Here is a 67,285-nt window from a genome sequence, read left to right as displayed (position 1 = left end):
CCCCCCCCCGCGTTTACATCAGATCTGTATGTGTGTGTGCGCGCGCGCCCAAGAGAGAGAGAGAGAGAGAGAGAGAGAGAGATATTCTTACTCGTAGAATGTGAAAGTGCACCGGTCATTTGGTCATCCTTATTATGTCGCGCGGATGTGCACTTTTACTGCGGGCGCGCGTTTCTTTTTCCGCTGACGTAAAAAGTGCGAGATTAAGACGTCGACAAGGAATAAGCTCGCGTCGCTCGCCCTCGGCTCGACCGGCGACTACTTTTAGCCGTTCATTAGACGCTGCTGTTTACTTGAAAAACATTTCACTTTCCATTATCTATTCGTGAATGTGTACACATTGCCAGCCACCTCATTGGCGACGATGCAAAATCTTCTCGCGCTAAAAAAAAAGATAAGAAAAGAACACAATAATGTACGAAACGAAATAATAATAATAATAATAATAATAATAATAATAATAATAATAATAATGATGATAATAATGATAATAATAATAATAATGAGCGGTATGGGAGAATAGGATGTTGGAATATATAAATATTTGAGATTGGTATCGCTTTTGTTGGAAAAACGAGATGGAATAGTGCGACGATCTAACCACTTGAAGGAGCATCTATATTCGTTCCACCATTGCCGCTTATCCGGAATTTTTCCATTTATTCACATTGATTGTAGCCAGGCGTTTCAAATGCGAGATCACCTCTCACTTACAAAAGCCTCCTCTCTTTTATGTTAAGATGCGAGCGTTCAACGTTATACTTGAAATATTGTAAATTATTTTTAATATTTAATTACAAAATAATGCACGACAAATCGCATATAAATTGTGATCACTATTGCATTGATACGACAAACTAAACAATATAGAGAGTAATTAGCGAAAATTTATCACTGCTTCTTACGTGCCAATTTTTCACTTTACGCGTATACATTTCAGTACCATGTAACATACTTGTCTCCTTGAAACAATTAGCGAAGCGACAAACACCTAAGACAACAACATGATTATAGTTATTATTCCGTTTATGCAGCAAGAGAATGTATAATTCATAAGAAATAATACTATACTTCCGTTTGCTGTAGTTATTTATTTTCATAATTCAATACTCATATCTAATAGTTAACTATTTTTATTTATTTATGTTTTTTTTTATGTTTTTTATTTTTTATTTTTATTTTTTTTTTTTTTTTATCACGTGATATGAAATCAAATACTTAATAATACATATATAGTCTCTCAATCAATCTACTTGACATAAAGACAATTGAAATTAGTATTGAATTTAACATTCGATTTAGCATTAAATCGATACAAGTGACACTATTATGGTACAAAAGGAATTTAAAGTCACTAATTCCGAGCTAAATTATTACAAAACGCGTATTTTGCTTATTACACAGATAATTGGTGCACAAATAATTTCACATTTTTTGTTATATAAAAATTAATAATTCTTTTGTGTATATATTGACTATTGAAACTTATTACGATCGAACAAATAAATAGAATAGCGTATTAATTAAGCACAATAATTCGACATTATTAAAATTTGCTATTTTAATAAGCTATTTAAGAGCTTGATTAATTAAGAGTTTTTTTGGAATAAAAATGAATTGTATTAGTTCAAAGTCGAAAAATTTTTGCAGAAAATTTTTACATGTATTATTAGTCGAGTACAAACGAAAATTTATCAAAATGATCATTTATTTTGGAAATTATTTCATTCTTATTTATTTTAATATTATATCAATAATTTTTTTATCCTAATAAATTATAAAATTAAAATATTATAGAATAATATTCTAAATTTACACTTTTTCTTAAAATAGGAAATTATTATTATTTGCTCTGTAATAGCTTGCCTGCACAAGTGGACAATTCAATTTCGTCTAAAATGCGTTTCTAAATACGCGTAGATATAAGTTAGTATAATTTCAGGCATTTTAGTATAAATCTATGCCAACGTTATTAACATCGAGATTATAAAATTGTAAAGTAACATAATAAGGAAGGCCTGTCGATTGTAATAAGATATTTTTTAATGGCTACTGACTTCAATATACTTGAGTAGATTGCGAGTTGTTATTCTTTTTACAAATAGCAATCGATTGTGACATAGGATAAGTGATTTCTCTTCTAAGGCTTTGGACACTTCCTATAAATGATTCAAAGGCCATAGAAGATACATTAATATAATTTGAAATTTTAAGTATTTCTAATAGAATATAAATTTTGAGTTCAAGTCTGTTAAAAATTTATTAGTATACGTACTGAGGTATAACGTTGGACATTAATACTTCAATCGATTTTTTCTTAAAAGATATTTTCTTGAGCAATGAATATAGTTAGAAACTAAATTATTGGTACAAATGGTGTATTCATAAATGCGCATAGTTTTTCTGCAAATGAAATATTATCCGAGCGCTTTACTTAATAAAAAATGTAATCAAATTATTTGGAATATTTTTAATATATATATATATATATATATACATAAAATTTCATTAATTTCCTGTGTTATGTAATATACATTCATACGGTGCATTATTCTTCAATAAATTGCATAGTCCATCGAGTATCGATGTGGATACATTACAATTATAATGTCTTATTTGCTTCTAAAAATTAGTATTTAATTAGATTTTATTTTTTATAAATTATGGCTCGTGTTAATGTTAATAAAAATAATAAATTTTGAATGATAATTTAGAAATATTTTGAAAGAATCTTTCTACGTTATAAATATGTTTAAAATTCAGGTATATGATATATAAAATATTTTTTGAAAATTGTTCGAAAAGAATCAATTAGAAATTTTAATTGTAAATATATTTAATGAAAATGTGCTATAACATATATATATATATATATATATATATATTTATTTATTTATTTATATAGATATAATTATTGACACAAACCATATTGTTGTTGTTGTTGTAATTAATACTAATTCTTTTTCGCTATTAGACTTGTAAAGTAAAGACAAAAGAAATTGTACTATGAAATTTATTCTCGACTTACATACCCACATTCAAAGGTTTTCTAAATAATATTAAATAGCATAATAATTACTACTTATTAATTATACATACATTTTTTAATATCACTTTCAACTTATAGTTTACTGATTAATTAAATTATCATATCTGTATGAAAGTTTACATCAAGTATTATTAAGGTCAGAGTCAATTTTTTTTTTAATTAGAATATTAAATTCTTTACCTTGCAAAAAAATATTTAATTAAATAAAAAATAAGGAAGTCACTTAGGAAATCAGGTTATTCAAGATTATTTTTTTATCGTTAAACCGCGTTGCCATATTCTCGTGTTTTTGGAAAGACATTAAAATTTATAGAATGAAGATAAGCTCAATCGTGCAATAATAAATTTTATAATTTAATTTTATTCGCATGCTTGATATACATTTCTACGCCAATCCAAAACTAATTTATCAACTTTATGTGAAAGCGAAAACGAAATTGCATGAGCAGTCTCAAGCTTGAGTGCAAGAGATCGAAAGGTGTATAAATGAGGAAGCGCGAGATACCGAATAATCGGAAGGAAGAAATCGAACAGCAATGAGTGCGAAGTACGCTCAGACCACGTAAGAAATAATGAACCGAATGTACGAAACAAAAATACCGATTGCATCCACATTCACTGATTTGGATGGTTGCCTCGTGTTTCTTTTAAAAATGAATAAAAAAGGGACGGGGACACTTTCGAATCCATCCACTGCTTCGTGTATTTATCTGATATGTACATGTACAAAATGTAATGCTGAATTTATATTGAATTCATAAGAACTCGATAACTTTGTATTGGCAATAGCTTTCGAGAAAAATGTAAGTAAAATTTTAAATCTCTCAAAGACAGACTTAAAACATAATATCCGCGCTTTCAGAAAAAATTTATAAAATTATAAAATTATAACGTGAAAAATAATTATTATAATGAATTCTAACGAAACCATTAAAAAATTGTCTTCGATATACATAGGAAGAAGATGTGAATTTGTCAATTAGATTTATGAGCCTTACTTCTTTCGTTTTCAGTTAGCTTCAAACAAAGCCGGTATAAATTATGCGTAATGATATTGAAAAGAAAAAAGAAAAAAAAGACGAAGAAGAGAAAAAAACTAATGGAAAAGTTAATTGAAAGAAAAAACAATCTCAATCGTTTCTCAAACAAACCATCAATTAGGTTGTAAATGATTAGATTTTTTTTTTTTTTTTTTTTTTTTTTTTTTGAATAGCGACGGGGTAGCTTGATAAGGTGAGAGAAAAATAAAAGGAGGGAAATGCTTGTCGCGCGAGGGAATAACCCAATTTAGAGCAGCATAAGGTCTCAATGTAATCGAAAGTGGCATAAATTAATAAAATATGAATAAACGTTAAAGAAAATAAAAAATAAATGCTTGTGCTACCGGTTGCGTGAGAACTTGGGCGATTGAAACATAAAGATAGAGCGAGAGACATGAGTGGAATTATGATTAAAAGAGCGAACGCGCGGCTGAATAAAAAGTGATGAAAATTTGAAATTACAATGGCGAAAAGCGAGACGATAGAGACAGAGAAAAGCGACTTGTGGGATTTTAATACGTTTTCTTTCCGCCGTGGCGGACGGGAGAGCGAGAGCGAGTCTCGCGCCGAGACAGACACACACGTAAGAGAAGACGAGATCGTGGGAAGAGAGTCCGGGGTCTCGGACGCCAGGCACCGCTCGAGAGTACGGACGGCGTCGGTGAAAGTTCAGCCAGCTGAACATTAGCGTGCTATCGGCTGGATGGGTCGATAGGATCTGAGAGGGCACTGGAGGTGGGATGGGGGGGGAGGATGAGGAGGAGCTCTCGCGAAGATAGGTACTCGGCAATGAGCAGCTTCTTCCGTTTCCGCTTGGTAAACTTTTGGGGAAAAGCACGGGAATGGGGATCGACATCGGTGGCTTTCGCAACCTCTTTCCACAATCGGCCCTTTCTCTTTGCCCGGCAGCTCTGCCCCTTTGTGTCTTGCGACGAAGCGCGAGAAGCCCAACACCGCCGCAAATAATTATGCGCTTCGTTTCGGAGGTCCGGCGTGCTCAGAGCATTGCGCACCGGCACCGGGACGCTCGCGAACCCAGCCCTTCGAGCTTCAAAATCCGCGGCGTCTGGCACTCCAAGAAATTTCCAACAGCGGCCTGCAGGGCGATGCCTTACACTTGGACACTTGGGCAAGGCGCCAAACTTACCTCATGTTATGTTAATATCGCTTACGTTTTACTGATCTGGTATGTTGTGTAGCTACGTACCCGATTTTCACGATTCTCGTTGTTAAGTGCTCGTGATTACTCAAATTCTATTTATCGAATGCTAAAATCTATTTTGCGCAATTGCTTTTTGCATTAATCGAGCTTGTTTATTTTCTCGTCGTAATAAAGCTCGCGTTCATCCTTTCTTGCCTTAATTTATCATAATGATTCGGCCGACTGCTCGACAAACTTCCTTTCCAAATTTATAATAATTTTCACCGATACTTTACCGTCACTTGAAGCATTTTAACGCAAATAAAAACTCTGCCCGTTTCTCTGCATGCAATTACTGTCGATAAGTACATTATTTATCATTATAAAATATAATGGGTTAATGTCAATTAAGAAAATTAATGTAAGCCTTAATTCTAGTAAATCAATCATTTTTCTTCACTCCCCATCATCATGATGCAATGTTTGCCAACTTTGTTTTTTTTTTAGCTTTTTTCCTCCAACTTCAAAAATACAAGTATTCATTTACAATGTAAATTATACGCGAAACTTATATTTAAGAAGAATTCATTATTTCCATACATTCGCAATGTAATTTTAATCGTAATCATTTCCTTTGTAAATTATATATCAATTTATATTTATAATTCTCTTACATTAAGAATCACTATGATAAATTACATTAATGAATATTACTGAAATAATTATGGCTCCAGCATTATTCCTGAAATTTTCATCGAATTCTTTACGAACGACAATATTCTCAATTCTAATATGTTACACTAGATTTTATCAACTAATAAATTTCAACCATACAACTTTATTTTAATTTACGTTACATATGATGTCTATTATATGTATTAATGTCTTTATTAACATCTGCATCTATATTATCCATTCTTATCGGAAATATTTTCAAAATTAAATAACAACGCGTGACATCAGTTGGAAATCAAAATATATCAAAAATATATCAGAAATTTAATAATAATTTATTAATGCTCTTTTTATAAAATTGAAATTATGATAATCAACTCTACATAATAAATAAAATAATAAGAAAAAGTTCAATGCTGTTTTAACGCATAATCCATACTTTACACTTACAAATTTTTAACCAATCTATCCATGTTTTTGTTTTCAGTTCATTAAAGATCCAAAGCTGTTCGATTAAAGCTCCCGCTATTGAAAATATTAATACGCATGCGTTGTGATAAAAGAAAAATTGTAGAAGCCACAGTGCCTTTGTTTAAATATAATTAATAATAACAATGTTCAATGTATTTCTATGGTTGTGAATTTTATTTCTTACGTTATTATAAAAAGCAAGAGTAACAAATTTCATCAAATACTTTTATTTATTTTTTTCATATAACACAAATGTTAAATAAATTTTCTATATAAAAGAGAAAATAAGTTTTGACACTTACAAACGTAATATTCATAACATAACCTTGAAATGAACTGACAAATATTACTAATAGTGAAAAATAAACAATTGTAGAGTTTTTTATTTTGGATAAACCATATTTATAATAAAGATTTTAAGAAAATGCTTTCGATGGAAAAAATTCCAGATCAAATTGGTTATCTAGTATTGACAGAGGATGGAGCAGTATTAACGGTATGTATACATTGTTTACAATTAATATTTGTGCAATAAATAATGTTTTCGTAATCGTAATTAATAATTTGTTTTAGTCTGGCGGTGAATTGGAAAATGATGAAAGAATTGCTAATATTATAATGAGTTTAGTTTCTCTAACTGATAAAATAGATTTTAAAGCATTTTCATCTAATGAAGGTTTTGAAAAAATTTCAATCATATATGACGATCATTGTTATATTATTTGTTTATCGAATAAAAAAATTCATGTGATTAAAAGAAAATCTACAGCAACGAATACAACAATAAATCCGCAATTAATTGAAATTTAATTTCTCGTAAAAGAAATGAGAATGATTCATAGTAAAGTATATTTTATATTTTTAAAAGTTATAAAATATTGTATATTATTTATATTGCTTTATTAATCAATACACAATGTATTATTTGCTTATGTTTTCATAATTAAATAACAATTTTATACATTTATGTATATATATATATATATATATATATATACACATTCCATATGTGTATATCCAACAATTGTTAATATAAAATTATATTATTTTTAATAAATAAAGTATAAAGTATTCATTAGCCTTTTTATTTGCATATTTACAAAACTTAAACTAAAACTATTAGGTATCGCTTTCCGAGCTTGTGTTATCATAATGAACTAAAAGGGGAAAGTGCTTGCTGCTTTCGTTACTACTTGTTGTACTACAACTAGAACTTGGTTCGTTTGTATTTGAAACAGAAGGTAGCGAGAGTTTTTCATCGTTTTTTGTACTCGATACGAATCTAGATTTTTGTTTTGATCTCTCCCTTGATTGAGCAACAGAAATCATTTGCTTAATGGGTAGTAATTTATTTTTCTTACCTAAACAACGATAATAAATTTTAATCTTGTACAATATGTAAAAATAGTAAAAATCAAATTCAAGTATAATTTATATATTACATTTTGTTTTATGTTGTGATAGTAATTTTGCCAATCTTATGTCATCTTCATGCTCACTGACTAAATTAATATTAATACCCAGTTTCTTTAGTAACATTTGGTCCGCGCTTGATTTCTTTTGTATTTCTTTTTTTTTTGCCTACATGAATGTCAAATGAACATTATTTATATAAAGTTTTCTCATTTAAATTGATATGTTAATTATTTATTCACCCTAAATGATGCTCTAAGAGCACAATTTGAAGTATAATCATCTTTCCAAAATGTTTCGTTTAGAGCAATTGCATTTTCTAAAGCATTTGATCTTGTTTTAGCAACTTTTTTATCTTCTATGTTGTGTTCCAATTTATACATAGCATCGTCGTATAATCTATGGGAAACTTCCTTTGTTTCTGGAACTATTTGTTCATTTTCCGTTGGATCCCAACGATTCTCCTGACGTCGTGCTCCACTGACAATTTCATAATTTAAATTCTGTAAAATATAATTTTGTCGTACAATCGATTTTATGACTAAGCAAGTTTTGTTTTTATCTTTGTAACTTACTGCTGGATCTGTCTTAATTTCAAAATGATTATCACATAAATGACATTTCATTCTAAATTGATACAAGGGGGTACTATAATACATTCCTATCTTCTTCTTTTCTGCATTATACCGCACTCCCATTCCTATATGATTTTGGCATCCATTACACCAAATATTAAAGGGCATTTCAAAACGAATAATTAAAATGCCCATATGAAGTTTTCTAGCTCTTTCTCGCAATGCGTGTGTTCCTTGAAATTTATTTATTCCCCCAAATTTTGGATTATAATCAGGGGGATAATATAAGTTTTGTCCTTTTCGTTCTCCCATTTTACTAAACAAAATTTTACCTTTCAATAAATGCAAATAAAGTCACGTATGTATCAATTAATTTTTCTAAAACGACATGAATAAGCAGTTATTTGACGTATTCAAATATTCTAAAATTCAATATTATAATAAATGCAAAAGTAAATAAAACTCAAATGCTTATTACAATTTTACAATTTTAATTAATAATTTTGTAGATGATACAAATCTATACAAATGCATTCTAATATAATGTAATTATAATACATAATAACAAAACTTTTTCTATTCTTTATGTCTATTGTAATGAAAATAAAAACAATGATAACAAACAAGGTTAATTATAAGTGACGTCTTAATTCTTACTCACTCTTATATATTGAGCCAATCGATTAACTTAATATTATATTTACAAATTTATCCTGAAAGCAAACTTTTTTATTTCGAAAACTCTTTTATTAATGAAATATATAAGAAACAAATTTTAAAAAGCACAACCGATAATTTCATTTCCTTTCCACCTGTCATACGGACACATCTAAAAATAATAACTTTACTGACTATGGGGAATATTTTACGGTAATTACACTTACTGTAAATTACTTATTAAAACCCGAAACTATAAAATTAATCTAGAAACTCTATTCTTGACACTGTAGATTTCTAAAAATTACAATGTCCACGTACAAATTTAACAATTATGTTAGAAATTGTAGGTGGAAATGTGCGTATTCGATCAACGAAATTCAACTTAATTTATTTAAATTCATTTTAAATAATTTTGCAAAATTATCATTGCCTTGTTAGGAAAAATTTTCAATGTTTCTATATAAACATGATGATCTATGACTATAAGGACTGTAAAAACGTGGAATTATAACCAAATTGGAATTCACGTGTGTCGATTCAAGAAAAATTGGAATAGCTCCACTATTTAAATTAAATTTTCCTTTTCTATTTTCTTTCACACATTTTACTTGCCTATTATATTTTCCTCTTTGTATAATTCTAAACAATAAGTTTGAAAAATGACGACTAAGCTGCCGTACAAAATTGGTAAATATTTTGATGAATGAAAAAAACTGGCATATTTTTATTACATTAATATACGTTTTATATTTATCAATATGCTGTTTTAACTAAATTTTTATCATTATTATTTAATAATTAATTTTAACTTTTGTCTTGTTTCACTTATAATATTGTATAACTAATGACTGTTGTAAAAAAAAAAAAATAAAATTCATTATTTGTAGATCTTTTAAGTTAACAATTTCTTAGAATTGTAAAATTTTAATGTACTTCATTTTTATTAGCGGACATTTCTTTGGCCGAATGGGGCAGGAAAGAAATTACTTTAGCTGAAAATGAGATGCCTGGATTAATGGCTGTGCGCAAGAAATATGGATCCCAAAAAATTTTAAAGGGAGCTCGTATTACCGGCTGTCTTCATATGACTATACAGACTGCCGTACTTATTGAAACATTGATCGAACTTGGTGCAGAGGTAAGAATCAATATTTATTTATAATTAAATAAAGTAAATAGAAAATATAAGTTTGATGGAGTGATGTAGAGCTTATTTAATATAAGATTCAAAATCCATGCATTATTTATTTTATTATTTAATATTTAGTATATCTTCATTGTATAATGTAAATTTTAAATAACTTTTACTTATACGATTAACTAATTATATAATAAGATCAATTATTCTTTTGATCTTGAAAAATTGATTGTATTAAAAAGCGTTATATATATTTATATATATATTTAATTAGCAATACAAACATTCAAATAATCCTTCAAATCCATCGACAATATTATATAGCAGTATTATTTGTGATAATTAAATGTTAATTAACGTTCTCGTTTAAAAAGTAAATAAAGGAAAATTGTGCTATCTGAGATATTAGAGAATTAAATAAATTATAATAAATTATTCCAATTAGATAATAAACTATTAAACTATTAGATAATAAACTAAATTATACTATTAAATTAAATAAATGAACAATCCAAGGTGCAATGGTCTTCGTGTAATATATTCAGTACACAAGATCATGCTGCTGCTGCGATGGCAAAAATTGGAGTGCCAGTTTATGCTTGGAAAGGAGAAACCGACGAAGAATATTTATGGTGTATTGAACAGACATTAATATTTCCGGATGGAAAACCTTTTAATTTAATTCTTGATGATGGAGGTGATTTGACTAATCTTGTACATAATAAATATCCAGAATACTTAGCTAATTGTAAAGGTATTTCTGAAGAAACGACAACTGGTGTACACAATGCGTATCGCATGTTCAAAGAGAAAAAACTTAAAGTTCCTGTCATTAATGTTAATGACTCTGTCACAAAGGTTGATAAATTTTTAATTTATTGTATAACTTTAAATTTAATAGCATTTTAGAAATATTATTTTTATTAGATATATAACATTTATTTTCTCAACTGACCATATGTAAAATTACATTTTAAAAACTTTAGAGTAAATTTGATAATTTATATGGATGCCGCGAATCACTTATCGATGGCATTAAAAGAGCTACGGATGTTATGATTGCTGGTAAAGTTTGCGTAGTTGCTGGTTACGGTGATGTGGGAAAAGGTTGCGCTCAAAGTTTAAGAGCACTAGGAGGTCGTGTAGTCATAACTGAAATCGATCCTATAAATGCTCTTCAAGCAGCTATGGAGGGTTATGAGGTATTCAAGATAATAAAACATTGCATGTATTTTAAATAAATGTAGATAATTTTCACTGCGTCCTCAAATGTTTTTCTGTGCAGTTACAATATCTAAAATTTATTTTAAATACTTTTATAACAAATGCTCATATATTAAATTAAAAATTTTAACAAATATTATTACTACAGATAACAACTATGGATGAAGCCTCGAAAAGAGGTCAAATATACGTTACAACAACTGGATGTAAAGACGTTATAACAGGGGATCATTTTTTAAATATGCCAAATGATGCTATAGTTTGTAATATAGGGCATTTTGATTGTGAAATTGAAGTTACGTGGTTAGAAAAAAATGCACTTGAAAAAATAAACATAAAGTCACAAGTTGATCGTTATAAATTAAGTAATGGAAGGTGAAACTTATAAATACACACAATATATATATATATATATATATATATATATATATATAACTATTGATTAATCATTGATAAAAAGATAGTGCAATATTAGTTCTATTGTAATGTTGTAGGCACTTAATAGTTCTCGCGGAAGGGCGTTTGGTTAATCTTGGTTGTGCAACTGGTCATTCTAGTTTTGTAATGAGTAATTCTTTTACAAATCAGACACTAGCACAAATTGAATTATGGACAAAATCTAACTCTTACTCAGTTGGTGTTCATATTCTACCTAAAAAGGTAAATTACGTTGATAAAAGAAAAAGAAAAAAAAAATTGCTCTTGGTATTTAAAATTATAACAAATATTTATTTTATAACTAGCTGGATGAAGAAGTAGCAGCTTTACATCTTGATCATTTGGGAGTGAAATTAACAAAACTTACTCCAGCTCAAGCACAATATTTAGATGTTCCTGTAGAAGGCCCCTTTAAAGCCGATCATTATAGATATTAATATCTAACTAAACAACTCCAATTTATGAATAAACTTATAGGCTTTTTGAATTATGAACAAATATTTTATAAGTCTAATATTGTATTTATATTTTATAAAAATTGCTCCTTTATGCGTCCATGAAACACGAATAAAGACAAATTTTAATTAAAAAAAAAAAAAAAAAAAAAACAGTATTTTAATATTTAATTTTAGTTATACTAATAATTAAAAAAACATATAGTAATGAAAATATTTTATGATAATAAATACTTGCTTATTTTAAAAATAGAAATTAAAAATACTTTCTTAATATTTAATTGTTTATATTATAAAGATATACATGCTTTGCATTTGTTTAAATTTATAAGTTTAATGTATTATATATTTATAAAAATTTATATTGAAAAATATAAATTCTTTTTCTTTTAATTACACGATTAAAAGTCACTTATTTCGTTTCATTTTCAAGAAATACTAAAATTTATCATGGTATTTCCTATTAATTATTTTAAGTCTTTGTATTTAAAATTTAAAGGCTGTTATGTATGTAATGAAATATTAAACAACTGTTCATATCAATAGCTTCATTATTTTTAAGCAGCTACTGTATTAACTTATTATTAACAATAGTATTTACATCATGATATAAATTTTATTATTTTACATTTCTTATCTTTTTAAGCACAAAAATATACATCGAATTTACATTTTCAATAGGCTCATATTTTCTTGAAGACAACAGCAACCACAGCCAGTTGGGCAAACAGTTTCATTCGTAAACCATGTTGCTAAATGATATGTGTGACCTCCGTGTCCGCAACCTATACAAAAATTGCTGGGTCCTTAAATAAGGATGTTTCACTCGTTAATATACTTGTACGCTTAATTTATAAAGAAGCATTAGACTTTGTATCAATGATTCTTACCTCTAACGGAAATATGGCATACAGCACATTGAAAAGTTAGTCGTTTGCAAGTAGAGCATTGGGGCCCTTTACTCGATTTGTTACATATCAGACATTCGCTTTGAAATTCAATACTTTTATGCGTGTCAAGTGAAGTGGAATTAACATGCTTTAATACTTGTGCTCGCGCATCTAATAATTTCCACCTGTGTAAAACTTCAGCATATGCTTTTTTGTATGCGTCATATAAGGAAGTATTTTTTTCATCTAAAAGTCTAAAATGTAGCATTAATCGACTATATATATTAATACATTTATACACAATTACTGTATTTATGTAAATAGAAATTATAAATATACTATATATATATATATAATATATATTGTTACTTTATCAGTTATATGTACATATAACTACCTTATATTACGTCCATACTCGGCGCATGTATCTTGAATTTGAAATCCATCTAACGATTCTGACCAAGAATTAGAGCGATTTTGTTTTAAATTGGGAAAATTCCACCCTTCTAAAGTTGTATCTGCAGGATGGATTGTATGATAAGGTGATCCACCGGGCTAGAATTAAATATATAAAAATTAAATCATTATGTTGATTTTATAAATAAATATATATAAAAATAAATAAATATATTATACAAACTTGAAATATCTTACAATATATATGTATATTGTAAATGTTATTTTTACATTAAAAATTACATTAAAAAAAAAAAAAAAAAAAAAAAAAAAAAAAAATAGAAATAGAAATGTTATTTTTAATATTTACAACTTACACATAAATTCTGCATATAAATTATAAGAAATCATGTTAATTTAAGCTTAAAATAGTGTATTAAACTTAATTACCAAATTAATTAAATGTTAAAGCATATAATCAGCTTATGAAATAAATCTTTAATAAACCCCAAGAACCAATCAATTTTTAAAAGCCTTAATTAGTTAGTTATAAACCATATGGGGTTAGTGAGAAATTCATATAAGCATAATTAAAAATGAATGAAAAATGAAGCTGCCTTACCTTTAGCCACCACTTTCCAGTAAAAAGCTTCTATAACAGACATAATACGATAGTGTCAGTTTTTTTTTAAATTTAAGTTTAACATTTTAATAATTGTATTGTTGAAATATTAACACTACTTTGAAGGCTAATTTAAATTAATTATTTTAAATTGTTAAACTTTACATTGCAAGAATTTCTTTTTTAATGATTAATCGAACGTGTATTGTAATTTCATGTAGCATGTAATTATCCGCATGACTGTTTTATTTATATGAAAAATGTGAAATTATAGCTAAATATTACGTGCAAGATTTGGTTCTCAAGGTATATAAAAATAACTAATGGTGTCGTATTTTATATTGTGATTTTGAATATATAAAGCAGCATAGCTTATATTATGCAAATTAAAGAAATTTGAAGAAGTATTAAGCGAAAGCAATTTAAAACTTTTTTTGTTACGCAATGACTTACGCTGACATTTACAGATTTACTGATAAAACGATTTTGTGACATGTCGGAATTTTCAGATCTATAGCTAAACGCACAGCTTAGCATACCAGCCATTTGTATGTCAGATTGATTTACATAATGTTGTATTCTAAAAAATAATAAATTCTTGAGTGTAGAACAATAATTGTTGTATTTGTTTGTATATATATATATATATATATATGTATATATTACACACAGGGAGTGAATTAGATTCTGTCCAAATGGATGTAAAGACCAGGAGGCATCTGCTTCCGTTGTCTGATTAGATGTATTTTGAGAATTAGTTAAAGGATGTGAAATAACTAAAGCGGCTAGACACCAAGCTTGCACAAGGTCGGGTCTCTCTAAACTAGCAGCTACGTTTGCATTATAGTTACACATTGCAGGTATATCGGTTGTGTTAATTCTGCAACAATCATTATTATTAAAACTTATACTTTAACATAGCTGCAAAAATAATGCATAATTAAATATGAAACTTGCATGTATTTTTCTGCTAACTCTTTATTAACAAAAAAAAGTGACGATGCATCATATATTGTTACTAAACTATGATAAGTTTTATAATTTGGTTTTGAATGTGTTCTATTCTGATTGTGACCGCTTCTCCTTGATACCTACACACAAATAAAATAAATAATGCATGGTAGACGATTTGTTATATTGAAATATGTGCATGAAAATTTCATTACACGATCTTGAAAATAAAAAGAACTTATTGAAATATTATCGTTGGATTGAACATATGTGTTTGGATAAATTTGCATAAAGTGCCCTCCGTTGTTAATGCTTGATCCAAGGGCAGATAAAGCACGGGGCGTTGATCCTTCAGGTTTTATAGATGTTCGTCTCGCATAAGAAGAGCGACCAAAGCAGACTAGTATACCTTAAATAAAATTCAAACTTATACCATCGTATAGGTAGCGTAGCTTATAGACACATTGATTATACCGACCTACGCTACAAAATTTGGCGCCTGATGTTCGTGGAAAAGGAATGTATGCATCTTGATAATTTGAACATATTTTATTTGAGTTTAGAAAATTTTCAGTATGCTGTATATGATAACTCAGATGATCGTTTTCTGTTTCATCCTTAACACAGGTCTATAACAATAATGAAAAATGCCAAAAATGAATAAGACATAAATATAAGATAATTGTTCCTTTACATAATAAATCAAATTTCTATGAAATCAATTTATCGTTTATCAGTCGCTTATATTTTATCAAACAATAGCAGATAATATGAAATATTGAGTTGTGCGATATACATGCAAACAAATATATTAATATTATTATTTTAAATTAAAAACATTTGTTAAAGATTTTAATATTTTCCCTCTACTGTGATACAAGGTAGAATGAAAATCGAATCAATGTGTTTCAATCAATTTTCTTATAATAAAATTCAAAATATTAAATAATCTTCTATACGTATCAGCAACAAAAACAGAAAACAAAATATTTTTAAACGTAATTTTCATTCATTTTATAATTTTATAATCGTGTTTTTTTTTTTTTTTTTTTTTTTTTTTTTTTTTTTTTTTTTTTTTTTATAATATTAATATTATTTATAAGATCAAATAAATAATTTGAATTTTCATTACATTTAACTTGCCTGTTCTAATGTGATAATTAACTGTCTTAAACAAGGCTCTAAACAAGATCGATTTTTTTTCACTCTCTGTTGTGCGGTTTGCTTTAATACTTTAAGAAGTTTCGTCATTATCGAATTATCTATGGTTGTTCCAGGACAAAACTGAAATGTGGGTTGTGCACTGTACGGGTAATTCCCTGGAAAATTAACTTTCAGCACAACATTGTAGTTTTTATTAGATGCAGTTACTGTGCAACTTCTCTCTATTGCATCCATTGTATTAACCTAATTGATATTAAAATTATAATTCAATTAATATTGAAATATTATCCAGTTTTGATTTGAAATTTCATACGGATAAAATCCACGTACTTCTATATTTGGTATATTCATATTAATCAAAGAAAATTCTTGTTGTAAAGTTTTTGGTTGAGTGGGCGATGGTGTCTCCTTTTCAAGTTTAGAAATTTCATTGTCATGATTTAAGATTGTAGAGTCCATATTTGGTTTCGGATAGCTTAATTCACGTTCGTTATTTGATTCGTGCAATTGTAATTCTTGCACGGATTGTAAATTTCCTTCAATAAGAATAAACGTTATTGAGTAGCATTAAAAATTACCTGAAATATCTTTAAAATTATAACAAGTATTACTTAAGTTATTTTCTTCCGAATATTGTGTATAAACACAGTTACCATCGTCCATATCATGTCCACATAACTAATAGTTTAAAATACAAATTATTTAAAAAGTATATAAAAAAATTAATTTTAACTTATTAAAAAAATTCATTATATATACGTATATTTTTACCTTTTTCAATAAAGGTGGAATTTTGAAGATTCGCAGGCACTGATCTTTGGACCACGTAATAAGTTCAAAATCATGTTTTTCTACAAAGAAAAAAAAAAGAAAAAAAAAACAAACAATAAATGAAATAACAGTCTATTTAATTTTCTATCGATGCAAAATATCGATGTAATATAATTTATAATTCTCAAACTGCAGCGAATAACGTGTGGGATTGATGAATAAAATTTATGTGCATCATAAATAATTTGAAGAAAAAAAAACTCCTGTACGTAATTTAAATTGAATTTATGTCTAATTACTACAATGATATTTTAACATTTGTTACAATAATCGATTTACCTGATCTTGGTTGACGCCACTGAAATTCTAGAACAACATCGGTATGCCCGACAAATGTATAAATTGGTGCTGATAAATTAGAAGTGTTCCATAACAAAAGACTATTTTCACCTCTGCGTAATTGTGGTACAACAATCGTAACTAGACCTTCGCCGAATGGCTGTAATAATATTTTTCATTGAAATATAAAAGAATAAGATTGTAAATTTCTCTAAATATTATTCTTACCGTGTATCGAGCTCTCCAAACAGGAGAATTTGTTGTGAGAATACTTTCAGCTCTACGAGGATTGTTTGTATCAAAAATTTTAACCGTACAGTCCTGACTGGACGTGGCCAATTGATTTTGATGAAACGGGCACCAGTCCAATCCATGAATCTATAAAAATGATGCACATTGCTATAAATATGCAAACGGCAAAATAGCCGATTATTACTACGTGTAATCGAACGTTTACTTTTGTCAAGTGAGCTGCAATGTATTGTATAGGACTATTTCCTTTACGTTGATCCCATATTTTAATATCACCGTCGTGCGCGGTTGCCAGCATATTTGGAGATAAAATATTCCATCGTACTTGCGATGCACCAGCTTGAAAGCAAAATACAATCGATAAACTTAGACACTTAGATACGAATATAAAACATATAGTAAATAAATGTTCATACAAAATATAACGTACCTACAGCCGAGAGTGACAAACTTGGTTTTCGTTGATCTCTGATATCCCAAATATGAATGTAGGTATCGATGCTACACGTAGCCAATACATCAGGATCTTTAGGATGCCAATTTAAATCGCTAACAACTCTCGTATGCGCGCGTAAACTGTGCATGGGTTGCAAATCATTACCATTGTTACCCATGAAACTTAAAATTTCCACACGAGTATTACTCTTTGTAAAAAAGAAAATTACATACATTTATGAATAATGTTCCCTTCATTGAATCGGTAATGTTGGTAAAATGTAAATTAATAAGAGGCTCACGGATATTGCACATAAATGACAATTGGCTAAGCTGGGATTCCATTCGGCGGATCCCACTTCATATTTGCTCTGTCGATGAAACTTTTTAAGTGGCTCCGACTCTTCGTTAAGATGCTTTACTGCCAGGTACCTACGTCTGCATGAAAAAAGTATATAATGTAATTAAAGTGTCTGATACGAGCATTTCATTTATTAAGTACATACCCTGCTAAAAGTACATGGTTACCCGTAACATCGACAGCCATGGTGTTGGCCTAAACGGAAGAACATTGTAATCAGTGATTGTTGAAAGTGTGCTCCAAGCAGAAAGACGAAAAGTTCGCGAAAATGATGGGCCGAAGCGATGCTTAATCAACGTTACCTGTAGATCTCGATGCTCCGTGACAACATAATCTCTACCCCAGCGTTTCGACATCTTAATGATTTATTAAACAGAATGTCAGTGAATAAACGTTGCTATTGTGCGGTGCCTCCATTCGCGAAGTCTCATAACAATAACGACATTCGTCCACCGTCCGACAATCGTAGATTAGAATTCAGATTAGAATCAATGTAAGCCGTAGGTGCACAATTTGAATTAGATAAGGGGCGCTGACTCGTTTATCGGGTATCGGTAGCATTAATCGCGGTATTTGCGGGACTGGCCTCCTCATCTTCATAATTCACGTGAAAATAAAACAATGGCCGTCGAGCCATTCATAAGAGCCCCGTGGCCCGTTCGAATATCATCTCGTCGTCACTCAGCAGCGACTCGCCCGACTAGTTTCGCGGCCACGGCATTGTTAAGGGTTAGGCTAGTTCTCTCTCTCTCTCTCTTTCCGCCCCGTTGTCCCAACCCGCCCTTCATCCGTACCGTAGCGCACCGGCGGTGTGTGTGCGCGCGTGCGCGCGCGGGACGGAGGAGTGGCACACGTAGAAAATGTCAGCTGCCCCTGACGGTGCCGACAGCGCGTCGACCTGCCTGGTGGTGGAGCGCGAGGGGTGCAGCGGGGGCTAGATGGGATAGGGGGATAGGTACGGCCAGGGCTGGAGGAGGAGAAGGAGAAGGTGGTGGCGGCGGTGTGGAGGGGGGGGGCGGGGGGGGGGGGGGGGGGGGGGGGGGGGGCGGGGGGGGGGCGAACTGCAAGGGAAAAAAAAGAACGCTGTGGCAATTGGTAAAAAAGGAGGGGCAGTGAGTAAGTCGCGGACGAACGAGCGTAAGAGAGACAAAGAGCTGCACTTCGCCTTCGTGACGACGCTATACACTCGCACGCTATTTCTGTTTTCTGTCACTTACGGTAGCATATATACGGATTTGTGTACGCGTTCGTAGGAGAATTTTTTATATACGTATGTATACGGGTACTGGCTGCAGCAAGCTCACCTAAACATATACGCAGTTTGGCGTACATTAAATTGCAGCCAAAGTCGGCAGCCGTCGATTGCGAGTAGGTAGGATCAACATTAAACACAACTATTGGGAAACAATAATAATTGGTGCTCTAGCGCGGGATTATAGATCATTGGCAACAAGAGTATTAATAAATCGACTAAGTGCTCGACGATTAATTGGAGTTGAAGGGCCTTGGAGACGAGAGGTAGTCGAGTTAAAATTGAAGCTTTAACAAGTTTTTCTTACTGGTCATCATCGGCTGAAGAAACCGACGCGCAAGTAGTGCCGTTCTGTTTTCTCTTTTTGACGTACCAAGGGCTCTTTGTTTGTTTGTACAGAAAATAAAAAGTCGCAATGTTCGTGATCATGGATTGTTTTCTGCATTAGCAGGTGACGAGTTTCTGAATTTTTTAGTTTTACTTTGGTTGTAGAGACAGAACGAAGAAGAGCAGTGAGAGCCTTGCCATTTTGGTTCTATATTCAATCCTTTTATAAACTTTAGCTGAACCTCGACCATTTTTCTCGAAGTCCTATCTCGCTTTCTCTCTCTCTCTCTCTCTCTCTCTCTCTCTCTCTCTCTCTCTCTCTCTCTCTCTCTCTCTCTCTCTCTCTCCCTCCCTCTTTCTTTCTGTCATTGCAAACAAATCAAGAAGGACGAATAATTCGGAAATTTCCTTTGTTGATTCTGCTGTAAGTGTACGTGAGTGATCTGTCATTCATTCGTGTCGAAAGATTTTTGTGTATAATTCAAGAACAACGTATTAAGTCAAAATATAAAAGCGACTTACTTATTTCGCCGAAAATAAATAAAGATAATTTATTTGGATCAACGCATCTATTGACATTTTTTTCAAGTTTATTCTTGACACTATCTTACTTAAGTTGTGATGTACCTAAAGTGTAACATCAAGGCCATTAACGTCGAGTCGTCGATTAATTTTGTGCACTCAAAGAGAAAAGGAATCTTCATACAAAAGAAAAAAATGTTTAAAGATCCCATAAGTTTACGAAGTAATATAAGTTTTCTTCTTCGTCGTTATTGAAAACTCTAAGACGTGATACCCTTAGAATTTATTCAGAGTATTGGGCATTAAGAAACTTTAAGGCAAAGTTATATGTTTAATGACTTTGCACTAAGTCGCCCACTGCACTAATTTTGTAATTACAAAATTAATATTCAATAAAATTGTCGAATATCAAAAAAAGTAATTGCAAACATGAAGCTACTGGAAAGTACACGTTTTGAAGCAATAAACAATGCATTATCCATAACAACTGGAGATAGCAAGATTATTGGAAGGTCTGCATTCTTCTATAATTATATATCGCACAACACACATATATACATATGTATATATTTAAATTTTTATTTTAATTTTTTTATTTCTTATAGGATTGAAAGCTACTCCTGTAAAATGGCTGGAAATGATAAACAACTGTACAAACGTTTTAATGCCGAACAAGGTGTAACTCCGCATGATTTTCAAGCCCTGTCACCACCTCAAACTTCTCTTGGCACATCTCCGGGACATAGTTACTTTCGGTATAAGATTTATTGCTGATCAATACTTTTAGTGACGACTTTCTGTCAATTATACATGATATTTTGCTTTTTTTTTTTTCAAGCCGTAGCATTACCAGTGATGATGATGGCCCACTATGCGACACGATTAGTCGAAAAACATTGTTTTATTTAATAGCAACGCTGAATTCAGCATTTTTTCCAGATTACGACTTCTCAGATGCAAAAAGTCATGAATTTAGTAAAGAACCGAGTTTACAATGGGTTATGAATGCTGTTGATAGTAATTTAAGTGCAACGGCAGGAGATCATTATCGTACGCTAAGAGCTGCGCTTTGGGCTACAATTGAAGATGAGATATCTATGAATGAATGTGATATTTATAGGTAAAATTAATGCACATTATTCGTTTAAATAATTTTATGAGTAAATTATATTCGCATTAAACTTTCTTTCTAGTTACAATCCTGATTTAGCATCTGATCCTTTTGGGGAAGATGGCTGCTTATGGTCATTTAATTATTTTTTTTATAATAAAAAACTGAAAAGAATAGTATTCTTTACATGCAGAGCAATAAAGTATGTATTTGTTTGAATATTCTCAAATATTGCAAATATGAAATATATAAACTTCAAATAAATTTAACCAAACGCTTAAATTTTACAGCCCACTATATGCGGTTGATTCTGGTATTGTTAGTGATTTCACAATGGATGAAGATGATGAAGATATTTATTAGATAAAAATTTCTTTCATGCAACTACAAAATTTACAATATATTTCAGTTATAAACTTGTTAATGGCAAAGCAATTAATGCATTGTCATACTGTAAATCTCATTTTGTTCAATAATTTTTCTAAATTCAATAATACTATGAAATTGTATTGTTGCATTTAAAAATTAATAATTTGAAGTAGGAAAACCAATTATATCTGTGCGCGCGCGAATGTGTGGGTGTGTAAGCGTGTGTGTGTGTTGCGTGCGTGCACGTGTAGTATGTACATATATACAATTTTTGTAGAGTATTTACAAAATTTAATGCAAAATTTGATCAAGTGATTATTATGTAAGGATATATGGATATTTTATTATTTATTTTAATCAATTTGCTCGTATTGCAATCAATCTTTGGTTCATTGTACAAATACTTGTCTTTTGAACATATATTATTATCTAGAGTAAATAATTTAATCGTACTAGTTTCATAATAACCAATCAAATCTGTTATAAAGTATTATATTATTTTCATTCATACTTAAAAAACATTATTACATGAATGTTTTAATAATAGAAATATTTTAACAAGTGAGGCCTTATGCATATATATATATATATATATATATATATATATATAAACATGTGTGTGTGTGTGTATGTGTATGTATTATAAATCTTAAAAATTGTATTATTATTGAATATATTAATATGCAACCGATATTTGTACCTTACATCACTCCTTGAAGGCAATATTGATTTTGAAATATTTTCAAAGCAATACAATAATTGGTTTTAAATACTTTCCATTCCAAAAACATTTTCAAATATTTCTTCATTCAAATCATAATTTATTGCTTTAATAATAATTAAAATAATTTAATAGTATTTTAATAATATATTTATACATACGCACACCTATATACACTGACACACCTACACAAATATTTATGATATACTTGACTTATCAATAATTATACAACCGTATTATTAGATATTATGCAAAAATATTTCCATAAAATAATTTTTCTTCTAATTGTATTTGCAAACAAAATATTTTACTAAGCAATGATTTCGTTTTAGTATGAAAGTGTAAAGTTAAAAGCAAAATCTTAATGTAAAAAAATATTCATTCTAATTATGAAATGTGGATGTATAAAACTTACGTTTTATAAATCTTATAGATAGATTTAAAAAATATAAATATTGAAAATGTCAGTAATTAAACTAAAAAGTATACTTGTTATTTCATACAAACTTACTATCTTATAAATATACGAGTAAGTAAATTATTTATCAATAATTATAAAACATTAATTATGTGTAGGTAAAATAATAGAAGGCAAATATTTTAAATATAGGAAAATTATAAAAAAGAAGTAGTCAATTTTGTTTAGGATAGTAACAGGTAGAATTCTAATTTTATAATACTGAGATGGAAATCGTAAATTGTTCATAATAATTATTCCAAATGTATATAATTGTAATTGTAAAAGAAGCCTCGATCATTAACATTATTATAAATTAAATTCAAATCACTTGCCATTTCGTTTTGCAAATAGCACTTATTTCTCGGTTATCTCGTATTCTTTTATTATCGCCGTGTAAGGCCACGTAGATCGAATATTGGGGTACGGGACGAGAGTAGGAAATGAAATGTGCCCTCGGCTCCTGGGAAAAGAGGCCTTTCTGTGTTATGGTCCAACTTTTAATACAGTGAAGAAGTAACTAAGAAGGCACGAGATCTTGATATTAATAGGCTGGGAGGAAGAGTTGGAAGTGAGTTTTTTCAAGGCCGCGAAGGAGAAGTCCCCGTTCACATTGTTTCTTACCTTCGTCTCACAATTATCACTTACACAATGGGACTACTCAGTTACTTGGCTTCTCGTCATGGATGACGGAATTCAATTGTCCTGGAAAGTTCCGCACCATCCCCGCGTCACTCGAGGTTTCTCAAGTTAATTAATTGCAAATGTTATTAATATAAATTTTGAATTACCAGTGAAAATCCAATAATATGTAATTAATTATTACACAATTGAGTTTCGAATTTGCAAAAGGTTGTACTTACGAATATGATATAAGGCGATAAGTCATCGTATAAATTTGTAATCAAAATTTTTCAAGCTTATCATGTATTTTAAATTCCAAACGTAAAACATAAAGTTACATTAATACGTAAATAACATTACAATGTGCAATTGATAGGTATTTTATAATCTAAACATACATGTAAAACGCCGTGAACATTAAAGCTTTTTCAATGTACTTTTGCATACACATAATGTACATGAGTGAACTCGAAAAATATTGACAACTTATAAAATTGTAATAAAAAGTAAATTTATTTTGAATTACATCTGTCTTCAACTGATTATAAATCAAACCTATAACATGTATATTATAATATGAAAATGAATTAAAAATTTACGTACTAAAATCAAAAATGATTTTTAAAATGTACATATTATTATAACGTATTTATTGAGAAGCAATTTTTTGTTACAGTAGTAAATACATGGCGCCGTTATAAAATAAAATAATAAACAAAAATTTCTATGAAATTACTAATTGTAATAAATACCAAAAAAAAAAAAAAAAAAAAAAAAAAAAAAAAAAAAAAAAAAAAAACTAATAATAATTTCGTTATCATTATCTCCTAATATTATTTATAATTTATTTTGAGATTGATACACGCACATATATGCATCGCATAAAAGTCTTTTAGTATATTTAGGTAGTAATCGATCATCTGTTAACGATGCTATTTTGCTTGCTCTCTCATTACTAAACCAATATGAAAATTCTGAACATTGTACAATTTCAGGTATATTGTAACCATTTTGTTCTCCTAGAAAATATCAGACTATTTGTAACAAAGATTTAACGTATTATAGAATGAAGATAACAAATGTGTGTCGAAAGATTTCTTCGCATAAAAATTTAGTGAAATAATATTTGTAATTACCTTAAATTACAAAATTGAATTGTGCAATTTATCTATCTGCATTATTGAACATTTTACCTTTTCTATCTGCCATTGAATCAAAAAAACACCAAGGTGCATCAGATCCGGGACCGCATTTAACAAAAGAAACATAATGTGATGTTTCTATGCAAACAACTGCCCGAAGTTCCAAATATGATCGGTGTACAGGAATTGTTTTTTTTATTTCCTCATACTCCATCGGTAAAACAAGTTTATTGGGTTTATGGTCTTTTCTGTTTACGTGAGAATGAACCTAAACATTTATGTTATTGAAAACAAAGGATTTACAAATAAAATAAAATAAAATAGAGTTGTGCTTCAAACCCTCTTAAGACATGAATTGCAATAACCAGCATTTTCAAAGCCATTAAAAATAACAATATTCTGTGGACAGTCGGTACATTCGTAAGAAGCTAATTTATCACAAACGTTGCACTTTTTTGGAGCTGTAATGCAAACAATTCTTTATTATACAATAGCTTGCGATTGAATAGAAATTGTATAATCTATGACTTACGATCTTCTATAATATCTGTCACATCTAATAGTAATGTTGGTTGTATTTTTGAATACATTTTATATGATTTGCCAAAACGGGGCATCTGTATAATGAAGCACGAAGGAACCTCTTTTAACCTAATTTTGCTCATTTTGAAACTTTGTTCAAGAAGATGTTGAACCGATGGAAAAACAAGTTTATCATCCTTTTCCACAAAAAGTTGATAAAGATAAGCATCCTGTCCAGAGCTGAATTTTAAAAATGGTTTGGCTTTCAGTGTATGTGCAAGTAACGATGTTAAAAATTCTTCTGGATCTATACAAAATAAACAAAAATCGTTTTTACATTAAAATATATTAATTCTATTTAAATATTATACTGGCAAATTTGTTAACCCTTCTCTTCGCTGGTTAAACCGGAGATGGAAGATGATTTTTCCAATAAGGTTCGTAACTTCATAACATGAGGGGCTGTAACACACAATTTTTTTCTTAAAGGATTGACTATCTCTTCTCGTAATACTTTTTGAACTTCCATATATTCTAAGCAATCCTCTTCATTTGGTGATCTAAAAATTGATTGGCAATATTTTCACTGAAACACTACTATAATTTTTTTTTTAATCAATTACCTCCATAAAAGAAAATCAAACACACTAGTGAAGGCAAACATACTGAACAAAGTGGCATCTAAATAACAAGAATTATGATGACCCTGTATACCACGATATTTTCTAAAAATATTTTTTGTATTATCTTTCACCTTTATAGGTGGCACTATTTCATTAGCAACTGAATTCTGAGTGGGTTTAAAATCTTTTTTTTTTGAATTAGAATAACAGCTACTAGACTTTAATTATTGGACATATAAATTTTAATTAAGAAATTAAACTTGTAACTAAAAGAAATTGAAGTTAAGTCTACTTACGGCTGTAACGTACTGTTGATACCTATTTAAATCGGTGACATATGCATTCACTGGATTACACCGAATGTATTTAAGATTTTGATAATTTCCATTTGTCGCTGATGGGTACTTATAATCCTAATGAAAAATATCAACTAAATAAAGTAATTTTCTGAAAAAATTATTATAAAGAAATTAAATTACAATTACAAATTCAATAGTTGCTGTCAATTTATTGGAACCCTCAGGATATCCAATCCAACGTATCACTCCACAATGCGTATCATTATTCATAAGTACTTTAACTTGTGAACCAATTTGTGATTCGCCAGGATTAGTATATTGTTGAATATTTGTAGGTTGTATTTCATCCATTTCATAATCTAAATATGAAATCAATTACATTATTTATAAACTAATATAGTTCTAAATTAAAAAAGAAAAACTTCATTTTTTTTTTTCAAGTTTTTTCTTTTTTTAAAAATTTTATAAAGAATTTACTTTTATTACGAATGGACGAACTACTATAATTACTTTCGCTATCTAAATTATCTTCTACTTTTAAATCAATATCACTACTCCATTTATGTTCTAATACAAAAATTGGAATATCTTGTCTGTCCATTTTATGGATAAATTTCAATAATGATCGAATTTCACAAACGCTGCTACTTACTTTAAGAGTCCCCAAATTAATTTCTAATTTTAAACTCTAAGTTATTATTATCTCATCCGCTACACGTACAAGTTACTCTAAAAAAGTTTCACAGCTTTTTACACAAGTATAACCCGTAAATGGTTTTATAATTTATAATTTATTACCTGAATCTAGAGGATCAAAATATGTCAAATTTTTATCCAATTTTTTTTTATAATTTTGTTGCTCCTCCGATTTGTTTTTTACCGCACAGTTTGAAATATCACAGGCAATATCATCAATCATTTTGTTATTATTGTCAGTATCTACAAACATGGGGTACTTTTCTTTTTTCACAGTATAATTAAACTTTTTATCAACAGTATTTTCTGTATTTTTAGTAATAAAAAAATTGTCAGTATTTTTAGGTTGTAGTATATTATTAGATAAAAAATCTGTCGAGAAAAAAATTGAAATATACTTATATGCTTTGATTAAAAAATATATTAAATTTATAAAAGATAGATTACAAAATAATACTTTTTTCAAAATTTGTGATAGATTCAAAATTTGAATGTTCATATAGAGATATATCCGTAATTGTTGCGTATATTCTAGATGAATTAAAATTAAGTGCTGACTTTTTCTGTAAAATCATATTATGCCTGTCAATGCAGAGTTAAATTGTTAAAAATTCATGATAAGTAAAAGCATATTTTCTTACTGAGAAATCTAAGCCAAAATAATACCCAAATCCACGATTCAATACCGAACCAATGGATTTAACTTCCATTAAATTTTGTTCAGAACCACTTTGATTATACAAAACTTTACTACCTTTTTTAATATTTTCAATCTCCTTACAAAGATTTTCATTGTTCGCTATCTTTATTCTCTCTTGGAAATTTGTAATAGGACACAGAAGTTTCCAAATCAATGGTGAAATTAGACGCAAATCAATCAAATTGCATTTCCATATTACATCGTACCACTTTTCATTATCATCGCTGTACAATAACACTCTTCTTTTATCGTTACCCTCAACTCCAATTGATTTTGCAAGCTGCCCTGGATATACTTTGCAAACATTTTTATCGCATGAACCGTTTAAGTGTATGGCAATTGTCTCGTTTACAAATATACAAAATTCTATTGTTCTTGGATTATCTTGAATAACTAAATGACTTAATTTTCTCAAATTTTCTTCCATTTTAATTCCAAGATATTACAATAAAAACTACTTAAAGCTACTAAATTATATTTGTCGTGATGTTTATACTAATTTTATAAACAAAATTTAAGCAATTACATCAAAGTAATTGCGCATCTTCCTTCATAAAACTTGAAGCATTGTCCATTTATTATAAAATACAAATCATTCAACTTGCATAAAATTAATTTTTCCTACCGACGCACTTAATAACGTTCTATAAGGACTTTAAAATGTTGAATATTCCAAATGATGAAAAATCATTTGAAATTACTGCATTAAAACTGTAATTCTAAGGTTTTTATAATATAAGTTTTTTTTTTTATAAAGCTGTTCCCAACTTATAACGTATATTTCGCCTCTTGCACAATCAACAAATTTTAATTTTGCTTTGCATGTATTTGTAATAATACCGTGTAGGTGTAAAGTTGCTTATTTGGTTTCAAACTTCGACGTCGAAAGGCAAACGTAGAGGGAGGAACTAAGAGATCGACTCTTAAATTCCCTTTTGTTATATCAAATTACAATAATCTGGTAAATATTAGTAAATCGAATATAAAGCCGAAACTATAGTAAAATGATTGTAGCATTCCAAGCAGTATAAGGTGGAATATCAGATTTTCAATTGATATTCCAATTACTACAATATCATTACTCTTAAATGACACGCGTTAAAATCATATGAATTGCACATTTAATCGAATAATATAAAATATATTAGGATGAGATCAAAACAATAAAACAACGAAACACAAGAGTAGCCGAAACAGCCTTCGCGCAACCTCCACAATAAACAAACAATCGAACACGGAGTTTATAATAGTAACTGGTGAATTATCAGTGATAAGCGTACAATTATAGTAGGCGTAATGCATTTACGCACACTATACTTCAATCGCACAGGGCGTGATAAATAAAGCAATTGTAATAAGCTGTCGTTTCAATACTGCTTAACCCAAGCGCAGCTGCACGGCGATGTCTCTATCTTCTCTATCGTAAGCCTATGCAGCATTGTATTCAATAATAATGGAGAATAAACGATCGCATTTATTTATCATTCAATCAATGAAAGCTTATTTTATCTCAACGTTAGCCATCCAATTGGCTCCTCTATTTCGCACTCCCGTCGTACTATCCAGATCCCCCATCGGCGGCTTAATTGCCGAGAATGTTTGGGCAGATTGACATTGCCGCCATCTAGCGGCTTCGGAACAACGAGATATTGCGGGTGCACACGTGATTGTGGCAATGTGCGAGGGCGAGGGAAATAGACGAGCAGGGGGTGCGAATGGGCATGGGCAGTATGACAGACACGGCTGAAGTGAGAAAATCCTCTTAATCCGAAGTTACGGGGGGTAGCGTTAATTTTCAACGCTCTGAAGTCACAGAAGCAGAGGCGACGGAGCGAGAGGCCGGCTATAATGATGAAGTAGAGGAACGAGGGAGTCGGTCGATTAATCCAGATTTGTTTTAATTACGGGTCGCATTAGCCAAAACGTTGAAATAAAAGCTGTGGTGAAAATGCCCGAAGTGGAGGAGGACAATTTTTGTAAAAAAATGAGACGAGCTACCAGGGAAATTCACGCGATCAGCGATGCCCTGGTGAACGCCAAGTTGGCCTTTGGTATCTCCTATACACTTACATTTCTTCTGATTTATATTCTCTCGATTATACGATATTTTCATTCAATTACATTTTCTGCTTCAATTTTATTATAATTTTTCTATTTAACTATTATTATGTTCTCCATTTAATTATTAATTTTAATTGTTATTAATAGGTTTCATGGATGACAAGGTGTGGGCAGATGGTCTTTTAGTATTTTATGAAATTTTTCGATACCTAGAAGGTGCTATGCTGAGATTAAAGAATACAAAAGTAGGGCAGTTGAGAATTGAAGGTCTTCAGCGAACGGAAGCATTTGAAAAAGATCTTGAGTTTTACTTAGGAAAAGGTTGGATGAAAAATTATACTCCAAGGTAAGTAATTGTCATTTAATCGATATGGAAGAGATTTCGATCTATTATACAGAACATGCATTTCAGGGATAGCGTAATCAAGTACTTGATGAGACTTAGGGAAATCGAAGATACGGACTCTCTACTTCTAATAGCATATATTTATCATCTTTACATGGGTCTTTTGAGTGGTGGAATAATTTTGCGAAAAAAAAGGCAACTCGTACAAAGAATGAATCCATTTAAAGATACGGTGTTGAACGATGGTAATCATCTGACAGATTTTGGTGAATACAACATTTATGAAATGAAACGTGAACTGCGCAATGCAATGAATAGGATAGCAGACTTATTAGATGAAGATACAAAAAACAAACTCCTCGAAGAAAGTAAAACTGTTTATATGCTAAATAATGAAATCATTAGAAGTGTCCAAGGAGCGGGCTCAGTGATTATTAAAAAACTTGTATATTTTTTTATTTCCATTATCATTGTCGTCTGTTTTTTCTTTCATTTATTTAGACAATAGATTATAAAAAATCATCTTCCAATCTATTCAGAACTGTACATATATTTTCTTAATTATAGTAATAAGTCCTGCTAATAAATCATTACTATTTTATCATTAATAAGCAGGAACACTACTTTACTGTAGTCATTATACAGTTCTAGTCGATAGATGAACATTGTAAGAAAGTAATTTATTCCAGAGCAAATTATATAATCAAGAACAAGATAATGTAATATAAAATTTTCTTAGCATTAAGTAGTTAAGTGATTTGTGAAACAATCGAATTGGCCAATTTTTTGCCACAATGTTAGAGAGGAAAAAAAAAAAAATAAAGAACAAGTGTAACTTGTAATTTTTGTATCTTGCATCAATTAAAAATTATAAATATTTTGCAATTGCTTGTAAATACTACTACAAAGGCTTGCAATAAGTAAAACAACTTTTCAAATAAAATTTTTTATATTAAGTGATAATCCTTGCACTTATAAAAATCATATTAATACTGTAGATGTAATAATTGTGAAAAACTATCACTTCGGACACATGTAAAAAAAGAAATATCAATGACTTTATGAAAACTATCATATAATGATGATTCTACCAATCATCCATAATCTATAATTTTATAAATCGCTCTATATAACTATTTCAATTATTCAAAATGCTTTACATTTTTCAACAACAGTATAGAGCTGACGTAATCTTATGCTTAACTATTTTGGCAATGATAAAATTAATTTATAATAAAATGATAGAATTATTAAATCACAGCATTGCTTTTTCTTTTTTACATAATAAAGTTAAAGGCAATTGAGTATTGACTTTTTGTCAAACTTGAAATTCATCCAAACTTGTGTTCGAAAATCAAATTCTGAAAAATTACAATTAAGTGTTTGTACTCCATATTGAGACGGAGTTGACTTCTCAGACGTTTTTCGAGTAGTTTTTCCAAAACTGGATTTGCCATTACTATCTGTAACAGGTAATAAAAATATTATAACATTTGTAATAATTATAAATATTATTATAAATGCAAATTACAACTGTTTTTTTACCTTTCTTATCTCTACCACCTACAGCAGTTTTATTGCTTACATTTTCAAAACGTTTTACTCCTTGATTCGTCGATTCTTTTGAAAATGTATTGGATTTAGCTTTTAATGGGCTATCTACCAATTGTTTGGCGAGAATTGCCGATGATTGTTCTCCGTTTGATTCTCCAAACAAATTGCGCTTGAATGCCCCTTTGGAAAATGTATTTTTATTTTCATGAACTCTTGATCGATTTGGTATAGGTGAGGTATTAACTTGACGTGGATATTTAAGATCTGTTCCTTCGTTCTAAAATTCAATTTCATTTGAATGATATAATTTACAGTTTCACCATAACAAATATTAAGAATTATTTATACTCTAGAGAATATTTGTTGTCGTTTGCTTTTAGCAGTAGATTCGATATCTCCAACAGATTTGTGACGGTGCCTCCTCGCTTGCGCTGTAAACGTATTTTTATCCCTTTGTAATTTTTCTTGAACCCACCTTTTCATTCGCCTATGTAGAATAATAATTTAAATATTCTCATTTAAATTTAACCAATTAAAATTAAGATAAAGCCTTACTTCACAAATGGAACTACCATAAAAAATGCATTTGGTCCTACACCCATTTTTACCTTTGGTGTCATATCTTTTTTATTATTAGGTAAATTTTCCAGATCAAACCATTCTACATTTTTAATTTCTTTGCGTGTTTTCGGTTGGAATTTTGTATCCTTTTGTACTCCGTATATTAAATACAATCTGACAAGTTGATCATTAATAACAGATTCGATATATTCATTTTTATCGATTAAATTTGAAATGTCAAAGCCAGTTTCTTCTAAAACTTCTCGCACCGCACAATGAGAAGGATCTTCATCTTCGTTAATTTTTCCTTTTGGAAAACCCCAACTACTTTTGGCCCAATAACTTTGAACAAGCAAAACTTTGGTTAAATCTTCATTTAAAACTATCGCACCAAATGTAGGTACATTTTGTTTGTATTCGCGCCATTGATCAAGTATAACATCAACACGTGGAACATGTGGCTTTAAAAAGGGGATGTGCCTGAAAATGTGAGTTGTAAATTCTTTCATGCCACATGATTTCAACTTCGAGTCCTCTTCTGTACAATAAAAATCTAAGTAAAACCAATGAGCAAGTTCTATTTGAAAACATATACGAATGTGATCTTTCCTCTCTTCCTCGGGAATATTAATGATGAATCGACTGCAAAAATTAATATTTAATGATTTTTCTCATTAACAACTTGTAGAAAATACTTTTTAAGTAAAAATTTAACCTGCTTAAATCATCGAGAATATCAACTGGAATTGCATGTTCCGACATTTCTTAAATCTTACAAATTATGCGATAATAAGTTCGTACTTTCTCTTAATAAGTTAAGATAACAATTTTACAAAACTACTTGCTTAATTAGAAAATCAAAACAAAAATTTACTGCGACCGTAGTTACTACGCATTTATACTTCTCGCCATCTTGTATGTAATCGATGCCTGATATATTACGTACAAAATAATTAGAAGTCAATAAGTATTTTGTATTGGACTCTAAACAATAATAAATATGGATTCTTATAGGTATAACTGCATTACCAGAAATCAATAAAAAATTGTTATTATTTGTATTCATGTTGATTGTTAGTATATACGTTAGTATTGTTCCTTTGACATACCGGTGGTTTTATCATAATTTATTTTTAATTTTTTTAAATATTATTTCAAGATGACTCAAGAAGTGATGGGTAAACAAAAATATAAGTTTATTAATAATTTTCAATTGTATTCAAAGTATAATATTGTATGATTATAAAATGTTTCCTACAGATTCATTGTTTGCGATAAGCAATATTGAAATTCAAGAAAGTCATAATAATGAAGATATTTCATTTGATAAAATTATTGGGCACATAGAAGATATTCTAATGGGTAAATTTATTTGCTGCAAATTATTTACATTAAATAAATATAAATATATAACATTAATTCTTAATTTTAATGCTGCAGAAAATGAATTTCAGTCTATACAACAATACTTTTTGGATAATTACTGGAATATATTTGAACCAATTGAAGAGAATAAATTAATGTACATGGAAATATTTAACGATTATGTAAGTTAAATTTGAAAATTAACTTATTGTGAAAATATTTTAATATGTCTTCGTTTTATTTAGAACAAAAGAATTGATAACTATATCACTACCAACTTAAAAAAAATTATACCAAATTTTTCAATGGATGACTTTATAAATGAATTACAGTTTGTATAAAATTATTTAAACCTTACATTACAAGCATCAAATAATTAAAAAAATAATATTTATTTATTTATTTATTGATACAGTAAAAGACGTTCTAAATTAGATGGAGAAGTTTTTGAAATCCTTCTTACATTTACTGATTTTTTAGCATTTAAAGATTTACTTTTGGATTATAGAGCTGTAAGTATTTTAACTTTAAGAATAGAAATTGTAATAAATATTGAAAGTAACAATGCCCTTTTTTTATTTAGGTAAAAGAAGGAAAAGTTCAAGATCTAAGTAGCGGTATACTAATAAAATCTACCAAAATGTAAATAATTTTAATATCGATTTATCATTACTTATTTATTTCTCAAATACGTCATTCTAAAAATAATTTTTAATTTATTACACATCTGTATTTATAAATTATGTGAAATTTAAATAAAAATGAATCAAATTTCATATTTTAAAATTAGGTTATTATAAGAATAAATCGAATTATTTTATAAAAAATATTACAGATCAAAAATAACCAAAATTTGTAACCTAAACGATTAAAGTTATTGCATAAAAATTTCCATTTGAACTAGTCGAATATTTGTTTCATTTGGCATTCTAAAAGGAAGAGTTCCTGCAAAATTAGTTAATGCACGAGCGTGTTCTCTAAGATCTTTTAATTGTTGTTGTCTTGCAGTATCATCGTATTGACTGCCTTGTAAATCATTATACCGATGATAAAGAATAGTCATCGTTGCTAAAAGGACATCAGCTAAAGTACCGGTTATTTCTGGCGATACTCGACGTAAAGCTGTAACCCTTTCATCAACTTCTTTAACATGTAGTGGCAATAATTTTGAATCGGCTATAGTCTAAAAATACGATAAAACATATTACATTATAGAATACAATTAAAAATGGAATAAGTAATTTATTTTACTCATTATTACTTTAAGAGCATTTTGATGTTGATTATTATGAAATTGGTCAAAGAAAACCATAAGATCTCTTAAAATGTAAAAAGCTGCAACTGACTCAGCTGCTGCTTGAATTGGCAGGCCTTGATACCTATAATACACAAAAATATACAAAATAATTGATTATGTCACTTAAACTTTATGTAGTTAAATATCCACAATATTCTCAACCTTACCTAAGACTTATTTCAGTCGCTTTAATCTGTAATCGAGATCTAAGAGAACCTGGAGTACTTTTTTTACTAACTATTTGAGCTAAAAGAACACTCATTAAACTTAATACTTTTTCGTGATTTCCAATTAAATCGTACATTAAAACAGCATCTTCCAAAAAGCCCTTTCTTTGTAGAGTTTCTGCACTAATATTAAGAACATCGTCCGTATTTATTTGGAATTGATCTAGTAATCCAGGTAATCTCCTATCTTTATCAATTTTTCCAACAAGTAGTGTACGGTTATCCGATGAAGCCTCTACAATCATTTCTGCTACCGATGCAGCAAACATGTTTCTTTCATATGGATCTTTCATATTTCTATTATTCCAAATAAATAAAATATACACAATTATTTAAATGAATATAAATGTAAATGATTACTATAATTTATTTTTAAAACTGACCTCAATAGAAACAAATAGTGTAATGTCTCTTTTGGATCGTATGATTCAAATTTTTTCACATAAAGTAATATTAATCTTGCAAAATTTAGTCTTTTTGCTGGAGGCTTATCTGCAGGATCTACGCTTATCAATGGAGCTAGTACACTTTGACTGACTGCTAATAAATTATGCTCGTGCATGGCAGCAGCTAAATGAACTGCATGAACTAAATGTTCGCCTCCGGCTCCTCTAGCAAGAAATTCTATCGCAGCTTCAAATTGTCCAGTTAAAAATAACATTGAAAAATATAAAAATGGTTGATCATGAGCATGATAATATGATTCACCTAAAGCGTAAAACAAAATTTAATTTTTTTAAAATTTACTTATTACAAATAAATGCCACGATTCATACCATAAATATCTAAAATAGTTGTTTGTAAATTTTCTAAAGTTAATTTAATTTCTGAATCTGGTTGGTCCCTTACTTGACATAATTTAAGCCACAAATAATCATCAGCTGCCGACATGACTTCAGTATGTAGATCATCGGGTTCACATGGAACGAGTACACAATAAGCAGCCTTTTTATAAGGATCGGTAGCAGATCTTACATGCTTCCTATAATGAAGTTTTAAAGTCGATTCTGCTCTAGAGGTGGGATGATGTTGTGGATCTTCTATTGCTTCTTCAAGAGCAGATCTAAATTCTTGAAAACTAGTACCACACTGATTTAAACATTGCAACGCTGCTTTTAAATCACCAGATCTCATACAATAATAAACTAAGGGCCACAAAGGCTTATCTTCTACCAATACTTCTTCCAAATCTCTCATATTTTGTATTTTAATTCCAACAAAACTTTTCACTAAGGGTAACGTACCAGGTTTACCTCCTCTTTTAGCTTGTGCCAAATTCTCACTTATCACAGAATTCATAAATTCTTTATATCTGTTTTCAAGATACTTTCTTGCTTGAGATACAATTTTTAATTCAACAACACTACTATTTCTGTATTTGAGTTGATCACCCGTTGGTGTTAAGGGTAAATCGATCATAGATTTCACCATTTGCCACATATCCAAAACTTTTTTATCATAAAATGTTTCTGCTGCTTTAGTAAAGATTGTAAATAAGAAAGGTCTGATAACTCCTTTTAATATTTGTTCATTATAATTTTGCAATTCTCTAACATAAGCAGCTTCTATATTACTTAGATAATTTATCATTAATCCATCAACTTTAGTCCTTTGGGGTGTTCCACGAAGATCGACTAACTCTCCTGATGGAGCAGTCATAGCATTCATGATTTCAAATCTCATTTGTTTCCATTCACCAAGAGTATGCTCTAATTGTTGAACTCGATTTAATTCAAAAGTCTAAAAATTGTTATAAAATTATGAATAAACGAGCCTTTATGAAGAAAATATAATGCACTTTTTGAAGTACACAAAAGTTTTTAATAAAATCATTGCTATAACATGCAATATATACGACAAATTTGGGCAATACTTACATCCCTGTGAACTTGTTCTATGATTGAGAGTATAGCATTCTCTTTTTCATTCTTAAGATAATTTACAATATCAGTATCAGCTATAGGATCAAGAGGCTCAAATGTTCGTCTAGTACTTAGAGAATTTAATTTTTGTGAAATTTGTGATAAGTCAATGCCTTTTGATCCAAGAAGTATGTGCCTGAAAAAACATAAGCATTAAATAGTATTTTTCAATAAAAGAATTAATGAATAATCGGACACTTACGCGTTAACTTGATTATCTTGAGTTCCAGTTTGTTTCATTTGTAACCATATTTCATTAGAACTATAAAGTATTTGTCGAAGGTTTCTTTGCACTTGTGGAAGATCTCCATTTCCTTCAACATCAGCAGCCATCTGCTCTGCTATTCTGAGCAATTCATTTAAATCCGAATCACCCATTCTTTAAATGTAATATTTTCAATTCACATAAATATAAACCACTGTCCGTTTCTCGTTACTAGCGACTATTATTTAAATACCGCTAAAACTTCATAACCTTATAACGTAACGCCGACTATTCACGTGTTGCGTTGCATTGAATCTTAAAAATTTAAATACATGATATCTAGAAATATTCTCTTAACTTGCTTAATACATTTTTTTTTTTTTTTTTTTTTTTTTTTTTTTTTTTATTTTAATGTTAAAAATAATTAGTTATCCTGTTAATTCAATTAAAAATTTTTTGAAAACTAATTTGCATTACTTTAGAAACATGTGATAAAATCCAGAACAAATAGCAGCTACACTTTCTTGAAATGAAATCAATATTGATTAAATATTGTGTTTTTACCTTTTAAATTTTAATGGTCAGTTACTTTTATAACGAATTGTTGTAATAACAAAAGAATAACAAATGCAAATATTCACTCTCAAATTCACGCAAACACAAATACGCGTTGCAACGATTTGAACAAAATGGCGCGAAAATGCATCAACATTGTAACAGAATGTTTCAGTATGTTTCATTTTCTTTTTTTTTTATTATTTACTTATTACAATGAAATATGATTTAAAAATTTGAACAAGTATTTTTAAAAAGAATTGAAAAATTATATTTGAATTTTACTTAACAATATTTCAGTATAATATAAAAGATTCAACGACTCGGATTTAGTTCACTATTATTAAATAATCAAATACAATTCTTTGTAGTCAAAATAATAGTATTTCATATAAACAATGGGAAAAAAAAAAAAAAAAAATGAATATCGAGCTAATTATAAAAATATTTAACAAATTTTGAAATTTAAAGATGCATAAAAATTATAAAGATGATTATAAAAGTCAAATAAAATATTTTTTGATTAATTACTAAGTAAATAAAGTAAATAATTAAATAAGCAAATAAATCATTAATATACCTTCGATTATATATACTTATATAAGTACTTTAAATAATATAAATATTTCTTTATATATGATTATTTAAATTTAAAGTAGACAGATGGTGTTGTGTTTATACGGGTGCATGCATTATTTAATTATCGATTATTTATTTATAGCATCGAAACATCTAATTAAAATGAAATAATTAGAGGGAACCCAAGGTAAATTAATAAAATACTTGAACATATTTTGTTGATCTGAATTTAAAAATTTATTATGATATGTAAAGGAATGCAGCTTCAGAAAATAATATTAATTACAAATATGCCTACTTAAAATAAAAGAAAAACTTAAGCGACCGTCGATCCGCATATATTTACTTGTATTATTTAAAATTTTATACAATTTTAAAATTCCATAATAGTATTTTTTTTTATCAGTCGAAAATACAGTGCAACAAAGACTTGCCATATAAAATAAAATAAAAGATGTCTCCGATTGGCTGTTTCTAGCTGTGTCAGATAATTTCTGTTATCTATACGATCCATCTTATCCATCTTGTGTCAGAAAATGATAAAAACTATTTCGCTTACTCGATTAAATATGAATTTAATATAATGATAATGCAGTTGATTTCTCGTAAACATTAACGAGTTTATTTAGCTAGCGACAAAGAAAATTTTCACAGCGATGCCGTGAGCAATTCTTTGTCAATGTGCGCTACGTAGCAAGGAATCCGCATAAGCCGCAAGATGTCTGGCACTCGCGCAATGTAACAGCTATACAGAATAGTCGAGTTGGTATTCGATATTTGGAATATAAACTCCTCTGAAATATATTTTTAATCGCCTATTCCGTACATCCATCGTATAAAGCTTATACGAGAATTTAAAATAAATAAATATATATATATATATATATATATATATGTATATATATGTATATATATGTATATATATGTATATATATGTATATATGTATTACGTGCTCAATGCACCAGCTCGTCACGCGGTCACGCACATCCGACATTATTGTACCTTCGTTAATATAATTTTTTCGTTATTACCCGCGTAATACATATCACTATATGCGCAAACGCACGCGCGTGCACACGCACACGCACACGCACACACATATATACGAACATATCTTATTTTACGTTTGTGATTTTAAATTATTATCTCAAGATATTAATTATTATTTTAGCGTTGCGAAACGTAACGAATCAATCGATTATTATACAGGAAGAGAGTCAATTAGTGCACTAAACACGTATACAAAAAAAAAAAAAAATAAAAAAAAATAATAATAATAATATAATAAAATATATAAATAAATAAAATAAAAAATCTGCGATAAAAGACTATTTTCATTGCGTCATAACGGTCGGACTAACGACTGAACTTGACCCTTAAATAAGCGCAGTGGTGGTGAGTTTCTCGACCGACGTTCGTTCGCATCTAAAGACTCGCCGTCCTTTTAGTCTTGAAAGGGCGGCTAAGGGGATGATGAAAAAGATTGGCGCTGACGCCCTATGTGCACCCACGTATCATCGTCGTCCCGAGCTGCTAAGGAGGCGAGCAGATTGACAAAACAAAACGTCCGGCTGAAAAGTGCCCCGGGACAACGCGTATGTAGGGGCGAACGTAGCGACGTCGTCTACGTGTGCCCTCGACAGCTTGGGCCGTTGACCTTCCTTAAGGACATAGCCATGTCCCCAGACCGGGTCAGACTCGGCTCTTGCGTTCATAGGGGAATATGCGAACGAGGAGGTGGTTACAACCGCGCCGTCGTCGTCGTCGTTACAGTCTCCGGCGTTCATCCTAACCTCTTATGCTATCCCGATTCCAAGTATTTGTTAAAGGCGGTACAATGCTACGAAAGACTCCACCCACCACCTTGACGAAATGTCTTTTTCGACGCTAAAAGCCGGGAAGTCGCGAGAGGCTACCGAATGCGGGAATCTCACCGAGCTTAGCCGGTGAATCGCACTATGCCTTTATTATACGCAATCGCGCGCTTTGCCATGGCTTTGATCAAACCTGAGCCCTCCTCCTTCCTACTACACAACCGTACACATTCATCTATCCCTATCTCGTAGTAAAAAAAAAATTTCCTCGAGCTTTGTGCGGAGCTTCGTCGCGGCGATTAGTCGCCGGATCACCTGCCACTTTGTCCAACTTCAATCAATTCGTGTTCGTCCTCGTCCCCGAAATATTGAAATACTCTTATGGGTATATGTGCTCTTGTGTATGATATGCTATCGTCTTTATGGGACATTTGCTTCTTCATTAATCCTTAACTGCTGCATAAAGATTGTTTGCGATGAAAAGGCGGCGCGGCGCACCTGTCAATTACCAATGTAATTCTAGTTGTCGTTTCACAGAATTTTTTCTTTCTTTTCTTTTAAAATTACAAAAAAAATCATCAATTTTACTTTTTAAATCGGCGATGAAAATTATACATGAAATAATTTATCATTAATTGTTGCAATTTTTACTTATAATTAGTTTGCGAAAAAAATTTACGACTGCAAAATTAGTGTGTGTGTGTCTGTGTGTGTGTGTGTGTGTGTGTGTGTGTGTGTGTGTGTGTGTGTGTGTGTGTGTGTGTGTGTGTGTGTGTGTGTGTGTGTGTGTGTGTGTGTGTGTGTGTGTGTGCGCGCGCGTGTGTTTTTGTTTATAAACACATATAAATATATATATATATATATAATTAAACAGTTTTTATTATAATATTTTTATATTTTTTTATGATTTGATTTTGGTGAACAAATAATTTGGTGAACGGTACGATTTAGCAAGAATCTTCGCCATAATTATTCAACGGCTAGAAACATAATATTCATTTCTACCGTAGCTCTAACATATTCTTCAAAGAATATGCGTTTATCAATTTATACGCAGTCCAGCTGCTTGAAAAGCAAAAAAGCTCATTTTTCTCAAAGTAACTTATCAAGGAGAAAAAAGTCCACGTGTGAATGCACACACTTATGCACACATTCTCGCACACTTATGCACGCATGCACACTTGTTCGCGTGAACTTGCATGGGCGTATGCAAGCACACACACCATACACGTACAGCCATACGCAAACACCCACGCGCACACGCACGCGCGCACACGCACGCACGCATTTAATATAATTATTAAGTTCCGTTTACTTGATGCAGATTTCTACTCTCCTGTGATTAACTAACCTAACGCCGCAACACCGAGTTTACCAAGCCGACAGTTAGTAGAGACTTTTGGTTTGCCCGCTGAAAAGAGGAGGGAAGCAGCGCTCGCTCGACTCACCGCTCCACTCGGCTCCTGATACCCTAATATTTCACAAAATGTATTGTCACTTGATTGTCAATCTGCTTTTTACTTGCGGTCGGCTCATTATTATCGCAGATCCCCTATGGGCTTGCATAGAATACTCGTCCTTTTACCGCTCGTAGACCGAGTTCCCGACGAAACGTCGATAATGTCGAGGGCACGCTTTCCTTCCCATTATGCATTTAACCGGCGCCTATTACCGTGTCGTCTTTGTCACGTGATGAAGGTCGCGACCTATTTATTAAAAATTGCCGGCACCGCGTAGAGAATACGCAAAAATCCTTGCATCTCGCCCATTCTGCCCATTCGGTGCATTTCCATCACCTCCACCCGCGCCCCATTGTCATCGTCGTCGTGCTCTCGCCCTATCCCCACCCACCCCCGCCGTCAACACACCGTCAACGCCACCTCCATCACCTCCACCACCTTCACCGTGTTTCGCATTCACTTATACTTCGTGCATCGAACGAAATTCTCATTCGATCGCGCGGCTCACCGCCACCTTCTTCCTCCATCGGTGCGATATTATTCAACGAGAACGAATTTCTTTGAACGTTTGCGCGCTGGGCAGAACCCCGATCCAAGGGTCAGAATGGCAACACGTCCACAAACGACAATAAAGCCAGAGTGCGATCCACTCGGCGGGGCTGAAAATGTAGATAAGAAAGAAAGACAGCAATAAGCATGGTGTCTCGTTTTGCATAATCGGGTTTGCAGTGGCTCGGGCCCGTCCAAAACATTGTACATTTAAATGCCGCCGGACTCGACGACGAGTTTGTTGTCAATCGCGCGGCGCATCCGCAGAGCAGCAACCTCGTACGCGCCTGCACTGGTGTACGCGCGCACTCACGCACACGCGCACGCACTCACGCACGCACGCACGCACGTACGTACAATACATACGTGCGCGCGCGTGTGCACGGTGGGAGAAGCGTGCACACGTACGCGGTTGCGCGCGCGATTCGTGCACACACTCTGCTGGCCGAGGTCAAGAGTGGGGAGGGGGTGAGAGGAGCGGCGACTGGGCGGGCGGCGGTGGTGGGCGACGTGCGGGGCGGGGTGAGGGGCGATGGGGGCGGGAGGGAGGAAAGCGTGGAAATTTCTGCAAAATAGACGAGTCGCCGCTAAGCGGCTTCGGCACACTGCTGCTCTCCTGCTTCGATATATAACATTTTTCAGGGAAAAACTTGAAATTTCCGCGGATTAGGGAAACGGCCGACGCGACGCGTCACCGATTTACCATCTGCTGGCGATTTATTAATCGACGATGCACCTCCCGCCGCTCCCCTGGCTATGGCGCGAGGACGATTTTCCTTAGATGTCGAGTGCGAGGAAAAGCCGGGGAAAAGTAGCCAGAGCGCGCAGCTATAGACGATGCGCCTCCCGCTCTCGCCTTATACACATAGATGTGAAATCCTGTAAATCTCGCTCGCCCGGTGGTGGGGAGCGGAGGAGAAGGCGGTCGATGAGGAGGTGGCGGCGGAGGAGGAGACGGAGACAGAGAAGGAGGAGCCAACGACGTGGATGGTCACACTTGACTAAAGTTACTCGCTCCAAGTCTTCAGGAGATCATACTCTACGAGAGTTGGCCGAAGCTGATGCGATTAGCCCGGAGGAAACGAAGGAGCTCATTTTCCTTCCGGCTCTATAGGAAGGATCTCGATGCAAGTAAGCCTTTCGTAGCCGCGATCGGCTACTTTGCGATCGTGATTTTCTGCGAGGGAAAATGTGATGGATAGCAGCGCGCACATTCATATACAGTCGTTTTCGGCAATTTTTTCAATCATCGAACTCGTAATGCCGCATCATCTCGCCACGTCTCGAGCACCTCATTCCGATTTGCGATCCCATTGAGATTTATTATTAAGTTTGGCGTTCAACGCAATTTCTCAATCCCCTCTATTGCAATCGATTAATGTTAAACGATGGATATTTAAAGCCAAGTTAAAGACTTACGGATATTGATTAAAAACCATTGTAATATCTAAGTACTTAAATAAAATCACGACGAATTCGACGAATTTAAATAATTTACCCTTTAGTTTATAAATAAAGCGAAGTCTATATGTATTGTATAAGTGCGTCATAAATATGCATATGTCTATTTTATGGTAATAATAATAACAATAATAATAATAATAATAATAATAAAAAAACAAAAAAACAAAAAAATTGAAAAGTACTTGGACTTGATAATTCGACCAGATTATTGATTGATGAGCAACATAGCGAGCGGTATACGTGACGCTATATATTTTATAATCTTACCAGGATAAAATAAATTAACTTGTGCAAAAATAAATGTCCATTTTGCGTAAAATTTAATTAGGAGAGTATCCAACTTACTAGTCATGGTTTTTGCAGAAATCTTGAGAGAACGTTTAGCAGCGTTAAATGATAAAACGAACTACCTACGGTTATTTCTAATTGCCTGAGCCTATTTTAGTAATATTTTCAAAATATTCAGTCATAATATTGGTCTTGATATTTTTATAAAATAAGAGTTAATTAATAATTAAATATTGAGAAAATATTGTTAAATATTTCATGAAAAATGGAGTAAATGTGGGATGGTAGTTTGAGTTGTGCTTGATTTGTGCATTCGACTCTTTCAAACTATTATTCATTATAAAATATCAATATTAAGTTGTTGATTATTATATTTATTATTAAGTAGTCGGCATTTATTGTACATTAAATTCCGATGAATTTCATAATAAATTTCACTCGATAAAATTCAACATTGATAAGGACAATGATTGTAGATTTTGTATATTTTATAAAGTATTAGGTTCTTATGAAATTTAAAAGGAACTTTCGCTGAGTAGATATTTGTATAAACATTTTCATGTATCACATATATTTTTTAATCAATTATCGCTTGTTATTTAACATGTTATTACATATACTTTTTTTTTGTTTTTTTTTGTTTTTTGTTTTTGTTTTTTTTTGTTTTCTTTTAATTTTTTTGTTTTAATTTTTGGAATATTTTTGTGCATTTGTTATAGCGATTGGGATTCTTATCATTGTCAACATTGTCATCAAAGCTTCTAAAACAATGATGATCAAGTAGCCGATAAGTCTTGAATAAAGTAAATTTCAAAAGACAACAATAATAGTATTGCGATGAATTCGCGCGCCTTGTAAAAAAAAAAAAAAAATCTATCTATTATTTCCGTATAGAAGAGGTATCATTTGACGAGATAGATAAGATTTGACAATCATTGAGCCCTCATTTTTACATTATTTAATTATTGAAAATCAAAGATAAAAGATAAAAAAAATACGCGTGATAATTATATTTTTATTCGATTATTACTAATTTCGATTTTTTTTTTTTTTTTTTTTTTTTTTTTTGAAAAGCTTTAAGAATCAGGATAACCTATCTTGTATTGTCACTATCTATTCAGTTATCATCCATAACGGCGGACGATTATTTGGGAAGCGCCCGAGAGAGAGAGAGAGAGAGAGAGAGAGAGTGAGCGTGAGAGAGTCGCGAGGGTGCATTCGTAGTAGTTAGAAAAGCCAGAGTGCACTTTCGTTCCGCTGCTCGCCTAATACGCGAACTTAGTGCGCTCCTCGCTTGACATTGCACCGCGACGTGTGACGTGCACGCACGGCTGCTGTCACGAGGGCGCCGGCCTTAGCGGGGCCTCGAAGGTGCAAGGCGGTTGCATGCGGAAAGCGCATTCACGTCGCACTTTGCATCGCATAAAACGGCCGGCTTTGTGCGTTGACTGGCGCGAGCGACTGGATGGGTTGTGGTACGCGGGAGGGGTAAGGGGTGGTAAGGCGGCTTTCCGCCTCGGCTCTTCGCTCGTCTAATCCTCGTGCGCAGGTCCACCTGGTTCGCTTTTCCTCGCGAGGTCACCGTAGCCACGGGTACCTCTTGTGTTCTGGTGCGGGGGACGGAGGCGCCGGCGTCGTCGGGAAGGGTTCGCGCGCGGCGTCGGCAGGCCTTCAAATTGGCGAACTCGCGATCAAGGCGTCATCCCGCACGAGGAAGTGATTCGCGAATTCGCCGACGACTCGCGCACGCTCGTGTACTCACTCGACGAGTATCGCTATGAGGAGAAAGAGGGAAAGGGGAAGAAGCGAAACTGTGAAAGAACGGCGACAGCGGCGCTTCGGGGGCGGGGAGGGGGCACCGATTACTTTCTTACTCGTCACGTACGTACACACCAGGCGTCACGTGCCGACCCCTCGGTTTTGCCAAAATTTTTCGTACGCACACTCGCACTCGTGTCCCCCACCCCCTCCCCCTCATCATTACCACCTTCCCGCGCACCCACCTGCCCACCCACAATCACGTGACGGCATTCATACACGGCATAGATTTTTACAGGTGGTCTTATTACTGGACTTTTGCGGATGTCAATACCTTGTCGTTTGATCCGGTTTATCGTACGACTGCGACATTGTCGCTTTATAGGTTCTTCCTCAGGTCTTGGAGCTTACGTACCGAATTTCTTCATTTCATTTTCATCCGATTTATTTACTTCTTCATTCATTTGCGCTCTGTTGATCCAAGTATCTAGTGGTAGGCAACATGCGTTCGGAGATTTGGGTGCGTACGCTTATGCGACCAAGAGCGCATGTATAGCTGTCTTCTGGATTGCGTATCTGCACTTTTAAAATTGCAATTTTAAATTAATTTTAATAGCTCGTTTCTTATTCTCCTGCATAATTTACGATTAAGTAATGTTTAGTACTTTCGTAGAATAAGCCGTTGCGTGTATTTTTAATTCGTTTGACATTGCTATTACAATGTCAATGTTTCTTAATTTCATTCGCTCGCTATTAACGTTCAATTTTACATTATTATTCATTATTTTTATAAATCAATCAAGATACATCAATAAGTTTCCTAAAAGTCTCTGTTGTTCCGAGATGTCTTTGTTTAAACTCATGAACAGAAGAAGATGCTTTTTTTTTTACAAGAGATTTTTTATTTGAAAACTTAAACATGGGATTGCCTTAAAATGACTTTACGAACAAAAAAAAGCTATAATTATTTATTTACATTTAGATTGAAAGCTATTCAATGTAGATACTTTTTGCAAACAGTATCTACAGCACAGAATTAAGATCTTTACTTAAGATAAGGCTGACAAGGGCCTACAATTTCTTTTCTATTAAATAAAATCTGTGGAGCTAGTATATAATCCATGTACATACTTTGCTCAAATCATTGTACGTTATATTGCAAGCTTTGTTCGTACGAAGTCATTAAATTATGCATAATAAGCTATCAATTGATGTATATTTTAATTATTCTATTGCGTACGCCTATAGCTATATGTAAGTACGTATGTTTATCATATGTATGTAATATATATATATATATATATATATATATATATATATATATATCAGACCATGGCCTACAACTTTCAATTCTCGGTTATAAAATTTGTTAATAAAAATATCATATATTTATTGGAATAACCTTACTTTATGATCGTCATCGCGTAGCTACAAGGCAAGTTGAACGAATGAATACACTACGCATGTGTCGCGCGCACTTTAGGACGGATTCAATGCGCAATGGTCTCGAAAGTGCTTCAATGTCGTCAGGAAATCATAATGCCGAAGGAAGAACCTCTTACTCTTTACCTGTAATTTGCTAAATATCTGTCTATATGCGTACTAGCTCTACATTTTTATCCACGCGCACGGACACGCAAATACGCTGGCAACCGCAGCTTTATGAGCGATAAGTGAAAAGTCCTCTACATGGATAGACAGACTTTCGAGACAATATTTTTCGCGTTGAATCCGTCCTAAAGTGTCCTATCTATATCTCTCTATCTATATCTATCTGTATATCTCTCTCGCAAATATAAATTAATAATAAAACAAGCCTTAAAATTTATCTACACGTTCGAGGAATCAGCAATTAAACAAACGAACAAATAAACAAGCCTACTTTACTAATAAATATTATATAATATTAATGAGCGTTAATGTAAAGCGCAAGAAAGATTGTAGTAGAGATCTACACTCTCGCCCCTAGCCAGCCAATTAAAAAAGCCCACACGCGATCAGGCGCTGAAGAAGTGCCGAAAATCCAACTAACTTTTCAACAATCAACAACAAAGTACCAAACGCGGACGTTTACTCTTTGGAGCGATGCCGATTAAGGTTACATGAAGAGGCGACCGATTGATCGCCGTCCCCGAAGAAACGGCGGACGGTACATCTGCGATGCAATGCTGCGACGGATGATAAATCCGTCGTCGGCAGCAACAGCAGCAGCAGCAGCAGCAGCAGCAGCAGCAGCAGCAGCAGCAGCAGCAGCAGCAGCAGCAGCAGCAGCAGCAGCAGCAGCAGCAGCAGCAGCAGCAGCAGCAGCAGCAGCAGCAGCAGCAGCAGCAGCAGCAGCAGCAGCAGCAGCAGCAGCAGCAGCAGCAGCAGCAGCAGCAGCAGCAGCAGCAGCAGCAGCAGCAGCAGCAGCAGCAGCAGCAGCAGCAGCAGCAGCAGCAGCAGCAGCAGCAGCAGCAGCAGCAGCAGCAGCAGCAGCAGCAGCAGCAGCAGCAGCAGCAGCAGCAGCAGCAGCAGCAGCAGCAGCAGCAGCAGCAGCAGCAGCAGCAGCAGCAGCAGCAGCAGCAGCAGCAGCAGCAGCAGCAGCAGCAGCAGCAGCAGCAGCAGCAGCAGCAGCAGCAGCAGCAGCAGCAGCAGCAGCAGCAGCAGCAGCAGCAGCAGCAGCAGCAGCAGCAGCAGCAGCAGCAGCAGCAGCAGCAGCAGCAGCAGCAGCAGCAGCAGCAGCAGCAGCAGCAGCAGCAGCAGCAGCAGCAAGCACCTCGGCCAAGCTCAGCTCGGCAGGCAGAATAACCTGTTGAGCAATTTCATCCTAGTTGGAATCAGGAGAGCAGCCGATGACTCGAGCTACCAACATCTCCCCACCCCCATTTTACTCCACCTACATATTTATCATTGTATTCGCTTTTTTCCGGCATTCGTTTATTATTAACCTATTATTCGACCATTTGGTAATGTGCTGTCGCAAGTACGGTGCCTCGTCTGTCTAATTGCGGTCGCGCAATCTTCGTCCCTTCGATAATCGCCTTGTTTTTCACGATACAATAATATCTAAATTAATGAATTTTATAATACTAATGTAAGACGATAAGACGGACGCTAATGACACTTGGTGTATTGAAAGTCATGCATGGGCATACGAAGATTGACTTTTCGCAAAAATTTTGCCCTCGCGGAGCTTGAAAATGCGCTTAAATAATAAAATATAAAGGTTTTGCGAGCGGCCAAGTGGGGGAAAAAGGGATTCTCAATAGCGGCCCCGAAGGCGAGGCTAACACGGCGCTCGCCTGGTAAACGGGGCTGGTTGAGCGCAATTAAATATGTCGGCAGCTCCTGCCCTTATAGTTTCGGCAGCTATTTAATAAAATGTATCCGGCAGACAGGTGCGACAGGAAGTTACAACGACCGCGTGACGGCGGCGCGCGCCGAGCGCTCTCCTGTAGCCAAGAGCTCCCTCCTCCCCGCCCCTTCGCCGTGCCGGCGTAACACCCCGACGAGGTGAGTGACTGACGGTGAGCGGGACGAGAGGCGGTGATGGTGGTGGTGGTGGTGGTGGAGGTTGTGGTGGCGGCGACGGCGGCGGCAGCGGCGGTGGTGGCGGCGGAAGAGGTGGACGAGGAGGAGGAGAAGCGCAAGAGTGTCGAAGAGCGCAGGACGACGAGTCGTATATGTACGGAAGAAGCCCATCGCGAACTCACGTCAACGAATCCCGGCTCTAGTCAAGCCCGGGAGTCTAGGAATCCTTAAAAGCTCTTCTAATACTCGCTATCGGGCTTTTCGTCTCTTCAAGTTGGTCAGTCATCGTTGGTCGATGATCCGATGATATGTATTTTTCGACCTCAGACTGGTCTAGCCAAAAGAAAGGACCTTTCCTTTGGGAAACTTGCTAATCCCCGGTGCATTATAACGATGTCAATGTATTAAAAAAATAATTGTCTTGCGCTTAGATGCGTATGTGTACGTTTTTATAATTTTTTATAATACGTATGTAGTTGACTATATTTATGAACATACTATACGGTAAGTTAGAATGACATAATAATCATGCCGATTATTATTTTGGTATAATTATAAAATTCATATATTAAAATGATATACAAACAATAACTAAAAATCATAATGTAAAATACAGCTTTTTATGATTGAATATATTCTAAAGATATGTCAATTAAATTGATTAATAAATTTAAAAAAAAAAAATAAAAAAAAATCAGTGTTAAAATTAGGATACGAATGGAATGGATAAGAAATATTTAAAACTTGCCTTAAAGTATAATAAATATACATTGAGAACTCAAGAGCGAGTAGACACAAAGTCCATTGTCATACAAATTATTATGAAAATGAAATTAGAAGATATTCCAAGTTTTATTTAATAATTTTATGAAATATTGAAAATTGTATAGAATCAAAGTTGTTTCTAATTCTAGTCTAAGAAATATGATCACTTTCTTTTCCACAAAATCATGATCAATTTTTACTAAAACAAACAGAAAAAATTTAACTACTTCTCTATGTCAAACTATTTATAAAAAAAAAAAAAATGTTTAAAAGAGAGAGAGAGAGAGAGAGAGAGAGAGAGAGGGAGAGAGAGAGGGAGAGAGAGGGAGAGAGGTTTTAAAAATCTTTAAAAATACTGCATCTACACAACAACACAACATTTTTATTTCATGTATTATCAATGTTAAAATAGCCATCAATAACTGGTTATTTAAATATGATTGACGGTACAAATAAATGGATTAGAGTAATAACTAATCAATTAAATACGCTTACAGAATAAAAATGATAGTAAATTATAGAAAAATAATTCATTAAATGAATGCAATGAAAAGTGAATAATATAATATAATTTTTGTTTATATTAACTACTAACTAAAATAAATACTAAATCGCAACAATAAATAAACAATAAATCAACGAACTTTATGGCTAATAATATACGTATGTTGTTCAAATTTTTTTAAAATAAATTCTAGTTGTGCAAAGGCAGAAAAATTTGGTATCAATGTATTTGATCAAAGTCAATAGTGACTTACGCAGCCTCGATTTCAAATCGAAATATCTTCTTTTTATGGCAAATTTTGCCTTGACATTTTTTATGCCTTATTTTCTCTTTTATAAAATATAAATAATACAGACTATTTTTCTCGAATTGTTTCTTATTTTAGTAATGTAATTTTACTGAAAAATTACGTATATTCTTGCTTAATGATGGATATTGTTATGCATTTATATTATTTTATGACGTAAAATGCTGATAAATATTACAAATTTTTCATGTTTATAGATCTAGTTATTTAATATATTTACAATCATAAGCATATTTAAATATTTCCAGCTTTCAAGATGTGTATTAGAACGAGGTTAACAAACAAAAAAAAAAAAAAAAAAAAAAAGGAGAAAAAAAATATGTAATAATTTTTTGTTAATATTTTATGTATAAAAATTAAATTTTATTTGCAATTTGATATAACATACTTTTCACTGCATACTAATTTATGTATTTAATTACATATGCGTGCACATAAGTGTATATGTGTTAATAAATTTAAAAAATAAATTACTACACTTTAATAATATTTATTTATATTGAGCTTAATAATTTGTTGCACTCTTCTGCATGCTCGCTACTTCAACAAATTTTAAAATTTAAATTACAAATTTAGAAAGATTCACTCTTATCATCAAGTTTAATTAAGTCATGTATGTTTATATCTTTCTAAAAGTTTTCACAATCTTTCACTAAGTGCGTAAGCTTCTATAAATATTTTTCATTCGTTGACTTATTCAAACGCCTTCTTTTGTTTACTTGGGCTTCTTCTAAAAAACTTCTAAAAAACTTCTAAAAAAATAAAATCATAATTATAAGAAGTTTAAATTAAACCTACCAATCTTATATTTTGTATTTTATGATTTTAGGTTCGCCATCATAATAGACAATGATAGACATCGATGTTCGATCCAAAAGCTCAATCAAAAGCCCAACCTTCGATGCTCTTGATGAAGCTAGTAATATTCAAGTCTATCTCATGTTATATCGCATGATAAGCAATCAGAATTACTCGTCACAAATTCTGCGTACGTATAGTATAAACCGGTTATATTAAATTGAGAGCTTTATACGGAGCTTTATGCACTATTCTGTAAATTAGATCAAATAAACTTCTTTATATGCATATCTTATAAAGGGTTGGATAAGTTCAGTCGACATTATCTTTTGCATTCCAGAACTAATTATCTGCCCTCCTAAAATATATATAAAAAAAAAAAAAAAAAAAAAAAAAAAAAAAAAAAAAAAAAATATTTTTCAACAATATAACAAAGCAATTATTTAATTCAATTCGATTCCTTTCAAAGCATCTAGTTTATTATAATTTCAGTAATTTTTATTATTTCTTAAATATTATAACATTTCATTATAATGCTATCGTATAATCGTGTCGCACTTCTATGTAAAACACGTATATGTAATTTATACTTATTTTTATTTTCTAGCTTATTTAACTATCTTACTTTATTATTTCATTGATTATCCAATTATTGTTAAAGATTTCATTTTTGTTATTGACCTTTATTCAAATTATATCTTTTTGTAAAAAGCAGAAAAACTGTTAATTTTCAAAATGACACATTAATCGTTCGCTTTTATCTATTTGTTCTTTGTCAATATTTTTTTTAAATATTTATTTTTCTTTGAAATTATATGTAAATTAGCGTATAACTTTATTATACTTAATTAAATCTGCTTATTTTTCCTTTTTTTCACTCCATATATATTATATTGCGGTACATTTATAAGTTATTTATTTATAAGATTTGCAAATTTACTTAATTTTATATTAATAATCAATATAATAATCAATTAATAATAATGAAAAATGTAATTTACAACGACAATAAAAATACTAAAAGAACAAAATGAAAATATATTGAAATAAAAATTTTTTTTCTTTTTTTTTATCTAATTAACAAGTGATCATTATAAATTAATGCAGTGTATTTCATCTTAGTAATAAGTATCTGAATTGGAATAAGTACAGGAAAGACTAAAATACTACATAGGACAACAAATACGATATATGAACGTAAGTATAATAGTATATAATGTATAGTAAATATTTTATCGAAAAATATCATATTTCTTTATTTAAATACTAAAAAATAAAGTGTTAAATTTCTTATTAAATAAGAACTTCAGTTGTCCCTTTGTACACTGTATGCTTACAATTTGGGTCGTAATATCCTCCTTCTTGCACTTAATAAAGATGTGCGATCGATAAGACGCAGAGCCTGTATAATCTGTACGCGCATTTGTTTTTTTACAAATTATATGAAGTTTCATAAAACATTTATTAAAAATTTGGAAAACATGATTTAAGAAACGAAATAAGGTTTAATATTTCGTTTATACTATACCTTATTAAATTCTAGGCATATAAGTGTCGACAATTACAGTAGCTTTATTCATTAATACTTTAAATAAATTTTTTTGTTTTTTTTTTTGTTTTTTGTTTTGTTTTGCCAAATAAACTAACTAAAAGCATAAATATTATGGTACATGAGTGATTTTAACGATTAATGTAAATAAATGTATAAAATTTTTTTTGTCTTCTAGTTCTACATTTTGTTACTTTCTTTTCCTATCTTTATTGTTGAAATTTATCCATCTATAATTAGAAAAATCATTATAACATCAATGAAAAAAACATGCCTTTTATAAATAGCAAAAAATTCAGTCTTTTTAATTTCGACCAAAATCTTAAAGGGTACGTGTCTGTATAAATTTTTAATACATAGTTATGTCGTTTTTGTCAAAATAAAATAATGGAAAATATGATTAAGAAAGTAGTTGTGGCATTTATATAGTTACAGTATAATTCTATAAAAAAAAAAAAAAAAAAAACTACAGGGATAATAACTTATATCACTATTTTTTGAAATATTAATAATTGTTTACGAGATTATATAAGAATTTTTAAATCAAAATGTAACCTATAAGTTTTATAAAAATAAATTTTTTGTATAAAATTATTTATATGAAATTATTATTTATGCTCTGAACAATAACATAAATATAAATATATATTTAAGTAAAACGTTATTTCCATAAATTATTTACCATTTATATTTTAGATCATCTTCATTAAACAATTACTTATATTCATAGGAATTTTCAACTTTTACAATAACAATATTTTACAAGATGTATGCATTTTTGTTCTACATAAAAAAATATTTATTAGTATCTACATGAACATATATTTAAAAAGAATTGTTATTATTTTATTTTACTCAAAAGTATTTTTCAATTAATTTTACAAATTGTATCGAAACATTCTCAACAATCGATGTGCTAGTAAATATTAATTAAAATTTAATTTATTTTGAATAATTAAAGTTTCGAAGATTACTTCAAATATTGGAATTTTTTATTCATAAAAACAGTAATTGCCAGATTCTTTTTTTATATTTCTTGAAACGAATAAAAATTTTTTAATTGCAACTTTTTCCATGATATCGATTGTAAAATCATATCGTCCTATAGATTGTTAATATATTGAATGATGAATTTTCATTATCTATATATTAAACTAGTATACATAAATATTAAAATTTGTTAATTTAGGAATAAAACTCATAAAATTCAATATACATATATATATATATATATATATATATATGTATCTATCGAATTAAAAAGTTTAGTTATTCGAATGACAAAATATGAAATAAATCAGTTCATAATTATTCGAGGTTTGCTGCTAGGCGACTTGAAAAATGAATTTTTGAGAAAAAAGTTTTTAAAGTTTGAAATATCTATAGTATTTAAGATATTTGGTAATACGATTTCAAAATTATTATTAAGTTTTTTTTTTATCTATTGTCATTGTCTACCTATTATTTTCACGCCTTCTTCACAATTTGAATAAAAGAAAAGAAAAATGAATGTTTTCAAAATTGAACTTGATTCGACTCTTAAGTCAAGTCACTTGCATATCATAGTATTTATTTATATCGATAGCTTTTTAATTTGTTTTTTTTTGTTTTTCTTAAAAACTTGATATTTATTTGATAAGTATGCAATATTAAATTTTATAATATTAAATTGTATGATATTAAAAAAATTAGTTACGGATTTGACAATCATTAGGATCACTAGGGCATTACGAACAGATGGAAATACTTTCTCGTATTGATATACCAGATACGGATAATTTTTATATTAGTAATAAAAAATATCCCTATTGAATACATTGAGTTCCTCGTAAAACTATATTTTGCTCAATAATGATATTATTTTATGTTTTTACTGACCCCGTTAATTAGCTTCAAAATCACTAATCCGAATAAATAATTATGAAACTTAGCTCTCAATTCCCAATGCGAAAATTCTCGAAACTTTTCTGACAGGAGGATAATATCTTTCGTTGTCGCTGCTACAGCAATCGCTTTTAGATGCAATGCAGTATCGCTAAAGCACTAAATGTAACTTCATATAAGTCAGTAGCTAACGATAATTTTTTATCCAATCCTGAAGCAATGCGGGTACACATGCAAGTGTAATTATAAAGCCAAGAGGCTCGTGACCGTACAATTTGCTCCGATTTGTCTATTGCAAAAGTGTCCGTTCCCGTGGTGGACTCGTTAGTATTACTTCCGCGGTCGGAATACCTATATTGTGCGCATTTTTAGTGGGTACTCGCGGGACACACATAACGCGCGTATATCGTAAGTGGCTGCGGTATTCGACCAGCAGTCAGATCGATGAGGCGCCGTCGTCGTGGCGCCTCGTAAACGCTCGACTCCCCAGGTCCGCACCCACCCTCTCTTAACCATTTCTGTTTGTCCCTTCATAGTTCTTTTTCCTTCTAGAAAGAAGATTTCTGCCTCTCTCGAGCTCGACTCGCGAGTTGCTTAATCCCGAGGACCACTCGATGAAATTTCATGTTATTGCAGTTAGATGATTTGACAAATTTTCAGTTACATTTATGGCGATACAAGGATTACGAGAATTTTATCCCAAAGTACGCATAAATATCCTTATAGTTTTATTGCTCTCTCGCTTATGGCAACATGTAACGGATCGTTGTTTAAAATTGTTATTTAAATTTACTATTAATTAATGATGAATACATTGTCTTATTGTCTCGCTCTGATAAAACTTATCTCAAGTGGTAATGTGAATTTTGATGAATTATATTGGAGTGAATTTCAATAGTATAGAGTTGGATAACGATGAGTAGAAATTCCAGAGTAGACAGAGTAGGAAGAAGAAGCGATGGTGATCATTTAAAAAAATGTAATTGTACATTGATACCAATAAGTAGTCCAATAATATATTCGCTATGTTTGATTGTGATAATATTAAATAACAATCTATCAAATTTAATTGCACGCTTATTTCAATTTATTTCATACTTTTGGGAGATACAAAATCATTGATTAATTTCATTTAATAAATCATTAGTGAACTTCCTGTAATTTAAATTTACATTTAAGTTTTTAAATGGAAAATTTTAAATAACGCAAGTGCAAGAGCGATAAAAGAGTTAACGTACAAGTACAATACTATTTTAACTGTTAGTGCTTGGTAGGTCGTATCAGGACAAACCATTTAAAAAATTTATAATCTTCGTTAAAGCCAGTGTGCAAACTTTTATAAACGTTATTGTTTCTAGCACATGGGATATATCGCTAACGGTATCCGTTAATTTTTGCGTTAGCTGACTTAAAGTCGATATTATAAATCTCGATCAAAATTATATATACAATAATTATTTCTAATTAAAGAAACGATATAATTTTTGGGACAATTTATTTACCTTATTTTATTTAATACATGAAAACCAATCTTATGAAATTCATCGATTTTTTTATTTTCAATTATTACTAAAGATTAGTTGCACTATAAAAAGTGAAGACAGAGCATAATAAAAATAATGTAAGCAGAGTTAATTATTTATCATTTCATAGATATAAATTAAAATAGTAATAAAATTACATGCTCAGTCAAATGAACAATAACAGTTCAATAAAAGCATGTTTAACAGGCTTCGGAACTTTTGAAAATTTAATCTCCTTGATTTAAAATTTTGATGTAATTTTATGCATTTTGTTTTTAAATAATGATCTAACTAATTAAATATCCTATAAAATATTAAAATAATATTTTAATATTTTTTTATATATAACTATACGATTGAACATTATTATTGGAAATTATATTCTACATTGTTAATATTGTTATTAACATTTTAGATATACTCATATATGTTTAAGATAATTACAATTCACTCGAAATAATAAATCCAATTCAATTTTAAAATGCAAGTTCAATTGTGTTAAAATTTTTTTTTTTTTTTTTTTTTCATAATAACAATAAGTAACTAATTAAAATATTACAATAAAGAATACTCTTTATATAATACAAAAGAAAAAATGTTTTGTTTAAAAAGTCTAGATATGTTGTGTTATAAATAATTAAATTTAGCAAACAGATTTTGTTAAAGTTAAAAGTGCCGAGAAATAATTCATATTATCTAAAAATAAAGAGGTTATTATATTTTAAAATTAGATTTACATATCATTATAGAATCATCAGATATTAAAAATAAAACAGCCTGATAAAAGTGTCTAAGGTGATTTACTACGAGGCTTATTCATATTTTCTTAATTGAATTATAATTAATATGAAATATTAAAATCATTTATGAAATGCTAAAGTAATATAAATATATTATTGCAGTATGTTATTATTATTTAGTAAATATATTATTTAGTAAATATAGTGTATATATTTCTGATAAATATTCTACTTCACTTTTCTATATTATGTTTAAATTAAATAAGGATTATAATTAACCATCACTTTTAACAAATATTATAGAAATAGTTATTTAAATACAACAAATATTAATACATATTATCTTTAATAAAACTTTTTATTATTATAAAACGACTTCAATTTTGAAAAAATAATGAAGAAATATGATCAATTGAAGTATAATATAAAAAATAAAAGCATTATAATGTACAAAATTACAAAGTAAAGCATTGTAAAAAGCACAAAAAAAAAAGAAAAAGAAAAAAATACATAAAAGCATGTAATAAAAAATTTAAAATGTTGTTTCGTTTCATAGAATGTTGATCTATGCTAAATATGTAAAATTTTGCAAATTTTATTATAATGAATTATACCCTAAATAATGAAATTGTATAGGTACTTATGAACTTCTAACATGCACGAACATATTTATGTTTGTTAAAATGTTATTTCACACGAATTAATCGATAATATTTAAATATTAATAAATAATTGTATCTGTACGTTTTTAAAATATAATTGATTATTCGATTGCGAAAATGGAATTAAAAAAATTGCATTAAATTATTTATTAAATAGCAATGTTTTTATAGAGTTATTCATTTTACAAAATAACTGAAATCTGTTTTAATTACTAAATTATAATTACAATGAATTTTTATTCAAATATTAAAAATTAAAAGTCAATATATACATATATACATATTTAATGCCGAAAATTCTCGACGCCAAATGAAATAAAAAGAAAAAATTACAATTATATTTGAATATGAATTGAAATAATTACAAAGTAAAAATTAAAATTTCTTCTCCTTTATTTTCTTTTGTCTAAAGATTTCCATTTTGCTGACATTGGAATTTAAATTTAACTTCTTTATATACAAATATTTTTATATTGAGCTATTATTATTAAATAGATTAGTATATTAAAGTAATAGAGTACATAGTTTAAAGTCTTATAATCTCTTTTCATTATTATTTTCTACTATAAGACTTGAATATCTTTAAATACGAATTCAGCATTGAAAACGAAATAATTTTCTATTTATAATAATTTGAATTGTCTTTATATATATCTTAAAAAAAATATAAATTATTTTTATGAATTAGTTATTTTAATGAAATGAAAAATTATAATAATATTAATTATCTTATGTACTAAATTAATTACAAACTCAAAATTTAGTAATGGTAATATCATGCCTAGTTATGTAATTGAAATTATCGATTAATACGAAAATGCTTAGGTGCTAGGCACATAGGAACTTTGAATTGTTATCGTGATGTAACCCTCTAGAGAATTGCGAGTGGATGTAAGTACTCGGTACAGCAGTTTATAAATATATCTTTCTAAATACTATACCATACCTTTTATCGTATTTTAAATTGCATAATTATTACTATTATTATGAAATTAGGAACATTCTAAACAAAGTATACTATTTATTTGATTTTTATATATATATATATATATATACAAAATAATATATTATATTATTAAATAATATATAATAATAACAAAAATTATAAAATAAAAAAAAGTTATTAAATAATAACAAAATAATATATTATATATATTAAATAATATATATATATATATATATATATATATATATATATATATATATATATTATCGTCTAAATGTCTTTGCAAGATAATTTTAAATTGTTTATGTAACCGATTTCGAATGATTTGCTTGGACCATTGACATATATTCAATTCCTTTTTTTCTTTAAATTCTATTTAAAAGCTATCAAATATATTATTAAAAGAAATATAATTACCGTCCTTCTTGAAGAGTTGCATTTATCAATAAAATTTTAAAATAACTAAAGGTCGAAACGCTATAATAAGCATACAATGAGCTAATATGAGTAGATCAATAATAATAATATGCTAAATATTTTTGAGTTAATTTTTGGAGTGATTATCTATTAGAGTGGAATTTTATTCTTATTATATTTAGCACTAAATTCAAATAAAATGGTAAATTAAAAAAATTTATAACGTTTATTCGTAAATTCATACATTTCACTCAATTTTATTCTCTTTATTAATCCAATAATAATTTTTAATATATCGTATTATCAAAAAAAAAAAACATTAAATTTAATTTGTAGTTAAAATTCAAAGCAGCTTAGAAAAATAAGGAATATTATCAAATGATAATGTTAGTAATTGTTTTATAAATTTATAATACTTTAGTTGAAATTATTATAAAATAAAAATAATATAATAAGTTTACAAATATTAAACAATTAGTAATACATTTATTAAATCTTAAAAGCATTGCCAATTTATTAAACCATAAAAATATAAAATTTGAAAAAAGAATATTCACGATAATTATCTGTAATAACAGTTTTATAATAAAATGTTAAACCAATGTTTGTTGTAAATTAAATGTGAAATATCAAACGTTTCACAAAATATTATGTGTACCATAAGAAAATGTTAGATTATTGTTAAATGTATCATCAAAAGAACTCTGGGAAAGTAGTAATACAACTCATAATTCATTTAAATATTGAAAAAAACGTGAAATAATTTAGACAATTTTGATAATATATACATATAAGTTTATTATAAGAATGCTTATAAATCATTATTATAAATGATTCAATTGAATTACATTAAAAATAAAGAAACTGTACGATCAACTATATGATTTATTAAAATGACCCATAAAACTATTTGACAAAAAGTATAATTAATAAATAAAACTAATAGATTAAACATAAAAATGGTAAAATACCAAGTACACACCATGATTTTTCGAGAATTAATCATAGTTTAGTCTATTGTGATTAGTTATGTTTAATTCTTCGAAAAATGTTTAATCGCCATTTTGTTGCAATGTTCATGAAAAGAATTTGCTGAACCTTAAATTTATTGTTCAAAATATAATATATTTATGTTAAATAATAAAATATCAACGTCTTCACGACATAAAATATTAAAAGCTTATATATATATATAATAATAATAATAATAATAATAATAATAATAATAATAATAATAATAATAACAATAATAATAATAACAATAATAATGTTTTATGCCTTTAATTTGGCCAATTTTAAAAGTAAAACATGTATAATACGTACATATAATAAGACTAATGAAATTTTTATATATAACAAATATGTAAATGTATATGACAAATTTACATAGAACAAATGACGCGTCCCATATAAAATACAAACGTTAAATTAATTTTCATTCGAATGATTGATCCATGTGTTTTTAAAAAGAAACTGCAGTTTTATTTTAACATGTAAGTGTTTTATGACTTATCTTGACGAGATCAATGAATATATAATTTATTTTTTGCATATATTTTTATATGATAATTTATATGATATGATCGTTATATTATTCTATAATATTCTGTTATATAAGTATTATATTATAAACTACAATCAGGCAAAGCTTTATTATTTTCTTCTGAAAATTGTACCGTAATAATATGTCTACCATTTAATTGCAATTTTCCAATATAATTTATTTCAAATATAAATAAATTGATATTATATGAGAAGTTTATTAATTTTATTAGACATAATTAGCTGTATATTATTAAAAATTTTGAATTAAAATCATGATTATATAAGTTATTGTAATAAAGTAAATCAATATTTGAACTATTAATATTTCTTAAGAAATTATAATAAATATGTGTTGAAAAGTATTAATATATATGCATTTAATCGAGTATACGTTTATGAAGATAATACATGAAAATGTATTTCTACATATATTTTTATAAATAACAATGATATCGTAATTTATTATTTATTTATAATTTTTATATTTTCATTTAATGAAATGTGCTTAATTGAATATTTTGAGAATTGATATGTATTTTATAATTATCCACTCCGGTCAGTACAAGCATCGTAAGCCTGCTTGTAAGAGATAAGATAAGATGATAAATGTTAATATTTATTCTATTAGTAATTTGACTATGCGAATGAAATTCATTACAATTATGATTTTTTCAAAAAACTATCGAAAAATTTCTTTTATGCCGATTCTTGTAAAAATCACAAAGATTATATTTAATTTTACTACTTTTATTGTTCAAACACATATTCATTATAAAAATAAGGAAAGACCGTTAATGAAATACGCCATCAATTCATCTATCAGTGAATTTGATTTGCACGTTACAAATATCGAATGATCAAATAATCGAATTATATATAAGTCAGTATTATTTTGATAGACGCAATCTACTCAGATAGCATATTAAGTAAAAATATGGAATCTTCAAGGTTGCATAGGCAGGTTATTCGATCAAGCTTTTCTCGTTGTGCATTAAATGATACGAAGATACTCGTTACTTACTTACTTCATTATATATTTACTATAGAGAATATTTTTATTTTTGTATTTAAAATCTTTCATAAGACTAAAGCCTACGGAATTTTTATGGACAAAAATACGCGGAAGAATAATATGACATGAAGATATTTTATCGGTTTCCAAAAAAAAAAAAAAAAAAAAAAAACGACAACAAAAAAATACGAATTTGATCTGAAATTGTATCTATAATCCTTGTATTTGTTTCAAATCATCTCGAATACAAACCCGAGTATCATAGAAACAAAAGATTTATTTAATAATTAAAATTTTTTTTCCCATGAATTTTTATAATGAGAATTTAATGTTTAAGATTGACCGTGAAACCTAATAATTTATTGTAGTGAAGGTGTATGATAACGATTACAAGATTGAATAATTGTTGCTGGATAAAGTATCTATGACTAGAAAAGATGTCAGACTTATAGGCGCCATTCTCGAAATTAAGTCTACGAAGGACAGAGATGTAACTCATTTGTTCGTCTGGTAAATATTTTTATCGATATAACTTGTGCGCAAATCATAGTCGAGGAAAAAAAATTCCTACAACAAACTTCGAAGTATAATAGAACCAATGACACTTGCGAAATAATATTTTGAAATTCTTATAAGATACTATAAAGTTTTACATTCATGACACATAAGGTAGTATTGTCAAATTTAATCTTAGGTACATATTAGTTTTAATATACTATCTCTTTTTAAGTACAACAAAATTTACATACTTCAATCAATGTTTCTAATAGAAAACGAATGAAAAATTACCATTAACTGTTACAAAGGGCATTTATTTAATTTACTAATTACTCGGTGATAATAAATATTATGGGAGTACGCTTTCACCCTATTCATTCATATAAAAGCTTGTTTTTTCTTGATTATTTTACTTGCTTCGTAATAAAATGCTTATATCTAGAAGTCTTAAAATGACATTCATAAACTTTTCATTTTTCTTCTTATTATTATTTTTTCAATAGTAACCGATATTTATTAAATAAAACTCCAAATTTCGGTTCATTTATTAATTCATTCTCAAATTGTAATAATTAATTATATAAAAAGAAGCAAAAATGTAAAAACATGTGACATTTAATACATTATAATTCTAATACGAGTATATATAAAAAGAATAGAGAAAGAAGACACTAATTTTAACTTTTAAGTTTATCAGATAAATGAATGGCAGTATGCGTTTTATTTATACAATTTACTTCATGATTTTGCTTTAAACAATGGAAATAATGTGAAAGAAAGTTTACTAGTAACTAGTTTTAACATAGATATATTGGCTGGAATCAACGTTTTCGGTTAAGCTAGTAAGAAGTTACCGCTCAATACATAAGTTGTGACGGCTCACATATTGGTAGAGATGAGGTCATATCGTGGTCTTGTTCTGGCAATGTATCACAACGTAATTTATTTTTTTCTAAAATTGCAAGATGTAGTACAGTGCCCTTAAATCGATGTTGGAGATGAATTCAATAATTTTCAAACGGCAATCGATTAAATGACCGATTAAACGTACGGCTTTCCGAAGTCAAACCACAAATTGCTTTTGCTATTAATACCGATCATTTTTCCGGCACATTAATACTTCACACTTATTTATTTAACGATTGTCGTAAAAGTTTTAAAAAGCATTTCTTTTAAGTTTCAAAGAGCTTCAGAAGTTTTCTCACCAAGTATTTTTTAAAATTCACCACTTCAAGTAATTCGAAATAATTATATTGAGTATTTTCTAATATTTTTCATTAATTTTTATTTTAAGAAAAGTTAATTTGCAAATTATATAGCGAAGATTTGAAAATTTGGCAATTATTTGTAATTTAAATATTAATTCACACCGACTTTTCCTTAATCAGTCTAAAATATTTTTTCCAATTTCCAATAATGTTATATAATATATTTATTCTAATATCATTATAAAATACATTTGTTTATTAACAGTCTTTCAATATGTTCTATAATTAAATGTTACATAATATTACATAAATATTCTTCAAATTACTTACTAGTTTTTATAAATTTTCTTACCCATTAAATTACGTTTATAAACAATTACGAAATTTCATATAATTTTCTATAAATTTTTTATACAATATTTTTATCTTAGAGTTACAAAAATATTATTTATTTATAGTTTTATAAATTTCGCATCCTAAGAATACGGATTTTTACTGTACGGAATAAACGCCTTTACATATATTTGCAAATCCACAATGTTTTTTTAGCATAATTCGTATATTATATGTGTATTGTTACACATAATTAACGGGTATTATTGTATTTCAATTACAACAGTATTTACACATTAATTTGTACATTAGATACATTAGATTTTTATTGACTTATCTAAGAATGAAAAGATAGCGAGTATTTAATAAAAGAAATATTGTGTGCTTATTAGTAGATTAGAAGTAAACTGAAAATCCAATATAGTTTATATCTTTTATAAACAGAAGTACCTTATTAGAATGATTGGAGAACATGATAAAATATTATCTATGTGAATGTATATTCATTAGAACATGATTGAAATGTAAGTCAACCTAGCTAATTTATTAATCACAGCTACTTTAATGTTAGACCAATATTCGTATTTATCGTATTTACCAAAATTTAATTTCATACACTTAATTCACATCCGAATTAATAAACAGTTAAAACTTAAACTAATTTGCAATATTAATTTTTAAACAATACGAATTCATACAATCACGATTAAAAGAGTATTCCACAATCGAGATTGTCTCCCTTTACTCAGATTATGAACATTAATATTAAATGGGACATTCCAAATTCTTCATTTCTTCTATACAAATACGTGATGGAATTTGTAGAGAAGTCAATAAAAAGATTTGTATCTGCTTATTATATATATATATATATATATATATATATAAGATATGAGTGAGTGCGTGTGCATGTATGTAGGTAGGAATATAAATTCATGTATATTCGCAGCATCATCGCGTACGCCACCAAAAATAATAGGTGAATTGTTGGAAACAGAAGAATTTGGATACAGAGTGACAAATTAAATTTTGATACATCCTAAGGGAATTAAAAGTTTAATCAGCGAATGTCATCAATTTAAATGTCTATCTTAATTCTATAGTAGGTCTCCAAAGTCTCCAAGCAAAGGCTCGATTTGGCTTTCGTATTTACGTCATATATACAGTCCCGCACGAGTAGTCCGACCTACTAGCAAAGTATTGGCAAGTAGAAAAACGTACTCTATGACGAGACAACACCCTCAGCCTTTCCAATTCTTACGAATCACTCATTAGAATGTGTTATATTTGATAATACCGATGGACATATATTGAAAAAAAAAAAAAAAAAAAAAAAAAAAAAAACAACGAACGAACGAACGGACGAACAAAAAATCGTATTAATGACATTTTTTATGCATAGCTCATTTGAACATTGGATGTTAGATATAGCGAATGATTATATGTGACCGTATGCCTATTATCATTAATATCCTAAGAGCTTGGTAGGTTTTTCCTCCCGACAACATATTCTAATTATGTAGATAGTTAAAGTATCCGTGAAATGGTCTTTTTGCCTGATATCTGCAGCACCGGCCGGCATCGAATACTTTAAGTCGCCTATATCAAACGCGATGGCGCATGCGCGACTCACCATATGATAGTTTTTAGATAACTCTTTTACCAAAGGTGCACAGTAAACTAAGAGAGAGACACACTGATTCTCGTCTCGCCATAAATCACATTCTTTTTCGTTTATTATTTTTCATATAGTCGCGTGTTAAGATACCATAAGTTTCGAAAATTGCGCGTAAATACGGATATGCATAAAAGTTCATTGGAAAATTATAAAAAATTCATTGCATGCATGCATTAAATTATTTGTAACATGATCTTTATAAATAATCTATGATTTGGCCAAGAGAGGATTTAAGAAATTAACGACTGATTGAAATTCCATGGTTGCGAAATATTGTCGGCGAATACGGCGAATAGGAGAGTCGCTAAAGTTAATTGATTCATCCGATTGGTTCGAGAAGGTTTATACGGGACAGGCCACTGATAATAATCGAAGAGTAAAGAAGAATAGAAGAAAATAATGGGAGTCGATTAAGCCCCGGCGACTCCGACGTCCCTCCTACTTAACGAATCCCTGGATTTATGCCTTCGTCGTGTCGTTGCATCTGGTCCGCGCGCACATCAAAAGGATGCTAGGAATACTTTCAGTTTCCGCGAAGCTTGCATCGATATCGGTGATGTCGGAAGAGGAGGAGGAGGGAGGAGGAGGAGGAGGAGGAGAAAGAGGAGGAGGAGGAGGATGAGGAGGAGGAGAAAGAGGAGGAGGAGGATGAGGAGGAGGACGGGAGGCATACCCTCGCGCAGAGTATCCCCGGTGCCGCGCATACTCGAGGACGTCTGGTGGGGGCGGCGTAGCGCCGCGGCACAAGAGGGACGACCTCCCGTTCGCTCAGCACGTCAGAGAGCCGGCAGCCCGCAGATCGTGAGCTGCTCCGCAGCCTTTTCACTTTCCGCTGTCCGTAAATCGTAGGTCGCCAGCCCGAGCGAAGCGCGATCGAGCGAGCGAGCGCGCGCGCGCACGCAGCCGATAAAGCACACAAGAGGGCCCGTAAGCAAGAGGCAGAGAGAGGGAGGGAGAGAGCGCGGGAGGATACCGAGAGTTGGGAACAAGAGCCAGGAGAGAAAGTTGATAGGACCAAGAGTAAGAGAGAGAACGAGAGGGAGAACGAGAGGGAGAACGAGAGGGAGTGAAAGAGATAGAGAGAGAGAGATAGAGAGAGAGAGAGAGAGAGAGAGAGAGAGAGAGGTTAATTGAGATAAAGAGGGAGAGAAAGAAAGAGAGAGAAAGTGAGAGAAGGAGCGGCGGACCAACTCCTCCCTCACGCGTTTACGAGCCGAGCCCTTGTCGCTGGACTGCTGTAGCCGGGCTACGCTGGAAAGACAGGGGGACTGAGGTGAGTGCGTAGATCAGCTGATGCGCGCTCCCACCCTTCGCTCAACCTTCGGAAGCCTATCGCCATCTTGGGCCCCGAAGATAGTCTTTGTCCGTAAGAAAACGGAACGAGGACTGTTGCCAAGGGGTGCGACGCCAGAGGTCATCTTGTAACGTCGGCTATTAGAACAATCCGTGTCATCGTGATATATCAATATCGCGACCATCCATCCAATTATACGGCCATAATTTTGTCACCACCCATCCAACCTACCCACCCAGCCACCCACCTACCCGATAAAACGATCTCGCGATCGCCAGGT

At 30.7% G+C, this 67,285-nt stretch overlaps 11 protein-coding genes across 11 annotated transcripts in view; 6 read left to right on the top strand and 5 right to left on the bottom strand.

Moving 5' to 3' along the window:
• Positions 1-6,605: 6,605 nt before the first annotated feature.
• On the top strand, positions 6,606-7,163 carry Lamtor4 (Late endosomal/lysosomal adaptor, MAPK and MTOR activator 4). Its single transcript, XM_011501007.1, has 3 exons — positions 6,606-6,872; positions 6,950-7,052; positions 7,135-7,163. Exons 1-3 carry the CDS (start codon positions 6,801-6,803, stop codon positions 7,161-7,163), a joined length of 204 nt encoding a protein of 67 aa, XP_011499309.1. The 5' UTR covers positions 6,606-6,800.
• A 332-nt stretch (positions 7,164-7,495) lies between these two features.
• LOC105363338 (coiled-coil domain-containing protein 130 homolog) lies at positions 7,496-9,051 on the bottom strand. The gene is made up of 5 exons (XM_011501006.1): positions 9,026-9,051; positions 8,365-8,680; positions 8,032-8,292; positions 7,819-7,957; positions 7,496-7,737 (listed from the first exon to the last, which is right to left on the bottom strand). Exons 2-5 carry the CDS (start codon positions 8,674-8,676, stop codon positions 7,496-7,498), a joined length of 954 nt encoding a protein of 317 aa, XP_011499308.1. The 5' UTR covers positions 8,677-8,680; positions 9,026-9,051.
• A 447-nt stretch (positions 9,052-9,498) lies between these two features.
• On the top strand, positions 9,499-12,313 carry Ahcy (adenosylhomocysteinase). Its single transcript, XM_011500803.1, has 7 exons — positions 9,499-9,711; positions 9,972-10,162; positions 10,679-11,020; positions 11,149-11,364; positions 11,535-11,761; positions 11,881-12,046; positions 12,130-12,313. Exons 1-7 carry the CDS (start codon positions 9,684-9,686, stop codon positions 12,259-12,261), a joined length of 1,302 nt encoding a protein of 433 aa, XP_011499105.1. The 5' UTR covers positions 9,499-9,683; the 3' UTR covers positions 12,262-12,313.
• A 585-nt stretch (positions 12,314-12,898) lies between these two features.
• Wdr59 (WD repeat domain 59) lies at positions 12,899-19,122 on the bottom strand. The gene is made up of 20 exons (XM_011500802.1): positions 18,763-19,122; positions 18,606-18,655; positions 18,402-18,537; positions 18,095-18,308; positions 17,870-18,003; positions 17,641-17,790; positions 17,413-17,572; positions 17,074-17,153; positions 16,914-16,980; positions 16,633-16,838; positions 16,282-16,545; positions 15,617-15,767; positions 15,354-15,547; positions 15,145-15,278; positions 14,858-15,067; positions 14,641-14,767; positions 14,188-14,217; positions 13,567-13,724; positions 13,170-13,423; positions 12,899-13,085 (listed from the first exon to the last, which is right to left on the bottom strand). The coding sequence occupies exons 1-20, from the start codon at positions 18,814-18,816 to the stop codon at positions 12,946-12,948; spliced, it is 2,913 nt and encodes a 970-aa protein (XP_011499104.1). The 5' UTR covers positions 18,817-19,122; the 3' UTR covers positions 12,899-12,945.
• A 1,808-nt stretch (positions 19,123-20,930) lies between these two features.
• Positions 20,931-22,260, top strand: Maf1 (repressor of RNA polymerase III transcription Maf1). Its single transcript, XM_011500801.1, has 5 exons — positions 20,931-21,073; positions 21,167-21,316; positions 21,400-21,681; positions 21,755-21,874; positions 21,963-22,260. Exons 1-5 carry the CDS (start codon positions 20,991-20,993, stop codon positions 22,033-22,035), a joined length of 708 nt encoding a protein of 235 aa, XP_011499103.1. The 5' UTR covers positions 20,931-20,990; the 3' UTR covers positions 22,036-22,260.
• Positions 22,261-24,656: 2,396 nt separating this feature from the next.
• Positions 24,657-28,274, bottom strand: CYLD (ubiquitin carboxyl-terminal hydrolase CYLD). The gene is made up of 10 exons (XM_011501005.1): positions 27,755-28,274; positions 27,228-27,384; positions 26,616-26,788; positions 26,427-26,543; positions 26,131-26,348; positions 25,895-26,067; positions 25,518-25,814; positions 25,325-25,446; positions 25,037-25,253; positions 24,657-24,862 (listed from the first exon to the last, which is right to left on the bottom strand). The coding sequence occupies exons 1-10, from the start codon at positions 28,250-28,252 to the stop codon at positions 24,681-24,683; spliced, it is 2,154 nt and encodes a 717-aa protein (XP_011499307.1). The 5' UTR covers positions 28,253-28,274; the 3' UTR covers positions 24,657-24,680.
• A 1,260-nt stretch (positions 28,275-29,534) lies between these two features.
• Ho (heme oxygenase) lies at positions 29,535-30,740 on the top strand. The gene is made up of 3 exons (XM_011500800.1): positions 29,535-29,876; positions 30,034-30,232; positions 30,299-30,740. Exons 1-3 carry the CDS (start codon positions 29,774-29,776, stop codon positions 30,738-30,740), a joined length of 744 nt encoding a protein of 247 aa, XP_011499102.1. The 5' UTR covers positions 29,535-29,773.
• A 491-nt stretch (positions 30,741-31,231) lies between these two features.
• DCP2 (decapping mRNA 2) lies at positions 31,232-33,502 on the bottom strand. The gene is made up of 5 exons (XM_011500799.1): positions 33,063-33,502; positions 32,342-32,989; positions 32,135-32,273; positions 31,778-32,063; positions 31,232-31,695 (listed from the first exon to the last, which is right to left on the bottom strand). Exons 1-5 carry the CDS (start codon positions 33,107-33,109, stop codon positions 31,523-31,525), a joined length of 1,293 nt encoding a protein of 430 aa, XP_011499101.1. The 5' UTR covers positions 33,110-33,502; the 3' UTR covers positions 31,232-31,522.
• Positions 33,503-33,506: 4 nt separating this feature from the next.
• On the top strand, positions 33,507-34,398 carry LOC105363336 (ADP-ribosylation factor-like protein 2-binding protein). Its single transcript, XM_011501004.1, has 6 exons — positions 33,507-33,525; positions 33,608-33,709; positions 33,788-33,894; positions 33,958-34,043; positions 34,128-34,224; positions 34,296-34,398. The coding sequence occupies exons 1-6, from the start codon at positions 33,507-33,509 to the stop codon at positions 34,356-34,358; spliced, it is 474 nt and encodes a 157-aa protein (XP_011499306.1). The 3' UTR covers positions 34,359-34,398.
• A 124-nt stretch (positions 34,399-34,522) lies between these two features.
• LOC105363176 (nuclear pore complex protein Nup93) lies at positions 34,523-37,732 on the bottom strand. The gene is made up of 7 exons (XM_011500798.1): positions 37,361-37,732; positions 37,114-37,294; positions 36,013-36,976; positions 35,620-35,944; positions 35,177-35,533; positions 34,974-35,091; positions 34,523-34,895 (listed from the first exon to the last, which is right to left on the bottom strand). The coding sequence occupies exons 1-7, from the start codon at positions 37,534-37,536 to the stop codon at positions 34,587-34,589; spliced, it is 2,430 nt and encodes an 809-aa protein (XP_011499100.1). The 5' UTR covers positions 37,537-37,732; the 3' UTR covers positions 34,523-34,586.
• A 28,738-nt stretch (positions 37,733-66,470) lies between these two features.
• LOC105363335 (microtubule-associated protein futsch) overlaps positions 66,471-67,285 on the top strand; it is a 42,573-nt gene continuing 41,758 nt past the window's right edge. The window contains exon 1 of the mRNA XM_011501003.1: positions 66,471-66,731. The gene's annotated coding sequence lies outside the window, so the exon portion shown is untranslated. The remainder of the gene's footprint in view (positions 66,732-67,285) is intronic.

Source organism: Ceratosolen solmsi, unplaced genomic scaffold, assembly GCF_000503995.2.
Source record: "Ceratosolen solmsi marchali unplaced genomic scaffold, CerSol_1.0 scaffold27, whole genome shotgun sequence".
Classification (NCBI taxonomy): Eukaryota; Metazoa; Arthropoda; class Insecta; order Hymenoptera; family Agaonidae; genus Ceratosolen; species Ceratosolen solmsi.
Note: the sequence above shows the minus strand (reverse complement) of the source record. Positions and strands in the feature narration are given on the sequence as shown.

What these genes read in the sequence shown, in the direction of transcription:
- Lamtor4 (XM_011501007.1), top strand. Translation starts at nt 6,801, where the DNA reads ATGCTTTCGATGGAAAAAATTCCAGATCAAATTGGTTATCTAGTATTG. An exon ending in AGGATGGAGCAGTATTAACG is followed by an intron (nt 6,873 to 6,949) that starts GTATGTATACAT and finishes AATTTGTTTTAG; the next exon opens with TCTGGCGGTGAATTGGAAAA. An exon ending in AGCATTTTCATCTAATGAAG is followed by an intron (nt 7,053 to 7,134) that starts GTTTTGAAAAAA and finishes TGTGATTAAAAG; the next exon opens with AAAATCTACAGCAACGAATA.
- LOC105363338 (XM_011501006.1), bottom strand. Translation starts at nt 8,676, where the DNA reads ATGGGAGAACGAAAAGGACAAAACTTATATTATCCCCCTGATTATAAT. An exon ending in CTCTTAGAGCATCATTTAGG is followed by an intron (nt 7,958 to 8,031) that starts GTGAATAAATAA and finishes ACATTCATGTAG; the next exon opens with GCAAAAAAAAAAGAAATACA. An exon ending in ATCACAACATAAAACAAAAT is followed by an intron (nt 7,738 to 7,818) that starts GTAATATATAAA and finishes ATCGTTGTTTAG; the next exon opens with GTAAGAAAAATAAATTACTA.
- Ahcy (XM_011500803.1), top strand. Translation starts at nt 9,684, where the DNA reads ATGACGACTAAGCTGCCGTACAAAATTG. An exon ending in TATAAATTAAGTAATGGAAG is followed by an intron (nt 11,762 to 11,880) that starts GTGAAACTTATA and finishes GTAATGTTGTAG; the next exon opens with GCACTTAATAGTTCTCGCGG. An exon ending in TTCATATTCTACCTAAAAAG is followed by an intron (nt 12,047 to 12,129) that starts GTAAATTACGTT and finishes TTTTATAACTAG; the next exon opens with CTGGATGAAGAAGTAGCAGC.
- Wdr59 (XM_011500802.1), bottom strand. Translation starts at nt 18,816, where the DNA reads ATGTCGAAACGCTGGGGTAGAGATTATGTTGTCACGGAGCATCGAGAT. An exon ending in TTCCACCTTTATTGAAAAAG is followed by an intron (nt 16,981 to 17,073) that starts GTAAAAATATAC and finishes TTAAACTATTAG; the next exon opens with TTATGTGGACATGATATGGA. An exon ending in CGCCAAATTTTGTAGCGTAG is followed by an intron (nt 15,548 to 15,616) that starts GTCGGTATAATC and finishes ATTTTATTTAAG; the next exon opens with GTATACTAGTCTGCTTTGGT.
- Maf1 (XM_011500801.1), top strand. Translation starts at nt 20,991, where the DNA reads ATGAAGCTACTGGAAAGTACACGTTTTGAAGCAATAAACAATGCATTA. An exon ending in GATAGCAAGATTATTGGAAG is followed by an intron (nt 21,074 to 21,166) that starts GTCTGCATTCTT and finishes TATTTCTTATAG; the next exon opens with GATTGAAAGCTACTCCTGTA. An exon ending in TTTACATGCAGAGCAATAAA is followed by an intron (nt 21,875 to 21,962) that starts GTATGTATTTGT and finishes TAAATTTTACAG; the next exon opens with CCCACTATATGCGGTTGATT.
- CYLD (XM_011501005.1), bottom strand. Translation starts at nt 28,252, where the DNA reads ATGGAAGAAAATTTGAGAAAATTAAGTCATTTAGTTATTCAAGATAAT. An exon ending in ATTTCTCAGTAAGAAAATAT is followed by an intron (nt 27,385 to 27,754) that starts GCTTTTACTTAT and finishes AAAAAAGAAAAG; the next exon opens with TACCCCATGTTTGTAGATAC. An exon ending in TGACAGCAACTATTGAATTT is followed by an intron (nt 26,544 to 26,615) that starts GTAATTGTAATT and finishes ATTTTTCATTAG; the next exon opens with GATTATAAGTACCCATCAGC.
- Ho (XM_011500800.1), top strand. Translation starts at nt 29,774, where the DNA reads ATGCCCGAAGTGGAGGAGGACAATTTTTGTAAAAAAATGAGACGAGCT. An exon ending in GAACGCCAAGTTGGCCTTTG is followed by an intron (nt 29,877 to 30,033) that starts GTATCTCCTATA and finishes TGTTATTAATAG; the next exon opens with GTTTCATGGATGACAAGGTG. An exon ending in ATGAAAAATTATACTCCAAG is followed by an intron (nt 30,233 to 30,298) that starts GTAAGTAATTGT and finishes CATGCATTTCAG; the next exon opens with GGATAGCGTAATCAAGTACT.
- DCP2 (XM_011500799.1), bottom strand. Translation starts at nt 33,109, where the DNA reads ATGTCGGAACATGCAATTCCAGTTGATATTCTCGATGATTTAAGCAG. An exon ending in GACAACAAATATTCTCTAGA is followed by an intron (nt 32,064 to 32,134) that starts GTATAAATAATT and finishes ATTGAATTTTAG; the next exon opens with AACGAAGGAACAGATCTTAA. An exon ending in AGGTGGTAGAGATAAGAAAG is followed by an intron (nt 31,696 to 31,777) that starts GTAAAAAAACAG and finishes TACCTGTTACAG; the next exon opens with ATAGTAATGGCAAATCCAGT.
- LOC105363336 (XM_011501004.1), top strand. An exon ending in GACTTTATAAATGAATTACA is followed by an intron (nt 34,044 to 34,127) that starts GTTTGTATAAAA and finishes TTATTGATACAG; the next exon opens with TAAAAGACGTTCTAAATTAG. An exon ending in TACTTTTGGATTATAGAGCT is followed by an intron (nt 34,225 to 34,295) that starts GTAAGTATTTTA and finishes TTTTTTATTTAG; the next exon opens with GTAAAAGAAGGAAAAGTTCA.
- LOC105363176 (XM_011500798.1), bottom strand. Translation starts at nt 37,536, where the DNA reads ATGGGTGATTCGGATTTAAATGAATTGCTCAGAATAGCAGAGCAGATG. An exon ending in AACTATTTTAGATATTTATG is followed by an intron (nt 35,945 to 36,012) that starts GTATGAATCGTG and finishes TTTACGCTTTAG; the next exon opens with GTGAATCATATTATCATGCT. An exon ending in GCGACTGAAATAAGTCTTAG is followed by an intron (nt 35,092 to 35,176) that starts GTAAGGTTGAGA and finishes TGTGTATTATAG; the next exon opens with GTATCAAGGCCTGCCAATTC.